Below are 72089 nucleotides of genomic sequence, written 5' to 3'. Positions count from 1 at the left end.
TTCTTTACAACACTACACATACCACTCTTACACCTGGTATGGGGCAACAAGCATCCCAGGATTAGCGGGGATACCCGTATGCTGCCCTACACTTGCGGCGGGTTCGGGGTGCCATATTTTCAAATGTACTATTTAGTGGCCCAGTGTAGCTTTGTCAGGCACTCGTATCACCCAGACGCCAGGATCCCATACATCAAACCAGAAGCAGATCTCACATACCTGACCCCACTTTCAGTGATCTTACCGGAAGGCCTGTAATGAGACCCACAAGATAGCCAAACTGTCTCAACAACTAGGTGGGCATGGAGAAAATTAGTTAGATTTATGGGTAGCCAGTTACTCTATTCACCAGCCACCCTCTGGTAGGCAGTACCTGGCTGCCCATCACACAAGAAATAATTGTCAAGTGCACAATCTATAAATTTTCCCTCAACACAAAGGGATACCAATTCCCCCAAGGCCATGCATTCACCCGGATAGAAGATGTTAGACTGAATAACATGACAGAGATGGAACATTTCATACTATACAGATTGCAAAATGCCTTACAGGCACAATTTCCTAGCTATCCACTCGAGCCACCAGACCTCACCCCCTTGACTTTACTCATCAAAGATCTGAGTGAGGTACATCTAATGTCTAAGCTACACCAGGCTTGTATCACATCACTGCCCTCTAAAGGATTCTGGAATAAGGGTGCATGAGAGGGAGACCTGGACCATGCTATATCCGACTATCAATGTTAGTATTGCTGCACACAAACATGTAAAATCTCGATGAATCACATCATAAGCTGCTCAACTTCAAATTCCTATGGCGGGCATTAAACCTGCAGTTGTCGGCAGAAGTGAATGGCTCCTCTTATGCTCCGCGCGCTCCTATTTGTTACATTGAAACAAACTCTAACACTCTTTAGGCTCTGCTACGCATTTTATTAAGGAAATTCAGATGTCGCACTAACTTCGTTTTAGCTTCTTTTAAATTAACTGTACACACTTGTTGTAAGGTTGTGTGAAGCAGCTTCTGCACCTCCCCAGTCCACAACAGCCATTAGCGGGCTGATTGTTGTGGAGGGAGCACTGCTCTGGCCCGGCCAGCGTGGCCTTTTTCCACTTCCGGTTTGGCATCCTACGGCTGCCATCTTGCAAAGGGAGGCGGTCTAGTCTGTTCCTCTCCCTGCTTGGCGGCGCGCCAAAGGCAAGCCCATTAGCGCCCATCTGCGCCTGGACACCGCCAGCTGCCAGACATGCTGGTGGTTCCCAGTCAGGGGTGCTAAGTTAGATCAGGGAATATTTGTTGTCCTTCGGTCAGCGTGTCGGACCATGTGGACAGTATCAGGGGGGGTACACAGACAAAATATCGATTTTTAAATATCGATATACAAAAATATCGAAGTTTAAATATCGATGGGACAAAATATCAAAGGTAAGTAATATCGACAGTCTTAATATCGATATTGGTATGATATCAGTAATATCGAAGTTGTAAATATCGATTTCAATAATATCGAAATTAATAACTTAGATGTTACTAATATCAATTTTTAAATAAATTTAGTGTATATTATATTGTATTTATTATGTTTTATTATTTATTTTTAATGTAATTTAATTAAATATTGTCTTTTACTACTGTAGCGGGTTGTGGGTTTATAGGGGAATAGGGTGGGAAGTAATTTAATTATGTTAAATTAATTATTAATTAGTAGGAATTATTAATTAATTAATTGAGAAATAATTTTTAATTATTTTTGATTAATTGATAAATATGTTCTGTAGCGGGTTATGGGTTTATAGGGGAATAGGGTGGGAAGTAATTTAATAATTAATTAATTGATATATGTTTGTACACATTTTAATTAATATTTAATTGTTAATTAATTTCTATTAATTAGTTAATTAATTAATATAATTTTTTACATATTTATAATTATTTATTAGTTGGTAATTAATTAATATTAATTATTTAATTACATTAATTATAGTATTTTTTTATATTTAATTTATTGTTATTCTTAATTAATTATTTGGGAAAAATAATATTAATTATTAAATTAAATTAATTACAGCAAATGTGCTAATATATTTACTTTATTGTTATTGTTAATTAATAATTAATTGGTAATTAAATAATATTAATTAATTTTGGGTAAAGGGGTATTTTTAGGGTTCAGGGTCAGTTTTCAGTTCATGGGTAAAGGGGTATTTTTAGGGTTCAGGGTCAGTTTTCAGTTTTTGGGTAAAGGGGTATTTTTAGGGTTCAGGGTCAGTTTTCAGTTTTTGGGTAAAGGGGTATTTTTAGGGTTCTGGGTCAGTTTTCAGTTTTTGGGTAAAGGGGTATTTTTAGGGTTCTGGGTCAGTTTTCAGTTCATGGGTAAAGGGGTATTTTTAGGGTTCAGGGTCAGTTTTCAGTTTTTGGGTAAAGGGGTATTTTTAGGGTTTAGGGTCAGTTTTCAGTTTTTGGGTAAAGGGGTATTTTTAGGGTTCAGGGTCAGTTTTCAGTTTTTGGGTAAAGGGGTATTTTTAGGGTTCAGGGTCAGTTTTCAGTTTTTGGGTATAGGGGTATTTTAGGGTCCTGGGTCATTTTTGGGTTTTTTGGGTACAGGGATATTTTTAGGGTTCAGGGTCAGTTTTGGGTTTTTGGGGTACAGGCGTACAGGGTAAAAACAAAAAAAATTACATTAAATCAAATAAATTACATGAAAAAAATTAAAATTACTTTACATTATTAAGTGTTTTATTTATTTTAAATGTATATGTATTAGTTTTAATTTTGTTTTAATACTTTTATATAATAGTTGTAACATTATATGTATTTTTAAATTATTTTTACTTTATTATTAATACATTTAAAAAAACGATATTTTTGATTCCCATATTTTTGTACTTACCTTTATGAAGATAGGATTCCGATATTTTTGCTGTCGATATTTTTGCTCCGATATTTTTGCATGTCGATATTCTGTCTGTCGATATTATGTCAGACATTCATAAGGGGGATGTAGCGGAAGGACCATTCTGCTGTCCAAAATGTGGCTATAGTTTCTGCTCCTCATTGCCCCCTACCTCCTCTAGACCTACCATGAAAATATTACTTCTCAACGTCCGTTCCATGGTGAAACACTATATGGAGATTCACGACCTCATTGAGGACAAATCTCCAGATGTATTTTTTATTACCGAATCCTGGCTGACTGATGCTTCGGTGGTTGAACCTGGCCTCGCTCCACCCCTGGGATTCAGCATTCTGACCCTCAAAAGGGAGTCTAGAGGCTGGAGTATAGCTGTTATTTTCAAAACTTGCTACCTCTACACATTCATCAAGGAGGAGGCGGCCGGGTGCAATTTCCTTTATTGCACACTGGGAGGGGAGCATCCACCACGATAGACTTTAGCCTCTGGTCTAATGGTTATGGTCATAAATTAGTTAGCTATAAAATAATGGATGCACCACTCAGTGAGACACCAAAACTGGATTGCGTTTTGTAATTATAAACTTTTATAATAATATTCCAGTTAATATTTCACGTGATATTTTGAAAATGTTAGCGATCGACCTACAGTGTGAGTCTGATAGCAGTGGAAAGGAGGTAATGATTTTGTGGGGGGGTGATTTTAACTGTCCATTATGCACAAAAGGCTCTAAAGGAATTTGTGGTATAATGTTGGAGCAGGATGTTAATTTACCACATTTTAAACACACAGAGACCGGGGATCTGTTGAACGAATTATTATTTGATTATGATCTGGGATTTGCTAATGAATTAACTGAGCAGTCAATACCATTTCACCCAACTTTTATTGGGAGGGGAGCATCCACCACGATAGACTTTAGCCTCTGGTCTAATGGTTATGGTCATAAATTAGTTAGCTATAAAATAATGGATGCACCACTCAGTGACCACCTACCGCAAAAAATTGAGATGGAGAACCTTTTCTTGGCCTCCTATAATGAGCAAATAAAGGTTGTCCCAGACATTACATTAGGTAGACAGAATGGGTACACCCTCAAGTGGAGTAAGGTGGTACCTGAAGACTTTCTTAAAAAATTGTTAATTAGCTGCCCAGAAAATTTTGAGATCTGTTTAGATGAGAATTCCGATAGTGAAAGTATATTAGTAAATTTTAATATTATTGCTTCCACTATCAAAGAGAACCTATTTTTAGTATCAAAAAATGGTTTAACGAAGGGTACAAGATGGTTTGATAAAACCTGTACTAAGGCTCTAACAGATCTTAAACATGCATTACATAAGGATCCGCGTGATGTTGTAGAGATAAGAACCTTAAGGAAGGATTATAATGAGGCCCTAAAAAATAGAAGAGAAGCAATTAAAAAAGGAGTATGGGAAGAACTTTGCACAGCCTCACAAACAAGGGATGCATCCGCCTTCTGGAGGGTGGTAAACGCCCCCCTACCATACGAAAATACCAAAGCATGGTTGGAAATTGCGATTAATGAGGATAGTTGGGTCACGCATTTTTCCACCTTGTATACGTCAGTAGACGAGTTAAGAAATACTGGGGTAAACACAGAAGGCGAATCAGTTGAGGAGGAAAGTGAACTTAAAGTAACACTACCAGAGATTGTTGAAAGTCTGGGAGCTACCAAGGGCGGAAAAGCGGCGGGCCCAGATGGAATCCCAGCGGATTTGTACAAGTCAAATATCGAACTATGGGGCCCGATACTTGTACAACTCTTTAATGCAGCTCTTGTAAGGGGATTGAATCCTTCCTGGTTCACATCAATTATCGTACCCATTTACAAGAAGGGAAACAGACAAGATTGTGCCTGCTATAGGCCAATTTCCCTTCTGGATTCGTCAATAAAGATCCTTGGTAGAGTGATTTTAGATAAATTGCAAAACTGGGCGGAGGAGGCGGGGGTAATTAGTGATTTACAATTTGGATTTCAAAAAGGCATAGGAACAATAGAGCAGGGATTAAATTTGTTCCTGATTCAGCAGAAACATACTGTGATAAAAAGGGAGCGCCTATATTGTGCATTTGTTGATCTTACATCAGCTTTCGATTGTGTGTCCCATAGTAAATTATGGGACGTGATGTCACAATTGGGCGTGGAAAAGCCGATAATCCAATTCTTAAGGGACCTATATGCAGGAGCATCAGCTGTTGTACGTTTTGGCAAGAAGGGGGAATGTACCAGATCTTTCGGAATAGGCCGTGGAGTGCGCCAGGGGTGCGTACTGGCGCCCTTCCTATTTCTTATTTATATAAATGGTCTGGAAAAGTGCCTGCTGCAAGAGTGTGTGGACATGCCTAAGATCGGAAAGAGATTTATTCCCACACTCCTGTATGCAGATGATGCTGTTTTGATGGTGCGCACCCCCATTGCCCTACAAAAAATGTTAACATCTTTTAACCAGTTTATGCTCGATCTTAATTTAAAAATAAACTGTAGTAAGACTTTTTCAATGAACTGTGGCACGCGCACCAAAAAACAAATGAAAACAATGTACATAAATAATGCCCCCTTAGAAAGAACACCTACCTTCCCATATCTTGGAATTTTGTTTCACGAAACTGGTACTTGGTCAAGTGCGGTGAAGGTACGAACGCTCTTGTTCTCTAAGACAGTGGTTCCCAAACGTTTGACTCCTGAGGACCCCCACTGAGTCACTACTGAAAGCCGGGGACCCCCTGTCAATTTGTATAATTTAAATTTCAAAAAATGAAAACAGTAATTCGCAAAAAATACACAAACAAATACACACCAAATAAATGTTTGCATTACTAAAGCTTTTATTATTTTATATTGAAAAATATGCAAAAATCAAAACTTTTTAAGGGGAAGGATGGTGCTGCATCTCGGCCTCATTAACAAGCAAATTGTCTTTTAAAGACCTGTGAAGTACTTGGGGGCGGCTGTGTGTAAGCCTGGAAAGCTGTCTCTGCCCGGGCTGCCACACACAACAGGGGAGTGGGGGGGGGGACTGAAGCACTTTGAGCCCAATGGGTGTTGTGCACTTGGTGTGCACTGCAGAAGGAATGGCCCGAGGCTGGAGCCCAGAGCCAGGAACTCACACTGATGCAGTTTAAAGTAGGTAAGTGCTTGTGATAACCTATAAATGCTTGAAGTGTCACTCATAGTATTTGAATGTCACTCAAAATTACACAAATTCGGTCGTGCTTGTGCGTCATTATCTTCTTCTGTTCACCCTTTGTCCCTTTCTGCCCTCGTTTCCCTTCTCCCCAGACACTACTCGCCCACCTGTCCGTCTATTGACAAAGTCGACCTTCTTTCAGAATACTTACTTACCTCTCATTTTTCTCCCTGCCTCTTTCTTGCAGTCTTTAATGCCTTCTAGGTCTCGCGTTTGCAGAGATTTTGGTTGTAGTAATACTTTGTTGGACAGTTGCGCCATTCACAAGTCAGTGTGCCAGCCCACTTTAGCTAATCTCACACTGTAATTTGCACATAGTACTTATTTCCAGGGACTGTAATACATGTGTATTTCTTGACACAAGATCCTCCATCCAAAGATTTTTTAATATTGACTTGTCCCCCGGTAGCCCCCTAACAAAGTTTTGCAGAGGACAAACTAAGCAATGACAAACAAGACTCGCAGGCAGTGCCGGGCCTACTGACTTTGACAATGCTTGGTTCTTCTAGCTTCCTCTTGATGAAGGCTGGGGGCCCACTTTAAACGTTTTACGGCGCCTTTTCTTCTAAGTCAGTGTCTATTAAGTGGTCCTGATAAGGGAGCATATTCCACAGGCATACAAAAATAGGTGTTTTACACAGGGGCAGCTCGTAGCTCCCTGAAGACCCTAGTGACTGGTTCCTCCAGGTTCAGACCAGTGAACCTTCATACAGTTTAAGCATAAAACATCTTGCTGCCTTTTGCAAGTGCTCCTCTTAGACTTAAACAGCTATTATTCCCTTTAGTTATTACGGTCACTTAGCCTAACTCCCTTGCATAAATATAAAAACATGCCGTCCCATGATGCTATTTGTCATTGTCTGCTCATTTTCATTCTGTCGCTCGTATTTAAAATAACCAGATTCCCATCAGGCCGATTACGAGGCTGGAATACCTCGGTACTGAGAGTTGGGTGATTGAATAATAACGTGAACTGCTAGGCTACGCTGCAGCTGCCATTACTAAACCTGAAAAAAGCATTAATCTCGCCTAACGTAGCGACAGCGTACCTTGATAATGTGCTGCAAGATTAATCCTGATTTATAAGGTCCCAAAGGTGAGCGTGCGCTTTTACTTTAAGAAACATCCTCCTGCCCATTCGAGGTGCTCCAGCCTCTAATGCTCTTCAGTCTCGGCAGACGACGCACAGCTGTGCCTCACTTTCAGCGGCAATGGGGACATATGCAAAATGCCCTGGGCCTAGCCACAAACACATTAGGAAACGCACGCACTGCTTTGCAGAAGTGAATAGTAAAATAAGGGCAATCACCCTTCAGCTTGCACCAAAAGCGGAATGGTGATTGGCCAGTGTAGTGTTGCTGCATTGTATTGTATCTTAACGCCCTGGCGCCAGCAACATTCACACCTCTTAAGTGTTGTGAGGGCGCATGGGCGTTTCGTTTTTTACAAGGACAGTAGGCAATTAAGTCCTGCGGACCCCCTGGGAATGTGTCACGGACCCCTGGGGGTCCGCGGACCACAGTTTGGGAAACGCTGCTCTAAGACAATCATGGCATTAAAAAGTTTTACACGTAAATTGGGAATGAAACCAATCAGGGAAATTTTAACTGTGTACAATGCGACGTGTGTATCTGTGGCGCTGTATGGAGCTGGCCTCTGGGGTTATACCAATATAAAGTCACTTCAGATAGTCGAAAATAAATTTTTAAAGAACATCCTATCACTTCCAGAGAGTACAGCGAACTCTATATGCCACGATGAGTTGGGGATCCCTTATATAACGGACACAATCAGAGTACAACCCATCTTACTATGGCACAGAGTATGGACAGTGAACGAATGTGTATTAAATCGAGCCATAATACAGGATGTCTTAAAAATGGGGAGAGCAAATGTAGTTGAATGGCTAAATTACATCAAAACGTTTTTTAATGAAATAGACCGTTCACTCTATTACAATGATCCGCCTTCCATGGCAAATATTCCTAGAAAAGACCTGAAGACACTATGTATGGAATTCCTCAGAAATAGAAGACAGCTTGATGAATCGAATAAAAATACTGTCACTTCTCATCAATTAATTTTAATAAGTGACAAATTACAGCCATACTTAAGTTTATATATGTGTAATTTTGATAGATTACTTTTAACACGTTTTAGAGCTAACATTGTTTTTAGATTATTTACTTTCCCTGTAATGAATTCATGGTCCAAAGAACTCCCTTTATGTCCCTGTGATGAAATATCTATGCAATCGAATATACATGTTCTATTCTTTTGTAAATTCTATACGCTGCCTCGCAGAAAACTGATTGTCCCCATTTTAAAGGAAATGAATGTGAACAGATGTCGCCTAGCATATTTAGTACTGCAAAAAATGGACAATGTTTTTACTGTGGCTTCATTAATTGAGTATTTTAAACTGGTTCTTACATTTAGGAAGTCGCTTTGCTTGAATGAACTGTAATAGTGTAAACACTATGTATCGTTTCTAATATCCTCCTACATTGATGTAATACTGTGCAATGTAAATGAAATATGACTGCTGTTGCTTTTATGGTTATACCTTTTTAGCCGAATAAAGTACTTTTTGACTTATTGCACACTCCTCCATTTCTGGCCTACTAGTCTACCCCCCCCCCCCCCCCCCCCGGACCTATTTCTGACTTCAAGCCAGCCATTATTGAGCCTGGTAGCTCCCTGGCACTAACAGCTTCGAATTTCTGACTTGTTGGTGACCTTCACCTTCACTTTGACCGCCCCAATGACCCCAAAATCAGCTGTTTGCTTGCTGATTTCGCTGCTTGTCAATTAAAACAGTTGGTGGTGGGTCCCACTCACTTGGCCGGACTTTTACTTGAACTGGTATTTCTAATATCCCCTCGCTTTGGTTAAGATACTGTGTTGGACTGCCCACCTTTTAGTTACTCTCTCCTTCCCGATCTCCAAGTCCATATCCAGAAACAACCTCAAGGCTACTTTTGGACGTTGCTGGCATAAACTTAATATAAAAGATCTGTTTTCCACCCTGGCATCCTCCCCCCATATCCTAGACACTGATCCTGAGCAAGCTTATAAAGCATTCTGTAACCGGATACTTCATGCTGTAGACACTTTGATTCCTGCCAAATGGTCAAAGGGTCCATGGAATGATGACTCTCTGGCAGCCTTGCGTAGAATCTGTAAGAAGCTAGAATGGGCCTGAGAAAGGGCTTACGATCCTGGGGCTAAAAATCTGTACCAGGAGGCGACTAAATGCTATCACAAGGCCGTACATCAGGCGCGAACAGCTTACCTCACTAACAAGATTAGGTCGAGCAAAAATCCTGTAAAAAGCATCTTTAAAATACTTAATGATGTCAAAACCAGGAAAGATCCTTCCACTCCATGGATCACGTCTGAACAGCAATGTGAGGATCTAGCCACTTTCTTTGTTCAGAAAGTTGAAGCCATTTATACATCCTTTGCCACTGGTCCTATGGACCCTGCAGTCACAGCAGATTCTAGGCCTGCCATTGCCCTGGCAGCTATCCTCCCTATCTCCCAAGACAAATTCCTTACTCTAAGTAAGAAGGTCAAATCAGGTTCCCCTATTGATCCCATGAGGCCTGCCCAATTCAGAGATGCTCTACCTGTTTTATTGACACCGTTACTTCAGACCATAAATGCCTCCTTTTCCATGGCAGTGGTGCCCCTGCCATGGAAACAAGCAAGGGTGGTTCTCTTGCTGAAAAAAATAACACTGGACCCAACTAAACCGGAAAACTTTCGACCCATATCCCTCCTGCCCTGGGTCGCAAAAATTGCTGAGGCCCATACTAATAACATTCTCTCAGGCTATCTGAACAACATTGATTCCTTTGATCGCTCCCAGGTTTCCGCCCGGGTCATAGTACAGAGGCCGAGCTTTTAGCAGTGAGTGAGCATCTACGGACCATCCTGGATGAGGGACAAACTGCAGCTCTCATCCTGCTTGACCTCAGCGCCGCGTTCAACGCAGTCTCCCATAAGATCCTCCTGTGCTGCCTAGTTGCTTTTCCAGCCATAATCTCTCATTTGGCAGTTAGCGTGAGGATTTTTATCACTTCTGAGATAAACGTTGCTAATAGCAAGTTATCTCAGCGATAATTTCTGGCGATGCTTAGCGATAAAAAAATCGTTCCAGAGCCTAGTTAGCGATAAATATCGCTACTCGTTGGTAATATGCCCCTAAATATTTTAGAAGTTCGTGGAAGTCTGACTTAAATGAGAATTCTGACGTTTGAGAGAATTAGTAAGGCTGGCAAGGGTATATGGAAACATTTCCATGCAGTTTATTTTCCCAGATTGCGTTGCCTACTGAGTTTTTGTGTGGTACTTCTTTACAAAAACAGGTGTAATAGTGCACAGTTAAACAATACACAGCTCATGCACCGACCAATCAAAATCAAATTAATAAATGTGATTATTCATTAAGTCTAACATGTAAGTAAAATCTTTGAAAATAACGTACAATATTTTTGCACTTCACATCATCACGAATGTGTAACATAAAATAATCGTACAGCATTTAAGCCAGTTGTAAATAGCTCTTAAGTAGCCACACATTATCCCTTAGCCACGGAATTTGAAAACCCTTTTATTCATAAGGTCCCATGTTACATTTTTAAAGCCTAGTGTTTTCCTTTGTGGGTGATGCAATGTGCATGACTTTCAATAGTTAACGTTAACAGCTGTAAAGTACTTCTGTTAAATGGTACACCATAAATTCACCTCGTCTTCAGTATTTAGCATATTTTTTCACATTTTGCAATTCATGAAACTACTTCATGCGCATATTTCCACAATGGAATCAAATTTGAACTGTGTCTGCAGCGTAATTTTCAGCACATACATGCCCAAAGGCAAGTATACCGAATGCGAGTTGCAGATTTCTTTGAGTAATGGGTTTCTATCATCTTTTCCATTGCTATGCGTTGCCGTGCTTTTCCCAAGGACTGGAAGCCTGTGCATCACTGGCAATTAATTGCCTTCTATGTTATTTATTTTAACTCGTTCGAGATAGCGTGTGCACTGCTGTTACATTTAATACAAAAATGCTTTACGAAATCATGTTAAACTAAAAATCTTACCTTACCGTCACATTTTTACACAGGAAGCTACTTGGGAAAACTAAAAAAAATATGCATATGGAGTGTGTATCCGACAGTCTCGTTGCAAAACTTTAAGTTTAGTTAATCAAACTTTCAATGGTAATGTTCAAGAACTGTATTGGAATCAATTGAATTACGTCTATAAATCCGCAAAGAGTGAATTAGTTATAGTATGGGTATCATTGACTTTATAGTAAACTGCTAAATACACAATATTGTGACGATAATGCTCGCTTTAAAGACACAATTGCACTTCTTATTTGAGATATGCACTTTTCAATTAAGGTTTACTTTTCAGTCACTTGGTGACTTGGTCCCAATTTAATTATTGGCAGATAGAGTAGTTACCATTGGCCTAGCGAAGACATGACGTCTGCCAGCCTGAGATTAATCCACCCGCGAAAATTATAAATGACCACCCAGCTGGCAGTCATTTGGAAAGTCATTGGCAGGAAACACCATCATGGCAGTTTCTGACAATGCATTTTACTGTTTGTTACAGGGCTTGGAAGGACATCACACAGCCCTGTAACAAACAGTTTTAATTTTTTTCTACACAGACAGAAAATCCCCAAACGTGATTCCCTTTTTGTAACAAAAAAACAATGCTTCCCTTGCCTTGGGACGCTTTTCCCATGGCGGCTGGAGCATTAAAATGTTTTAATGTTCCTTTCCGCCAGGTTGTAACTGGTGGTAGGAAACAGTAAAAAAATGGCTACAAGTCCATCCATCCCAACAGGACGGGTGGACATGTAATCATTTCTTGGATGGCCCTTCCTCCCCAGGGCTGTCAGCGGGGGTTAATCACAGCGGAGACAGAGTAATCTCCACAATGATTAACCCAAAGGTCCACCTGCACCTGAATGTGGTGGGTAGACCTATTCTTGGAGGTGAGGATACTCCGTCACCATTGAAACATGGGGCAGATTTATGTTAACTGGCGCATCCCCAGGGATGCGCCAGTTAACATGCGCCACAGTGCGCCACAGCTCCGCCAGCCATGGTGCGCCGCATGGTGCAAAAACGGCACAGATGCGTGACGCATCTGTGCCGTAAATGTGGCGCATTGCTGGAGTTGCGTCGCAAGCGCGACGCAGCTCCAGCAAGGCTCGGGGGTGCCCCATTTTAACAATGCTGCGTGAAGACCTACGCCTGCTTCAAGCAGGTGCAGGCTTTTGACGCAGCATTGGCTTAAAATTGACTGAGTGAAATCTCATAGATTTCACTCAGCCACTTTTGCGAGGCGCACCTGCCCCGGAACGCCCATCCTGCGCCGGAACGCCCGCAAGCGGCGCAGGGCTTTACAACGTGACGCATCTGCCTAGATGCGTCACATTGTAAATCGTTCGTAGGGATGCGCCACATTTACGCTGCCTTGCGTGACGCAACAGCGGCGTAAACGTGGCGCAAGGGCCTCACAAATCTGCCCCATAGTATCCTCACCACCAAGAATTACATCGTGCCCTTTGTCATTACCTTTAGCATCCAGCTGCGTTTATCAGAATCCCAGCAATCTCCTGCACTCAGTTATTATTCTTTGCCTCCCAATCCTAAGTAACTTCACATCACTTTGCAAAAAAATGTTGATTTCCTTTCTATGCTATTCTGAAAATCAATTAATAGTTCCCAAGCTTTGGAAATGAAAATTATTTTATTTGGCAAGCACCATGCACTGTCAAAACACACTCACAGGGCGGGGAGACGATACACCCCCCTTATCTCTCAGAAACATTGTTCCCCAGAGCAATTGTGCCAAGAGTCTAGAGCAAAGTTTGATAATCCTTTATTGGGAGGTTGTTGCCACAGATTATAGCGACCAAGAGTACAGGTACTCCTACATTGTCTGTTATTGATTTTAAACTGAGTTTGTGTTATGAGGTAAAAATTGATGAAATGGAGCCCCCTTTGGCATGTAAACTATATCTGCAGTGTAGATATGGTATCCTCAAACTGGTCTGCGGGGAGTGAGTGTCTTGATTATCAATGCACGGCATGGGGGGGGAGAGGGAACACATACTGTTCTATTGCCCCCAGTACAGTCTACTACTGTACTGTAGTTACATGTATATGTGGCATGCAATGCTAAAATTGTATGCGAGGTGAATAGATTCCCTCAGCTTAGTAGAATCACTGTTCTCCTGTTGTGGTAGTGATCCTAACACTCAGGGTCATGCATCAACATCAGGATGAGCCGGGAGACTGCGGGCATGAAAATAGGTGTTGGGGAGGCATGCTACCCTTGAGGACTGTGTGACTACAGGGGCATGCTCCCTGACCCCAGGTGGTAGGACCATTATCCCATGAGGTAAAGAACAATCCTGTACTAATGCGAGTGCATCTGCTCACCTTGCATGCAATTAAATATATATATATATATATATATATATATATATATATATATATATATATATATATATATATATATATATATATATATATATATATATATTTAATTGCATGCAAGGTGAGCAGATGCACTCGCATTAGTACAGGATTGTTCTTTACCTCATGGGATAATGGTTATATATATATATATATATATATATATATATATATATATATATATATATATATATATATATATATATATATATATATATATATATATATATATATATATATATATATATATATATATATATATATATATATATATATATATATATATATATATATATATATATATATATATATATATATATATATATATATTACCTACTGGCGATAGCCAGTAGGTATATATAGTTAGGATTTTTTCTCTATGGAACTTTTGAAAATTCTATGCCTAATAACTTTGGCGTTTGTGGACGGAATTGGCTGAAATTTTCAGGAAAATGGCACATTTTGTGTCTGAGCAGCTCCTAGAAATTTGGGGGGGGGTTCGTCAAGGGGGGGCAGAGAAAAAAGGGGGGTCCCAAAACGCGTTTTTCCCATGTTAATTTCCATAGGGCGGTTGGCCTCACTTTTAGCCCGAACGGCTGAATGGATTTCCACAAAACTTGGCAAATATGTAGGGACTGTTAGCCCGATGTGCCTTTGCTAGGTCTCAATATATGTGCTTCAGTGGATTTTGAGAAATTAACGTTTAAAACAAGATATATATCTGTAACAGCTCTCCGGGCAGCGCTCCGGTTCGCGAACTTTTCGCGTATCGGAACTTTGCGAAGCGAAGCTGATTGGCTCTCCGGTGTCTGTCAACATTCTAAACAGTCCGGTGCGGCCGCCATCTTGTCTCTCGGTAGGATCGAGAGACAAGAGGAGGCCAAAACAAAGGGGGAAATGAAGGAAAGGGGGCCAGGTAGACCCCTTCTGACCCCCTAGGATTGATGAGGGGGATATTATAGAGCCACGCCGGGCCCAAAAAAAAAAAAAAATCCGATTTTTTCGCCGTAGAGACGCGTCTTGGTACGCGAACCGGGCAGCTAACCTGGAAGCTAACCGGCAGTGTAACGGGAGTCTGAGGAGTAGCTGATTGGCTGTCAACATTGTAAACAGTCCGGTGCGGCCGCCATCTTGTCTCTCGGTAGGATCGAGAGACAAGAGGAGGCCAAAACAAAGGGGGAAATGAAGGAAAGAGGGCAAGGTAGACCCCTTCTGACCCCCTAGGATTGATGAGGGGGATATTATAAAGCCACGCGGGGCCAAAAAAAAAAAAAATCCGATTTTTTTCGCCGTAGAGACGCGTCTTGGTACGTGAACCGGGCAGTTAACCGGGCAGCTAACTGGGAAGCTAACCGGCAGTGTAACGGGAGTCTGAGGAGAAGCTGATTGGCTGTTATCATTGTAAACAGTCTGGAGCGGCCGCCATCTTGTCTCTCTGTGGGATCGAGAGACAAGAGGTGGAAAAAAAAAGGTGTAAATGAATGAAAGGGGTAAGGCAGACCCCTCCTGAACCCCTAGGATTGATGAGGGGGCTATTAAAGTTCCCTGGGGGGTGAAAAAAAACAATTGCGATTTTTTGCGGTAAAGGTGCTTCCTGGTACGTTAACCGGGCAGCTAACCGGCAGCGTAACGGGAGTCCGACATATTGTGTTTTTTGAACGTTTGTGATATGTGCACGTGTGGATTTTGTCTAATTAAGGTTAAAAAAAAATATATATATATCTTTAAGCGTGTTCTGGCGCGCTTACGTTTTGGGTTTGGTTTGCGCTGCAGAGACGATACGTCACGGTTATGCGATGCATCATGAGGCGTCTCACGGGCTACGTGATACGTCACTTAATAAAGAATATATTTTACAGCTATAGATATTAGCTTTTAAAAAACCAATGAAATTCACAGAAAAAACCATAGGTTATAGACCATATATAGTTAGGAATTTGCATTTACAAAACCTTGAAAATTCACTGAAAAAACCATAGGTTATAGACCATATATAGATAGGGATTAGCATTTAAAAAACCTTATTTTATTTGCACAAAACCATTGAAATTCCATATATAGTTAGTTGCACTAACTATATATCGCGGACCCGCAATCCACTGCTAATGATGTCACATATTACATCATTCATGACATGGTCAGTGACATCACTGATGACATCACTGATGACATCTCAAATTACATCACTGATGACATCACTGATGACATCTCAAATGACATCACTGATGACATCACTGACATCTCATTTGACATTACTGATTACATCATTGATGATATCATTTATGTGATAATACATCTTCAGACTCTAATATAACCTTAGATACACTCAGTGTAAACAGGCACTCACAGACTGTCACACATCCATGGAGTTACTCACACACCTAGTCAGTCATGCAAAGAATCAATCACATCTCCATTTCCTCAACTATACAGTTATACACACCTTACTTATTCAAACATATACTAACACATATTTACTCTCTTATACAATCCTTGATACAAGTTCACAATGATTCATACAGCCACTCTCACATTCACTGGCTCTTATGTTCAGTTATTTATATATGTCAACTCTCACATGGAGTGTGTTTTACATATGTACTTACTTTGACATGTAGCACTGAGATATCCATTCACTCACCAATATACTCATGCACACAGTCAACTGTCCATACAGCTGTTTCTACATGCACTTTTGAACCCATACACCTAGGGAATCAACTGCTCACACATCTATGCACAGAGTTATACACCTCCCAGCCACCCACACACATACTCAGTCTCCCATACAAATACTTGGGCAACCATTCAATAACCCATATAGTTACTGATATAGCTACTGATGTAAACATGCAGCAGTTTACAGAAGAACATAAATAATGATTGCCAAATTAAGACACTTTAATCACTAACCCATGCACTCAGTGAGACACATTTAATCATTCTCTCATACAGTCAGTCATGCACCTACTAAATCCTTCATCCAGACACTTATACATCCACTCATTCTTGAATATGTAAGACATATTTTAACTTTACAGAAACATACAGTCACTGGGTGTTGTCATCAGTGATGTCATCAGTGATGTCATCAGTGATGTCATTTGAGATGTCATCAGTGATGTCATCAGTGATGTCACTGACCATGTCATGAATGATGTAATATGTGACATCATTAGCAGTGGATTGCGGGTCCGCGATATATAGTTAGTGCAACTAACTATATATGGAATTTCAATGGTTTTGTGCAAATAAAATAAGGTTTTTTAAATGCTAATCCCTAACTATATATGGTCTATAACCTATGGTTTTTTCAGTGAATATATATATATATATATATATATATATATATATATATATATATATATATATATATATATATATATATATATATATATATATATGTATATGTATATATATATATATATATATTACCTACTGGCTATCGCCAGTAGGTATATATAGTTAGGATTTTTTCCCTATGGGATTTTTGAAAATTCTATGTCTAATAACTTTGGCGTTTGTGGACGGAATCGGCTGAAATGTTCAGGAAAATGGCACATTTTAATTCTGAGCAGCCCCTAAAAATTTGGTGGGGTTTCGTCAAGGGGGGGGGCCGAGAAAAAAGGGGGGTCCCAAAACGCGTTTTTCCCATTCATTTTTCCATAGGGCGGTTGGACTCACTTTTAGCTCGAACGGCTGAATGGATTTGCACGAAACTTGGCAAAATTGTAGGGACTGTTAGCCCGATGTGCCTTTGCTAGGTCTCAATATATGTGCTCCAGTAGTTTTTGAGAAATTAACGTTCAAAACAAGATATATATCTGTAACAGCACTCCGGGCAGCGATCCGGTCCGCTTACTTTTCGCGAAACGGAACTTTGCGCGCAGAAAGCTGATTGGCTCTCCGGTGTCTGTCAACATTCTAAACAGTCCGGAGCGGCCGCCATCTTATCTCTCGGTAGGATCGAGAGAGAAGAAGAGGTGAAAAACGAAGGGGGAATTTAATGAAAGGGGGCAAGGTATACCCCTCTTGACCCCCTAGGATTGTTGTTGGGGTTATTAAAGGGTCCCGTGGGGAAAATAAAAAAAAAATGATTTTTCACGGTAGAAGCGCTTCACGGGCCGCGAACTGGGCCGCAAACTGGTAGCGAAACGGGAATTCGCCATTTTGTGCTTCGTTTTAATTGTTTAGAGACAAAAATTATCGCCGCACATCGGCCACAATGCATGAATATCGCTGAAAAGTCAGCGATATTCATGAATTATCCAGCAAATGCTCTTAGCCATGTTATCCACCTTCCATTGGATAACAGAAAGCTGATTGGCTCTCCGGTGTCTGTCAACATTCTAAACAGTCCGGAGCGGCCGCCATCTTATCTCTCGGTAGGATCGAGAGAGAAGAAGAGGTGAAAAACGAAGGGGGAATTTATTGAAAGGGGGCAAGGTATACCCCTCTTGACCCCCTAGGATTGTTGTTGGGGTTATTAAAGGGTCCCGTGGGGAAAATTAAAAAAAAATGATTTTTCACGGTAGAAGCGCTTCACGGGCCGCGAACTGGGCCGCAAACTGGTAGCGAAACGGGAATTCGCCATTTTGTGCTTCGTTTTAATTGTTTAGAGACAAAAATTATCGCCGCACATCGGCCACAATGCATGAATATCGCTGAAAAGTCAGCGATATTCATGCATTATCCAGCAAATGCTCTTAGCCATGTTATCCACCTTCCATTGGATAACATGGCTAAAAACTGCTCTGTGCGTGAGCTTTTTTTTTTTTTTTTGCTGCGTGACGTTTGTTAACGTTCGATTCGATGGAAATCAGGAAGTATTGACCACCATTTTGTCACTGCGAGTAAATATTTTGTTATAAATGAATCCTTATTGATAAACATTGTCTGCGCCATCTTGCGTTTTTGTCCAATGCCACAATTTTGTCGTGCACGGCAGCCATTTTAGATGCCTTGACCAGGGCCACTCTCTGCACGCCGCCGATCCTCAGCATGGCTCCCCACCCTCGCAAGCATCTCCCCCACGCACTGGTCACCCCCGCTGTTTCTCTCATGCATGGGCCATATACTTCCCCCATCTGCGCTGCTCTTCTCTGAGAATCACACCCTGTGCCCGCCCGACACCTCCCTTTCACCCTATTCACTACCGCACCCTCTGACACTCCTCTTCCTCTGTGTCCGATTGTCCAGGCCGGACCTAGGCTATCACCTAGCCCTGCGGATGTAGTTTATGGCCCCAGCTGTAGAGTATCCAGACATGCCAACCCTCCCAATTCAGGCGTGAGACTACTGATTTCAGTGCTAGTCTCCCGCCTCCCGATTCCTGCAAGCAAAAACCCGGGGGCATATTACCAACAACTAGCGATAATTTTTGTCTCTAACTTGTTTAGAGACAAAAATTATCGCCGCACATCGGCGAATTTTATCGCACATAAACCTTGCTATTAGCAAGGTTTATCGCAAATGCGATAAAAAACGGCCGCAATGCATGAATATCGTTGAAAAGTCAGCGATATTCATGCATTATCCAGCAAATGCTCTTAGCCATGTTATCCACTTCCCATTGGATAACATGGCTAAAACTGCTCAGGGCAGGTGTTAGCTTTTGGAGATATTCGCGCTTAGCGCGAATATCTCCAAAAGCTAACACCTGCCCTGAGCAGGTGTTAGCGGGGCCCAAGATGGTCGCTATCACCTTTTAGCTGTCACTAACTGGTGTTAGCAACAGCTTGGTAATAGGGAGATAATTTTATCTCTTTTTTTTTTTGGCTTTTAAAGCCCAAAAAGCGGAAATAAACCCCCTTGATAATATGCCCCATGATTTCTCGGGGGTTTCAGCTGACAGGGCTTGGTATTGTGTTACGTGCTAATTCTTCCAGGAAACGTCAGAGGGTCGATGCAGGGGTTCTAGAAGGGGTGATAAACCATTTAAGCCTCATGAACAAGCGCATGGTCTTTTAAAGATTTGTGAAGTACTCGGGGCGGCGGTGTGTGTGTGCCCTCTTTCAGGAGCGGGCGGGGGGGGCACTGCCAGCAACTTGCCAGGCCAGGCAGTGTTCAACACGTGCATCACCCTTTCTCTGCCTGCTATTGCGCTCCATGCTTCGGAAAGGTAAGAAAAAGAACGTGCATTTGAGTTTGAAATGTCCGATCTTGTAGCAGTACACTTGCAAAGCCCACACATGACAATAACCCGATTCAAGGCCCCATTCACCCGATTTTTTAAACATATATAGCACTCCAACAAAGTTAGATTTTAAAACTTTATTAACATTTAACTATAATGAACGGAACAAAAACTGTAAAAACATTTAAACATTTTTCACCCAAAAAAGCAACAATGGTCAGAAGCTGTCTTTTGTGCGAATAGTCCCAAGGCAGCACAACGTGCAGAGTTCTGGACGGCACCCAGGTGATGTCGCCTGGGTGCCGCACTGGTTTTGGGATCCTACAATGCTGCTCCGAAAATTGGCATGGGGCGTCCCGGGTGGGGTGGGGGGAGGCCTCGTCAGTAGCGGTCTGTTGTGCGAATAGTCCCAAGGCAGCAGAACGCGCTGAGATGTTGATGGCACCCAGGTGATGTCCAGTAAACTGCCGCACTGGTTTTGGTATCTTACAATGCTGCTCCGAAAATTTGCGTGCGGCGGCCCGGGGGGGGGGCGTGGGGGAGGCGGCGTGAACGGGCCTCCCCAGGTGGCGGCCATCCAGCTGAGTTGCGCCCGCTCTTGCGGCTACAGCGTCTCGCTCACCATGTTGTTGAGTTGCTCCCACTCTTGCAGTGCAGCGATAGGCGCCTGCCACATGACTCTTAAAATGGCGGACGGCTCTTCGGTTTTGGGCCTGGTCCACTGAAATGGCCCTGGGACACCTTGGAACTCGGACGCTTGCCTGCTAGGGCTTGGGCTCCATTCTCGAAAAGCGTCCCCTCAGCCGTGAAGATTCTACAAAAGTCTTGGGGGCCCCCGACTCCCGCAGGCTTCCGGTGGGGAGCGGCTGCCATGATTGCTCACGGAATGACCACGACGGAGCCACGAGATGGTGGTGCTCTCATGCTGACGCCAGCTTCAGTCTGAATGATCCAGAAACAAGGTGGGGCTTTCATCGTTTGGGAAAAAAAAATGTTCTAAACCAATGAAAAGTGTTATTTTTAGGTCATATGACCAAGCCTTCCATCTTAGGAAACCAAAAGTAAAATGATCCAATGAAAAGTTTTATAAACAAGTCACATGACCTGTTATGCGGCATAGGGCTACAAAAAGCGTAGAAAATCCGTTGGCACGTGAGGCGGCGTCAGTAGCGGACCGATGTGCGAATAGGCCGAAGGCAGCACAACGCGTCGAGATCCGGATGGCACCGAGGTGGTGTCCAGCAAATTGCCGCACTGGTGTGGCCATCCTACAATGCTGCGCCGAAAGACGGCGTGTCCAGCTGAGTTGCGGTCACTCTTGCGGTACAGTGACTCGAACGCGCCGAGATCCGGATGGCACCGAGGTGGTGTCCAGCAAATTGCCGCACTGGTGTGGCCATCCTACAATGCTGCGCCGAAAGACGGCGTGTCCAGCTGAGTTCCGGTCACTCTTGCGGTACAGTGAGTCGAACGCGCCGAGATCCGGATGGCACCGAGGTTGTGTCCAGCAAGTTGCCGCACTGGTGTGGCCATCCTACAATGCTGTGCCGAAAGTCGGCGTGGGGTGCCCCGTTGGCTTATGAGGTGATGTCAGTAGTGGACCGATGTGTGAATAGGTCGGAACCAGCACAAGGCACCAAGATCCGATTGGCAAGTCCTGGATGTTGAGTGCCATAGTTGAGAGTTCTGAGCAGTGCTTGTAAGACTATCTGAAGCTTATTTGCACCTGCTGCAGCTTCACTGTTGCCCAAGGTGGTGTCCAGCAAATTGCTGCACTGGTGTGGCCATCCTACAATGCTGCGCCGAAAGTCAGTGTGGGGTGCCCCGTTGGCTTATGAGGTGATGTCAGTAGTGGACCGATGTGTGAATAGGTCGGAACCAGCACAAGGCGCCCTGCACTGTTGAGCTTTTTTCAATGCCTGTTTTTTGTTGTTTCCCCTCCATCAAAAACAAAAAAAAAATATAAAACTGTGCAAAAATACAAAAAAATGTTTAGATAAGCAGTGCTTGTAAGACTGTCTGAAGCTCTTTTGCACCTGCTGCAGCTTCACTATTGCCCTGGTGTGGACAAAGATCGCCCATGACTTAGGCTGATTGAGAGTTTGTAGAAAAATGGCTTCAGATTTTCCACATATTACTCTTCAACATTCTTCCTAAATGTAACAATGTGAGACTCACTAGGAGAACAGCTGTTCATCTTTCCTTTCAAAATGCTGCCAACAATATTTTCTGAATGGAAGACACCATCTTGTAGCATAAAGGGCCGAAAGGGGTTCTGGTCTGGCCGATTGTTGGTGGAGACATTTTGACTATATCTTGGACCTGCCCGGCCTCGCCCAAAATGGCGCCGGTATAAATGGGACTCGTAACTCCTTGCCCGCAAATGTATATCTAGAAAATTTTATTGTAAGTGGCCCTGTCTTATTTTAATTACAAAATGTACGTCCACCGATTCCGCAACTGTTAAACACCTTAGTTCTTGCAACCTAGGCCCGCTCGTTACGTTCCTCTACAGTGTAAATGTCTCCTCATCATATACGATTTCAGTTTGCTCCGTGGCCGGCCCAGGTGGTTATAGGCCCGTATTTGTATACTGACATTTTCACAATAAAGGTTTTTAAAACAAAACACGGTAGTAGTATTTACATTGGTAAAGTTTTTACTTTTAGTCACTGTTTTCGAATCAGTAAAAGGCAAGTGAAATAAAGCAGTCCAATTACATGACGGATAAAAGGTATAATATGTACGAACGTAGTAAAGATAAATGGTCAAGGGCAGTTGTGTTTTCCACTCCTGCAACATAAAGTGATCGATAAGAATCTGATAATCAGGCGTATCGGCGACTAAGACAGCAGGCCGAGTCTCTTTTACTCAACGGCTCCGTCATGGAACGAAGAAACGCCCTTTTTCTCGAAAAAGGAATATATTTTACTTGCAGGACAGTTGTAAATTTTCCGGGAAAGTACATTAGCCTGGAATATTATAACATATATGTTTTAAAAAAAAATAATGTTCGAAAACAATAAAAAGCGTAATTTTTAGGTCATATGACCAAGCTTTTCATCATTAAAATAACAAAAGTAAAATGAACCAATGAAAAGTTTTATTAACAAGTCACATGACCTGTTATGCTTACGTTACGCGCTGCGCGCCGCGCCCCGGATCACTTCCGGGTGCGCTAACGCGGCGTGTCATATAACGCATTACGCGACAACGTAGGTCAAGAATATAGTCAAAATGTCTCCACCAACCAGCGTTCGGAACACAACCCCTTTCAGCAGTCCAAAAAGTTCTGTTAAATGACAACAGAGGGGACAGGCAACAAGAACCATCAGTCAAAGAGGGGAGGGCAAGTTCTTCTCTTCCGGGTCATGTTGGGGCGCTACCGGAACTGATCGAATTGGTAGTCTACAGTGTTTCTGGATGTTTCAGACTAAAGCTGGCGTCAGCATGAGAGCACTACCATCTCGTAGCTCCGTCGTGGCCATTCCACGAGCAGACATGGCAGCCGCTCCCCACCAGAAGCCTGCGGGAGTCGGGGGCCCCCAAGACTTTTGTAGAATCTTCACGGCTGAGGGGACGCTTTTCGAGAATGGGACCCAAGCCCTATCAGGGAAGCGTCCGAGTTCCAAGGTGTCCCAGGGCCATTTTAGTGGACCAGGCCCAAAACCGAAGAGCCGGCCGCCATTTTGAGAGTCCTGTGGCAGCCGCCTATCGCTGCACCGCAAGAGCGGGAACAACTTAACTACATGGTGAGCGAGACGCTGTAGTCGCAAGAGCGGGCGGTAAACAGCTGAATGGCGGAAGAGGCACAGTGTAGCAAAAGCGGGCGGAATGGCAACTAAAACGGTAAAGGGGCGCCCCACTACAGCGTGTCTTCAGGTCAAACGGATTGTGGGACAAAGTCCAGAATAGAAGAGTCATCAAAAGGCAAAAAGTTCCGCCGGACCCCGGGAGCCGGCCGCCTATGTCGGGGGCGATCTCAGGCTACACCAGTGCTATAAGACTTGGGGAGGGGGTCGGAGCCAAGCGTCTTCTCCGAGTCCGTGCCATCACACCGCCCCTCGGGGGCCTCCGTCAAGCGGTTTAGGGAGGTACCATATAACATTGTTTTCAAATGCAGTCAGGTCCACAAACGACCCTCACTTACTTTGAGAATAGTGAAGCTGCAGTAGGTGGAAATAAGCTTCAGACAGTCTTACAAGCACTGCTTTTGTAAACATTTTTTGATTTTTTTGTATTTTTGCACAGTTTTATATTTTTTTTTTGTTTTTGATGGAGGGGAAACAACAAAGCACAGGCATTGAAAAAGGCTCAAACTCAGAACTCTGAACTATGGCACCCAACATCCAGGACTTTCCATCCGGATCTTGGCGCCTTGTGCTGCTTCCGACCTATTCACACATCGGTCCACTACTGACATCATCTTATAAACCAACGTTATGTAAATAGTTATTTAATAAAATGTTTTACCCTGTTTCTTTGCTGGTGTGTTGTCTATATTTTTAATATTTGCATAGGGTTTGTCGTTATTTTGGGCGGGGTGGGTGACGGAGCCGAGCTGTCTTGCAGCCCTCATGGTGTGGAGCTCAGTTCATCTCACTATTTTCGTATTTCTCATGAAGGGTTGTTTATAATATTTCTATTTCAGCGAGGTCAAAAAGAGATCCAATTAGTGGCCTACTGATTTTGCTCGATTACTTTTATTTTTTTACACGATTTTTCACGATCTGCAAAGACTAAACAGAGTATTGCGACTTTGTACTTGTTTGTAAATAGAGAATGAACCAAAGAGAATCAATTGTAAAACAGTAAATGCTTGGATAATAATCAATCAAATGGAGAGACAAGCAGGCAGGACGGATTACAACGGGGGTAAAGGCCTGGGTTAACTACTCTTCACTATCTGCAAAGTGAGAGTACTACTAAGAGAAAAGGGGGGAGGGGGGCAGCGTTCAAAGCACATCAGCGTGCATAAATACGAAAATGTTTTTATCTATCACGTACTTGACATTTTAAAGCTTTTCATATTTGCTATTAAAAAACCAATGAAATTCACAGAAAAAACCATAGGTTATAGTGGATATATAGTTAGGAATTTGCATTTACAAAACCTTGAAAATTCAATGAAAAAACCATTGGTTTTAGGCCATATATAGTTAGGGATTTGCATTTACAAAACCTTATTTTACTCGCATAAAACCATTGAAATTCCATATATAGTTATAAGCGCTAACTATATATCGCGCACCCGCAATCCACTGCTGATGATGTCACATATTACATCATTCATGACATGGTTAGTGACATCACTGATGACATCACTGATGACATCTCAAATGACATCACTGATGACATCACTGAAAACATCTCATTTGACATGACTGATAACATCACTGATGATATCATTCATGTGATAATACCATGAACCTCTTCAGACTCTAATATATCCTTAGATACAATCAGTGTAAACAGACAGTCACAGACTGTCACTCATCCATGGAGTTACTCACACACCTAGTCAGTTATGCCAAAAATCAATCACACCTCCATTTTCTCAACTATACAGTTATACACACCTTACTTATTCAAACATATACTAACACATATTTACTTTACTCTCTTATACAATCTCTGATACATGTTCACAATGATCCATACAGCCACTCACACATTCACTGGCTCTTATGCACAGTTATTTATAGATGTCAACTCTCACATGTACTGTGTTTTACATATGTACTTAATTTGACATGTAGCACTGAGATATCCATTCACTCACTAATACACTCATGCACAGTCAACCGCCCATACAGCTGTTTGCACATGCACTTTTGAATCTATATATATAGTGAATCAACTACTCACACATCTATGTACAGAGTCACACACCTTCCAGCCACCCATACACACACACTCAGTTTCCCATACAAATACTTGGACAACCAATCAACCCATACAGTTACTCATATAGCTACTGATCAACATATGCAGCAGTTTGTAGAACAACAGATATAATGATGCACAAATTAAAACAGTTTAGTCACTAACCCATGCACTCAGTGAGACACATTTAATCCCTCACTCAATCAGTCAGTCATGCACCTAGTAAATCCTTCATCCAGACACTTATATATCAACTCATTCTTCAATATGTAAAACATATTTTAACTTTACAGAAACATACAGTCACTGGATGTTGTAATCAGTGATGTCATCAGTGATGTCATTTGAGATGTCATCAGTGATGTCATCAGTGATGTCACTAACCATGTCATGAATGATGTAATATGTGACATCATCAGCAGTGGATTGCGGGTGCGCGATATATAGTTAGCGCTTTGTTATGGCAGGGTTTTTGGCTTTATTTAGCAGTGATAATAGATCATTATTCTTGCTCGCATCTAGTATAGGCCTTCTTAGCCTGTGTTGGCCCTTTTAAGCCTTTTTTCCAGACCTAGAAGAGGATAGCTGCTTAATATGCCTTTATTCTTGACTTTAACCTGTCTATTGCCTATTGGCTTTGACATATTAGACATATTGGTATGGTTCATGTAGGTATTCTGACAGAGCTAAGGAGCATTTCACCCCTTTCAGGCCTAAAGCTAGAGAGACTCCATCTTGATGGAAGCAGAGAGGCTTTTTAGGGCGAAGGCAATGTTTTCACTTAAGGCTGTTGTGCTGGAGGGAAAATCCAGTTAGGACTGCTTCTTATCCGAGAAATGTGTTTTTCTCTTGGGCCCAGACGTAACAAGCAGATGGCCACTGCGGTTGCGTGAAAGCCTGGGAGCTGGCACAGGAATTCGGTAGGAGACAGCCCTCCGGTGGAAATTTCCATGAGGGGAGAGGAATCCATAATAGCGAGCTACAGGAGAGGAGGAGGGGTCAGTTCAGTTTTGGAAGTCTGCAGCGTGGTGTGCAGTTCAGCGTGGTGCTCAGAACAACTTGGAGCATAGGACTGCTGGGAGCCCAGAACAACTTGGAGCTCCAAATAGCTTGCAGAGAGAGAGAGGATGTCTGCTGGGAGCTGCAGAATAGAGTGCAGTTCTTGAATGGAGAAAGAAGGCAGACGATTGCTGAAGATGAGGAGAGAGAAAAGCAGTGCAGAGAGCATCAAAGAAGGCTGTCAGCTGGAGCAACTGAACCAGAGACGTGGTGATGTGGTGAAGGAGGGAGAGGCAGAGAGAGAGAGCCCTAATCCCACCAGAGACAGAGAGAGCCCTAATCCCACCAGAGGCAGAGAGAGAAATCTTCCTTCTAATAGGTGAGGTAGTCTGAATTAGTTACATTTACACTCTATACTTAATCTTTTCCCTTTTAGCGAAGTGTTCCTGTTATGTGTAATCCTTCTCTTTCAAGCGGTGTGTTCTACCTATAGTCTTTGTCAGATCTGTGTTGTACTAATAATAAATGACCCCATTAATTAATGAATTAGTGTGCATGAGTTATTTTATGATAAAGTTATCCTGGCTTCAAGCCAGTTGCTGTTGAGCCACTGATGGATAAGAGGGGGGTAGGAGCGCTTAAATCAGAGAACAACTCTAGCACATAGTGTGTATATCTTTGTCCTCATACAGTAAGAATAATCTTTCCTGGTAAGTATTGCTGTTTGAACAGATGCTACCCCTGATCAGGTAAGTAATGGTGAGGGAGAGAGGAGACTTGCAACCAAGGGACTAAGTTAGTACACCATCCTGTAGTAAATAACCCCCAGTTTATAACTAACTGGCGTGTAGTCCCTATTCTTGTTCACTAAAGGTAAACATAGCTCCTAGGTAATTGCTGCATGAATGGATGAGTAATCCCAATCAGGTGAGTAGTGATCACATAAATAGGGAGTGAGTGGACCTTTGATGCCAAGAACAGGTAATACATTGTAATCTGAAACCATATCCAAAGTCATCATTGTAGTTTCATCCCGAGTAGACAGCTGAGATAATATCCCAATATATATATATATATGTATAGGTGTTCATAGGAATGTGGTCGTCGTTGATATGCGGCGTTAATGAGAGCACTGGGGAGGATTACCAGTGTGTAGGGCTGCCGGATTGCAGCCCGTGTGTAAATGAGAGCACTGGGGGGTCGAACCAGTGTGTAGGCTTCGCAGGATCGCGAACGATTTGGAAAAGGAGAGCACTGGGGCTGCAGACCCACGTGTGTAGACACGCCGGATTGTGTGTCAGATCTGCCCTAGGGCAGAACGGTCTGGGTCAGGGTGGCCGCGAGACCAACTGATGTGAATAAGTGTAGTGTAGGGTATGGATATCCCTAGTAATCAGTGAGTATTCTTAGTATCCCTATAGATTTAGTGGTGTTCTTAATAATATGAGCTTGTATATTGCGAGTTCCCTATCCTCAGGTAGGTACCAGGTGCCTGGATATAGAGGAGTCCTGAGGACGGAAGGTGAGTACGTTTTGGCTGGGTCACAGGGGCCCCTGGGGGCTGATCCCATCTAAACAGAAAATCCAGCCATTACATTTTGGCGTAGTCGGCATCTTACGAATCCTGTGTGACCCCATGTGTTGTGAGTAAGCGCCAAACATTACATTTTGGCGTAGTCGGACAGTTTTTGTGAGTAAGCGCCAAACATTACATTTTGGCGTAGTCGGACAGTTTACGAACTCTGTGTGCCTGGCCATGTGCTTAGAGAGTTGCCCATGTGTTCTGAGGGAGTGCCCTGAACGCTAGTTCCATCTGGCGTAATGTTGCAGTTTATGTAGCCTGTTAGACCTATTGGCTTGAACAGTTGCAGCGTGAGGAGATTGTATTTCATCATGGCATTTGGTTTATTCAGGGTGGAAGGAATGGTTTTCATCTTGGTGTTTAAACTGTCAGAGTTGAAGGATGGCATTACATGAGAAAGCCAGTTACATCTTTGTGATGGTCCAATTGTATAAATGTGTGTAAAAAATGCTTTTAAATTGCCCATTCAATTGCTTGCTGCATCTGCTTATGCTGTGCAATGTGAAATGTGTTCATTGTTCTATGATCTGTGGAGTTCTTTGAATATAGCTCCTTGTAAATATGACTTGTGAATAGCGCCATATTTTTGTGACTTGTGAGGTGCATGTTCTCATGTTGATCTGTTGTGTTCCTTGTGCATTGCGCCTTGGATACATGGTTTGTGAAAAGATTGTCTTGTAAATATGACTTGTGAATAGCGCCATATTTTTGTGACTTGTGAGGTGCATGTTCTCATGTTGATCTATTGTGTTCCTTGTGCATTGCGCCTTGGAAATGTTGTTTGTGAAAGGCTTGTCTTGTAAATATGGCTTGTGAATAGCGCCATGTGGTCATGGCTTGGACAGGGCATGTTATCATTACGTTTGGCAGGAGAGAGCTGGATCTTTCTCGGGTGCTTGGGGATAACGTTTTTGAAAATATGTGTGTGTCATTTGTAAACGTGAAGAAATGTGCTGATGATTTTCCCATGTAAAAATGGACGTTGGGAAATGATTCTGTTTGAGCTGCCAAAGGGTTAATATCTTGAGTTGAGATGGCAGCCTTTATTTTTTTTTTACATGCTGTCAACATGCATGGTTATCTGACCTGACTATAGAAGTCAGTGAATTATTTTAAGGATTTTTGATGGTTTGATTTTGACTTTTTTTTTTTTGGTTCCTTGGTCAGCCTACGTGCTTTGTCAGTTTCTTGACGGAAAGGTAACATCTTGTGTTTTGAGAAGAGTTCTGTTCATTTCACATTCCTTTTGAAATGCGTCTACGAATTTGTGTGGGTTCACTTTGGAACTGAAGTGTTTATAAATCAACCAGTGAATTACGGAGAAAGCTGTTCTTTTAAAATGAGAGAAATGTTAAAAAGATAGCCCGTTAGAGTGCACGCTACGAGCTGTTTTCATTAATTATTTCTGTGAGGGGTTTCCATCTAGACAGGAATGTGTTGGTTTTACAATAATAAATCTTGCCCGACTGTGCATGGTAACATGTGCTTTTAATTAGTGACTGGCAACTATTTGCCTTTGAAATGAAAATGTTCAAATGAAAATGTATGTTTTTATAAATGTGAACTTAAATACAATGTTGAAATGTATTTGCATTTTTATGCTGTTTTACAAATTATTTCTCTTTGACAAATGGACCCTAAATAAGTGAAATGTCTTGCCTTTAGTTGAGTTAGTTGGACAAACGTCTTTTTAAAAAAAAAAACCGGACCTTTTTTAATTGGCAATGCACTGTAATTGAATTGTTTTTGTTAAATTCGAGCTTCTGTTAGTTACAAAATAAGGCAGGAGAAATTTGGGGCATATTACCAACAACTAGCGATAATTTTTGTCTCTAACTTGTTTAGAGACAAAAATTATCGCCGCACATCGGCGATTTTTATCGCAGATAAAACTTGCTATTAACAAGGTTTATCGCAAATGCGATAAAAAACGGCCGAAATGCATGAATATCGCTGAAAAGTCAGCGATATTCATGCATTATCGAGCAAATGCTCTTAGCCATGTTATCCACCTCCCATTGGATAACATGGCTAAGAACTGCTCAGGGCAGGTGTTAGCTTTTGGAGATATTCCCGCTTAGCGCGAATATCTCCAAAAGTTGGTAATAGGAGATAGCGATGTTAGCGACTGTTTTCAGTCTCTAACATCTTGGCACGCCCACTTTGCATCTCATTAGTGATAAATATCACTGACATGCAAAGTGGGGCCCAAGATGGTCGCTATCTCCTACTAGCTGTCGCTAACTGGTGTTAGCGACAGCTTGGTAATAGGGAGATAATTTTATCTCCGCTTTCTTGGCTTTTAAAGCCAAAAAAGCGGAGATAAACCCCCTTGATAATATGCCCCTTTGTTTTTTGACCTTGGCAAGACCAGCTGGTCTGCGCAGATGAATGCTTTTTTTTCATTCTGCAAGTTTCGATCACGTCCCAGTGTGTTATGATGGGCTACAATCCAATTTTCTTCCGCGCACGGCTTGTTTATTTAAGGGCGGGGTGGCCTGGCTCTTCAGACTCTGACCTGGGAAAATGGGAGGCTTGCAGTGCCCTGCTGATGCTGTCACCATTTGGGCGGTACTCCAAAAATTTTTTTTCACACTGTAGCATGGTTCTTGCCCAGAAGGGTGAGACTGGCTTAGTTAGGATTAGGGTATGTTAGGCCCCACTCAATGTTGCTAAAAGTTAAATTTTGAATGTTTTAATTAATTAGGATATTTCCTTTTCAATAATGAAAGGCACCCGGGGTGCTTTTTAAATGGAAAATTTTATTTTACAAGAATAATGATACTTCTTCTCTTGTTTCTAGGATGGCTGCAGTTGGGGTGCGTGCGTGCGTCTGCCCACTCCCTTTATTTGTTTTAGCTTTTTATTTTCATGTTATTATTTTAGTTTATTGTTTTGGATGATGGAACCAGACCAGACCAGACCAGACCAGACCGGGTGATGGATGGCCGCATTGGAGGAAGTGCCCAGGATGCAGGGTGGTGGCCTACACTGAAGAATTTGGACATTAAATAATCCCTTGGACAATCAGGCCCCACTTTTAAAGCAAAAAAACGTGTCACCTATTATGACTAAGTTATTTAATTCCCTGGCCTGCAATTTTGACATTACTACAAGCAGGCCCCACTTTTAAAAAAAACGCGTCACCTATTATGACTAAGTTATTTTATTCCCTGGCCTGCAATTTTGACATCGTTACAAGCAGGCCCCACTTTTAAAAGAATATGTCACCTATTATAGTTTTTCCAAATGAAGGACTTTTTTCAATGATGGTGCGCACATGTGTTTCACCGTGCGATTTAAAATGTTTTTTTGTTGTTTTAAGCTTGATGTTACATTAGCTATCTTATAGACATGAGTTATTTTTTACTGTTCTTACATTTTCACCTTGACTGATCAAAGGGTGGTTACCTTAAAATTTTGATTATTCTGGGTAGAGTGTCTTTTAGTATGATTATGTATTAATGTTTGCCCAGACCTTGCACCTGTATTTCTCAGATTTCACTTTAAATTGACAAATGTCAGCAGGTAGGCCTCATTTAGGCCTATTGTTATTTTCATCTCACATATTAGCACCTACACCAATAGTTTCATGAGTCATCATTAGCTTAAGTTGCCTATAGTACGTAAGGCTCATTTAGGCCCTTTCTTGTTCTCTCATTAGAAGTTGAAGCACATTTAGTTTTTAAGTTCACAACTGTAGGTAGGCCTCATTTAGCATTAAGTTGTCCGAAGTAGGCCCATTTAGGCCCCTTGCTGTTTTCATTCAACACATAAGTCCCTACATCACTAGATTTCACCAGTTATCATTAGAAGTTGAGGAACATTTAGTTTGAGGATGCTTTGGTTAGTTTCTTTCGTTATCAGATCCAATCTCAGATATGTTTCAGCATTCAAGTCAAGGGTGCTTTGATTTGTTTTTAGGTTTCTATTCCCTACAATTGAGTTTCAGGTGGAATTTTCTTGAGTTGTCATTGTTTTTAGGGAGTTTTTTAGGTTTTGATTTGTTGATAGATTGTGTTGATGTTTGTTTATTTAGATATTATTGTTTGTCAGATGTTCGCAAGATAAGGATCTAAGGGTGGATGGCAGAGTTTTTTGGGCTTTATTTAGCAGTGATATAGATCTTAATCTTGCTCACATCTAGGATAGGTATTTTTAGCCTATGTTGGATAGATTATGTTGATGTTTGTTTAGATGGTTGTTGTTGTTTATAAGATGCTCGCAAGATAAGGATCTAGGGTGCAATGTTATGGCAGGGTTTTTGGCTTTATTTAGCAGTGATAATAGATCATTATTCTTGCTCGCATCTAGTATAGGCCTTCTTAGCCTGTGTTGGCCCTTTTAAGCCTTTTTTCCAGACCTAGAAGAGGATAGCTGCTTAATATGCCTTTATTCTTGACTTTAACCTGTCTATTGCCTATTGGCTTTGACATATTAGACATATTGGTATGGTTCATGTAGGTATTCTGACAGAGCTAAGGAGCATTTCACCCCTTTCAGGCCTAAAGCTAGAGAGACTCCATCTTGATGGAAGCAGAGAGGCTTTTTAGGGCGAAGGCAATGTTTTCACTTAAGGCTGTTGTGCTGGAGGGAAAATCCAGTTAGGACTGCTTCTTATCCGAGAAATGTGTTTTTCTCTTGGGCCCAGACGTAACAAGCAGATGGCCACTGCGGTTGCGTGAAAGCCTGGGAGCTGGCACAGGAATTCGGTAGGAGACAGCCCTCCGGTGGAAATTTCCATGAGGGGAGAGGAATCCATAATAGCGAGCTACAGGAGAGGAGGAGGGGTCAGTTCAGTTTTGGAAGTCTGCAGCGTGGTGTGCAGTTCAGCGTGGTGCTCAGAACAACTTGGAGCATAGGACTGCTGGGAGCCCAGAACAACTTGGAGCTCCAAATAGCTTGCAGAGAGAGAGAGGATGTCTGCTGGGAGCTGCAGAATAGAGTGCAGTTCTTGAATGGAGAAAGAAGGCAGACGATTGCTGAAGATGAGGAGAGAGAAAAGCAGTGCAGAGAGCATCAAAGAAGGCTGTCAGCTGGAGCAACTGAACCAGAGACGTGGTGATGTGGTGAAGGAGGGAGAGGCAGAGAGAGAGAGCCCTAATCCCACCAGAGACAGAGAGAGCCCTAATCCCACCAGAGGCAGAGAGAGAAATCTTCCTTCTAATAGGTGAGGTAGTCTGAATTAGTTACATTTACACTCTATACTTAATCTTTTCCCTTTTAGCGAAGTGTTCCTGTTATGTGTAATCCTTCTCTTTCAAGCGGTGTGTTCTACCTATAGTCTTTGTCAGATCTGTGTTGTACTAATAATAAATGACCCCATTAATTAATGAATTAGTGTGCATGAGTTATTTTATGATAAAGTTATCCTGGCTTCAAGCCAGTTGCTGTTGAGCCACTGATGGATAAGAGGGGGGTAGGAGCGCTTAAATCAGAGAACAACTCTAGCACATAGTGTGTATATCTTTGTCCTCATACAGTAAGAATAATCTTTCCTGGTAAGTATTGCTGTTTGAACAGATGCTACCCCTGATCAGGTAAGTAATGGTGAGGGAGAGAGGAGACTTGCAACCAAGGGACTAAGTTAGTACACCATCCTGTAGTAAATAACCCCCAGTTTATAACTAACTGGCGTGTAGTCCCTATTCTTGTTCACTAAAGGTAAACATAGCTCCTAGGTAATTGCTGCATGAATGGATGAGTAATCCCAATCAGGTGAGTAGTGATCACATAAATAGGGAGTGAGTGGACCTTTGATGCCAAGAACAGGTAATACATTGTAATCTGAAACCATATCCAAAGTCATCATTGTAGTTTCATCCCGAGTAGACAGCTGAGATAATATCCCAATATATATATATATATATATATGTATAGGTGTTCATAGGAATGTGGTCGTCGTTGATATGCGGCGTTAATGAGAGCACTGGGGAGGATTACCAGTGTGTAGGGCTGCCGGATTGCAGCCCGTGTGTAAATGAGAGCACTGGGGGGTCGAACCAGTGTGTAGGCTTCGCAGGATCGCGAACGATTTGGAAAAGGAGAGCACTGGGGCTGCAGACCCACGTGTGTAGACACGCCGGATTGTGTGTCAGATCTGCCCTAGGGCAGAACGGTCTGGGTCAGGGTGGCCGCGAGACCAACTGATGTGAATAAGTGTAGTGTAGGGTATGGATATCCCTAGTAATCAGTGAGTATTCTTAGTATCCCTATAGATTTAGTGGTGTTCTTAATAATATGAGCTTGTATATTGCGAGTTCCCTATCCTCAGGTAGGTACCAGGTGCCTGGATATAGAGGAGTCCTGAGGACGGAAGGTGAGTACGTTTTGGCTGGGTCACAGGGGCCCCTGGGGGCTGATCCCATCTAAACAGAAAATCCAGCCATTACACGCTTATAACTATATATGGAATTTCAATGGTTTTATGCGAGTAAAATAAGGTTTTGTAAATGCAAATCCCTAACTATATATGGCCTAAAACCAATGGTTTTTTCATTGAATATATATATATATATATATATATATATATATATATATATATATATATATATTCTGTTTATTGTCATTTCAGGTAATAAATGCAGTTCCTCTGCCTTGCAAGGCAGTATAACAATAACACAACATACAACCATTCTGTGATCAACCTTTTCACAATGATCATTACTAATGATCGTCTCATCGGCATTATCCGTTATATTAGTGGCAATATAACATTCTGATTACAATAATACCATCTCTACTCAGTCTGTGGGCTAGTTAATTATTGCAATATTGTTTTAAAGGTTCCCATATCTCTCGAGGCCTAGATGCTGCGGGCAGCTCTGCATATAATGCAAGGTTTTCATTACATAGCACAAGCCGGTAGATGCATCAACGTTTGAAAATGCGATTTCTTATCTGCGAAAAATAAGGAATCGCATATAAAGAATCGCAAATGGCTATGCATCAATTTTTTCGCTAAATGTTTGCGTGTCGGTAAAATTCGCATTTTTCACAAAATCGCATTTTTTATGCGATTCCTTAACTGCGAAATCGCTGTTTGCGGTATCGCATAATGCGATTTCACACACATGATGCATCTCATTTACCGCCAACTGCCTAAAAGCCAGTACAGCAATTAGGCGCAGCTGCCCCTCAGTTAGAAGGTGTGGTAAGGGCGTTCACAGTGTGAGCTGTTCGCGGCGGTTGCTGTTGGAGTCTGGGACTTGCCTTTGAAAATGGAAAACGAGAATTCCGTTGCCGAGGGGCCTGCTCGAAAACGCAAAATCAAGTTCTCTGATCAAGAACTGGAAATACTCATCGAGGAGGTGACTGCAAGACATGAGCAGCTGTTTGGAAAGCTGTCTCTTAAGGTACCTGAACCTGTGAAAAGGAACCTATGGATTGCAATACAATCAAAAGTAAATGCAGTCGGAGTGGCACATCGTGACATCAATAATCTCCAGAAAAGGTGGTATGACCTGCGTAGCCGTGCAAAAGAGAAGCTAGCCAAAAGAATGAAATCTTCAAATCTCACCGGCGGCGGAACACCCAGGGATACAGGAAACACTCCCCTAGAAGAAATGGTGGAAGCCACACTTTTGCCGGAGACTGTAGTCGGAGTGACGAACATCGACACATCGGAGATTCCAACTCCTACTGAAGGTAAGGGAATGCTATGTGTGTTAAAAAGTGTGACTTCAGTCACTGAATTAACAAGTAATGATGTGTGTGCTGCATTTTGAATTAAAACTGATCTTCCTGAGTCCCAAAGTCTCTCCCAGTCATGATTAGAAAGACTTAGGAGCAGTGCATTGTGGTAGTTGTAGGTCTTTTGTTGGACTACATAATGATGAAGATTAGCATCACATATAAACATCGCCACATGCAAATCGGAAATAAGACACGACATCATTTTGAGTCAATTCATTCTTGAACTTTATATAGATATAGAGTAATGTCATTGCAAACAAAAAGTAACAAATGTTTTCACATTTCGTTGATCCATAGAGCAATTACAAGATCTCATCGAGCATGACTTAAGGGATATGCACCACTCAGAAGGGCCTGATAATGAAAATGAAAATGCTCCCAGTACATCTAATGCTCATTCAGTGCCAAGTGAGAGAGAGCGAGTGCGTCAACTGCTCCAGACTGATTCTGAACCAGAGCAGAATGTAAATGTGACACCAAGCCAGCCACAAACCACTCCAGCAGTGTCAAATATATCGATGAGCAGGCGTAGGAGACAGCAACAGTTCAGACTGAGTCGAAGTGCAGCGCGTGAAAGTGGAGTGGATGCTGATGGAACCTTCACAGGCAATCATGTGGAGGACAAAATTTTGAAGGTGCAGCGTCTGCAAGGGAAAGACATTCGGATTATCAAAGGCAAAATGGGTCACATAAGCGAACAAATGGGCACTCTAGCAAGCAGTATGAATGCGATGATCAATGTTATGAAAACTGGCCATGAATCAACAACATCAAAGCTTGACCGGATTGCTAACTCTTTGGAATTGATGTGCAATTTGTTTAACAAACATCAAAAGATTTCTGCAAAAAAACAGGAGAAACTCTTGAACAGCATGCAGACACATTACAAGGAAATAACTTCCCTTACTAATTGTACCCGTGCCCTCTGCAAACAAACACTATCCACACAGGTACTTTTGATGAAAACTTTCAAACACATACAAAAAGGTGTGGGGGCATCCCTAGCGACATCAGCCCAAACACAGTCCAAGGCATCCACTGGAAATGTAAATGACAATGAGGAACAGGGTGACACCAGTGCTGAGAGTGGCACATCTCAGCATGCCTTGTGTGCCACACGGAGAAGTGTAAGAAAGCAGAGTGATGCCACTCATGGCAAAATGCTTACTGTGAAAAGTCCTGGAAAGGCATTAGGAGTGCGTGGCCACAAAAAATGACATTTTGAAAAATCTTGCAGGGTATGCATGAGTGCCATTTTAGTTCAATTCTACTTGTTCATTGGACCCTGGCTGGTTTTTTGGGCGACAATTTAATTTAAATTTCAAGTTGAGTACGAGTCATGTAGCCATTCATTTCATTTGACCATTAAAATGCACACATTTATCTCAAGATGAACTGTTTGGAGTTTTTCTTACCTCTTTCAAAAATAATGCTGTGTGATCTCTGCCCTTCTCCTCCTGCCCTCTGCTGCCTCTGGTCCATGTGCTCTTGGTTGAGGTTGTGGAGGCTGATTTATGTTCGGAGGTAAGACATCGTCCTCATCAAGTTCGATTCCCCTTTCAGTTGCTAGATTATGTAGCATTGCACATGCAGCAACAATTTTGCAGCAAATGTCTGGTTGGTACTGCAATGCTCCTCCAGTTTTATGTAGAATCCTGAAGCGTGATTTCATGACTCCAAAGGTACGCTCTATGACATTCCGTGTTGAAATGTGCGCCTGGTTGTAGTGCTGCTCTTTCCTTGTAGTTGGGTTCAGGTATGGAGTTAATATGTAGGACCTCACTCCATAAGCACTATCTCCTGCAATAGAAAGCAATGTAAATGTAAGGTAAGCATACATGTGTGCAGTTCAATTCAAAGTCTGTAGAGTTGAATGAATCATTTACCTAGTAGGTATCCATCTCCAAATTCACCTGAGAGCAATCTTGCATGAATGGCACTATGTCTAAAGATGAAGGAGTCATGGGCACTTCCAGGGTAACTGGCAACTAGGTCTGTGATTATGGTTTTTGAATTGCAGATCGCTTGAATATTAAGGGAATGGAAGCATTTCCTGTTCCGATAAATATATTCATTTTCAGAGGGAGGACAAATGGGAACATGTGTACCATCTACACAACCAATTACATGAGGGAATTGTGCCATATTGTAGAAATCCAGTTTGGTCTTCATTAACTCCTGGGGTGTGGATGGGAATTGGATATGTGACCTGATTCGTTGTAACATGGCATTTAAAAAGGAATTAAAAAATCGGGAAAGGGAACTCTGAGACACGCCACCAGCAATGGCCACTACCCCCTGAAATGACCCCGATGCAAGGAGGTGCAACGAACACAATACCTGCACATGGGTAGGTATGGCTTGTGTCCTGCGTGTTTGCCTCTGCAGGATTGGGTCCAATTCCTGAATTAAATCTAATATTAAAGTGGCATTCAGCCTATATTTCTTGAATATCTCAGCCTCTGTCTGCCCCAATAACGTTATGCGCACTCTGAAGATCCTCTCCTCGATGAGCCTTCTCCTCCAACCTGCAGCTGCTCTCAGCCTCTGTCTGCGTGCCAAAAAGTAAAGTGCAGCCATCTTGAAAGGCTGGGTCATGGTCTGAGAGGTCCTTATATGCAGTACAGGTGATTGACAGATCCACTCCTGCCACTTGCTGAAATTAGCACCAAGTTTGAGTTCTTCTTATTTTTGCATTTCCTAATAGCGATTTCTGACACAATCGCAAATTGCTAATTTTGATGCATAGCATTTTTTCGCTAAATGACACGAAATCGCAATGTTAGCGAACTTTTTTGGAAATCGCAACTGAAAATGCGATTCCTAAAAATGCGAAACACTGCCAAATAATGATGCATACCAATGACATGCTTTGCATTCGCAAACGGCCGTATATTGCGATTCGCACCGTTTGCGAATGCGAATCTCGTTGATGCATCTGGGCACATATCCTTAATCCAGCTCTTAGTGTTCGGGCCACTACACTTTCCCAATGCAGTGCGACTCGACGCTTGGCCATCATTAGTGCGATGCTCACCAATTTACCCACTGCCTTTTTTAATTGAGGTACGTGACACAACAGGCAAATTGAAGGCGAACATTGCAATATAATCCCTGTCATTTCTTGTATGTGTTTTAGTACATCCACTCAGAAAAGCAGCACTGTCTGAATTCCCATGCCAGATGTAGGCGTGAGGGCCCTAGTCATCTTGCAGACGTGCTCCCATTCTGTTTCTAGTAGTGGTAGGGCTATTCTATCATTCCAGCGGGCTAGACTTCTATCCGGTTAGGAAACCCTATTGTCCCGTACTTCCCTATACAGTTTTGTTACCAGTTTATGTCTAGAAGGTGCAACCAGTAGCAATTGTAAAGCTCGCAGCGTTGGAAGTTCAGCTGGGTACGTGTGGTAGTGGGCTTTAATTGCTTTCCTTAGTCTGTGTATGGTGAAATTGAACAGTAGCGAGGTATTGCTGACATAATTCAGTTTTTCTGCTGTGAGATCGTGTCCGTCTGGATAAATACCTTGCATGGTTACCACGCCCACTTCTCTCAGCGCTCTAAGTGGACCCTCTTCTCGTGTCACTGACAATGCTGCATAATGTGCGTGGGGCAGAGCCGGTGCATAGAAAGGAAGCTTGTTAGCCATATTGCCTATAGCCTGCCATGCTGCAATAGTTGTGTCCAGTGTGTTAATTTCTGTTTGTGGCGTGCCTCTGTGTGGGTGTGTGATAACACCGGACAGAGGAACTAGGTTGCGTCACCGTCTTCTACTGCAACATGTGGAGTGTACGCATGTGGTTTGAACCAAAGGTAGGCATATTGCGATTGGGCGCATAAATAATATAGAAAGGAATCTGAAGCGCTGAAGCCTCCTCAGCATAATCTAGCATCAGTGTAGTACAGCTCACTCTGGCCTGCTTTCCCTCCCATCTTGAATAGATAAGAGAGGATCGTAACCTCCTTGAAGAACTGTTGTGTCAGCTTGATTGGGATATTGCAGAATACATTTAAACAGCGTGGAAGTATAACCATTTTGATGACCACAATGCGATCAGCCAGGTAGAGTGGCAACCTGTCTACCTGTTATTCCAGGGAGGCGCATGCTCTGCCATAGTTTTCTCTAATTACTATGTCAGGATCACGATGAACCCAGATGCCCAAGTATTTTACTGGGTCTGTGGTCCACATCAAGGGGTAGTCCACGCTCAGGGGGGGCTGTTTTGGCATAAGTGGCATAACTATTGATTTATTCCAATTGATTTGCAGACCCAAGAATAGTCTGAAGCGGATGTTTTCCCTCAGCACTACTTCTAGATAGCTTCTCAGTTCTCTTATATTCATTCATTCAAAAGTCTTTATTTCGATTGAGTTTTTACAATCATAAAAAGTGCATAGTAAAAAAGATTACATCAAAACTTCTAAAAAAGGTTGTCACATACACATTTCTAACAGATAGGTTAAAAAGCGTTTCGATTTGTGAAAAGACAGTTGATATCTATTAGATAAGAATTACAAAGATAACTCAGGTGGTTGTAAGCGTATTATCAAGCATGCTTTTAAAAAACAAGCTATACATTTAGCGACAAATTGAGTTTCTAAAAACTGTAAAGCCAGGAGCGCAGGCCTACATCTTCTCAGACCCATTTGTCGGAGGAGAGGAATAATCAAACGTTTACATGGGGTCTCATAATAGCTACAAAACAATGTTACATGTAGGGTTGACTGATGTGCAATTCCATCACAGGGACATCTAATCAATTCGTGAGACCAGTTTGAAACCCCAGGAAAGGAAACAAGACGGAAAAAGGAGTCAAAACGAAACCTGGTTAAGACAAACTTTTCGTGATTTGACAGAAAGAAGGACAAATACAACTGAATGTCAGGTGAGGTTTGTATCATCAGTAGATGAGTATTTGTATGTTTGCCTATCTCTGTGCATAAACGTAGATCTCTAAGGTGATTTACACACAGGTTCTTCAGGGCCTTCCTGGATATATCAAAAAGTGAAGAAGGGTCTGTAAAAAATAGTAAACAATTTAAATCTTTCAGGAAATTAAAAACATACAATAACCATGGAATCTTTTTCCAGTGAACCAAGGATAAGCAGTCAGATATTAAAGACCGTGTAAGGTGGCATTGCTCTTTAGTCCAAATACGGTGCCATAAGAGGATCAGCTGGTATCTGATGGTATCTGATAGATAATCCAAGCCGAGCTCGATATGGCAACTGTAGATTGGGGCGCTTTGAGGAAGCGCAAGAATGTATTTAAAAAAACCCATTTTGAATTTTTTGGAGCTCGTCAGAAGGAGCGTAGCCCCACACTCCCGCACCGTAAGTTGCTACGCTGTGGCATTTAGCATAGTAGATTTTGAGCAACTCGGCGGGAGCGGGTTTGCCCAGCTTCCTGGAGAAAGAAATCAGCGCCGCAGTTGTACGCTGAAATAACAGCTTTTTGCTCGCAATGGCGGGTTTCCAGGTTATTTGGTCATCAAGAGAATACCCAGGTAGGGATATTCCCTAGCATAATCCAATCTAACCTTATCTACAAATAGAGGTTTTGGTTTCTTCACTTTCGGGTCGATATGCATCACGAAAGTCTTGCTCTTATTAACTTTTAATCCCAAGGAGAGCATAAACTGGCAGTACTTGTCCAGTTGTAGTTGGAGCTGTTTTAATGTTCTCGCCAGGATGGCAAAGTCATCGGCGTACAATAGGGCTGGAATAGGCCGAGTGTTTATGCATGGAAGGTCCTGGCTACCTTCCAGCATCGCCTGTTCTAACCCGTTAGTGCAGATATTAAATAAAAACGGGGCAAGGACGCACCCCTGTCTAATACCTTTTGCTACGCTAAATGACTCAGATAGTTCACCGTTTGTACCATACCTCACGTACGCATTGGCGTCGGTATAAAGCTCTCTGAGGAATTTTAGAAGGGGGGGATCAACCCCCAGGTCCCTCAGGATTACCCACAATTTGTAGTGAATCATGCAATCGAATGCGGCACTGAGGTCAACGTAAACTAAATACAAATTGCCTCCTTTTGCCCCTGCGTATTTGCCCATTAAGAGAGTCAGGTTAAGGGCCTGTTCGACAGTGCCCAATCCCTCTTGAAACCCATACTGGAGGTCAGTTAGGATGTTCTTCTCCGAAGCCCAATACTGGAGACGCTCTAGGATTAATCGCCCGGCAACCTTCCCCAGTGAGTCCAAGAGGGAAATGGGCCTGTAGCAGGCTGGGTTGTCTCGTTCACCCTTTTTAAAAATTGGTAGCAATACTGACGAGGACCAGGATTCTATTGGGCCAGCCTGTGAGACTGCAAACATGACCTGCGTGTCTATTGGGGACCAGAGATCAAGATTACTCACAAAAATATCGAGTGGTACTCTGTCGGGGCCGGGCGCTTTACCAGTCTTCGAAGAGGTTAGTGCAGCTGTGACCTCTTTAAGGTCAAAGAAGAGGTCGATTGGATAAGAATTATCCAGGGTAAGGGCTTCTTCGTGGGACTGTGCGTTTAAGGCTTCAGCGGAGGAATCACCAAATATTTTTGAGTAGTGTGCCACCCATTTTTCAGCTGGCACCGCCACGTCTAAGTGACGGACGGCTGAGGGATCTGATAAGAAGGGTGACTTGACTGTCCGCCAAAACAGCGAGCAGTCTTTACTCCTAGTGCTCTCATGTAATTTGGCCCAAAGGTTTTTCTTTATTTCCCGTTTCCGGCTTTGTTGAGCCGATTTATACTTCTTTCTAAGCATGGCTATTTCTGCTACATCTCTGACTTGTTTATGCAATGCTCTTTTTAACGCAGAAAGAGATTTCCCTCCAGGGGCATCGAACCACCCCAGAGAATCCTTATCGCGGGGTTTATGGTTTCGGGTTAACTCATCCCGGATAGCTTTTAATATTTCTGAAAAACTGGAAAGGATCAGCTGGGGTGACGAGGTCTCCGCTAAACAAATATTTATAGAAGGGAGAGTTTTTTGTATAACCTTCCTAGTAACCCCTACGGGGTTTATCTTAGACCATTTTACGGTGAAGCCATTTTGTTTGTCTAGGGCCAGTGATTGCTGATTTAACAAACTAGTCCTGTTGTGAGCATGTGGTGCAGAATTAAGTATAAGGCTAATGCTATTCGGGTAGTGATCGCTGGAAATATCTGTGCCTGTTATGAAGGACTTCAGATGACCTTTCAAAATTTGTGAGCACAAAATATAATCAATGGTGCTGGAGAAGCCTCTGCCGTGAAAGGTCGGCTTAAACTCAACGGGAGGATTCACTACTTCGTTGGCATACTCAAGTTCCAATGAAAAAATTAATTCAGTCAGAATATTACCAGTACTGGTGTGAGTAAAATGCGTCATAGGAGAATCACATTCATCTTGAAGCCCACATATACCTTTCTTATACTTATTGCACAAAGGAACGTTGAAATCACCCCCCCACACAACATAACATAACAACTGAGAATGCTTTGCCCGCTGGTCATGAATAAATAAAGAAATTTCAGTCAATGTCGTTACACAATCAGCAGGTGAAAGGTTGTTGTACATATTGATAACATAGTAGATAGAGCTTTTTTCGAAGACTATCCTTAGAATTTGGAAGCTGGCAGACATAAGAGATACATTTACAGTCAATGACGATATTTTGGTTGAAAGATAAACAACTAAGCCTCCCTTTGACCTCCCGTGCGTAGTCGCGCTAGCAGGGACATGGAATGTTTTGTAGCCCTGAATGTGGATAGGGTCGATAGCCCAAGTTTCCTGCAGGCAAACTATATGGTGAACATTAATCACATCAAGCCACGGCTGAAGGTCTACCTTGGATCGAAGACCCGCTACATTCCAGTAAACAACTGAAAGCTCCCAACTTGGAGACAGTGTTGTGGTTGATCTTGGCGGGACATCAAGGGGTAAAGGACCTTGAGACAGGGTGATTGGCTGAAGGGCAACAAAGGGACGGTGCGTTGATTGGGTATCTGGCCTGGAGAACGGATGTTGGCATGGATTCGTAGTTGATGATTGTATCATGGATAGTTCTCCAATGATGGTTGAATGTTCGATTGTGTGTTCTTGGACCAAAGAAACTGACGTATTGGGAAGTAGTTCTGCCGAAGGAGCTGATAGTGCTACGATAGGGCTAAGGATCTGTGGGGATACTGTATCCGGCGGGGATAATCCTGTGGAAAGGTAGGGTAAATGAGGTGTAGGTAGAGTTTGAGTGGAGGTTCCTCCTTTAAAGGAGGTACTAGAAGTTGGTGGTCAGTCAACCATATCAAGACATTCGTACCTGTTTGTTAGGGGTGGACCTCTCCAGCTTAGAGGTGGAGCGGGAGCTAAATTCCTGGAACCGTAGCCTGACCAATGTCCCTGGTCTCTATTTCCATCCCAGTTCCCCACTCTGGTCCAGGTCCAAGCAGAGCTGGCGTTGTACCGGGGGGCTGGAGGATAGAAGTATGACAGTCTGTGGGTGGCTATCCCTTCAATGGATGAGTGGTCACCCCAGGAGCAGATGTGCTTTACTGTGTTTGGATCTACAAGATTCACAATTACACAGTCGCCCTGAATGTTTTTGGGTTCAGTGCCCAACCAGGGAACCCTACGAACTGTGGTGACTCTATTATCCAGAAAAGGTAGTAAAGGTCTATTAGTGGATAGCCAGTGGATCACTTTGTATTTCAGTGACCAGGCCGGTTCGTCCGAATTAGCGGAAAGTTCGGGGATGCCGGTCATGAACACCACATATGGGGTAGCTTTGGGTGGAAGATGGATCGGATGGCCCCTCCTTTTTCTATTTCTCGGGATGAAGTTAAAACCTTCGGATGGCTTTGTTTGAGTAGGGACCGGGGTAGGTAGGGACGTGGGTACTTTAGGTGGTACTGGATCATTGGTCACTGTTATTAGTGGCTGTTTTTGCTGTTTTTGCTGAACCGTTAAAGTCACGGTGGGTGGGTTTAATGAAGCAGAGCCTGCCTTAGATGTTTTGGGATTGAGTCTGGGGGCCGTGGCTTGGCCTGTATAAGCATCTTTATTTGTTTTCAAAGCTAGAGTCAGTTGTGCTAACTGCTTTTCAACCTGCTAGAGAGACTGCTCTATTGGGTTTCAGCACTCAACCGACGATCACCACGACCGAACCACCGCCCCCCACCACCACCCTCCGCGCCTGGACTCCGATCAGCACCGAAGACACCGTCCGCACGATGAACTCCATCCACTCCGGATCTCCGACCGACCCCTGCCCTCACCACGTCTTCAACAAGGCCGACGCTATCATCGCACCCCACCTGCGGGACATCATCAACACCTCCTTCGACACCGCTACCTTCCCGGAGAGCTGGAAGCACGCCGAACTCAGCGCTCTACTCAAGAAACCATCGGCTGACCCCACGGACCTCAAGAACTACCGCCCCATCTCGCTGCTCCCGTTTCCTGCAAAAGTCATCGAGAAGACCGTCAACAAGCAGCTGGCCGCCTTCCTCGAGACGAACGGATCCCTTGACCCCTCGCAGTCTGGCTTCCGGGCCAACCACAGCACCGAGACCGCCCTGATCGCAGTCACTGATGACATCTGAGCGCTGCTCTCCGAGGCCTTCGACACGTACCCTAGTACAACGCCTCAGCAACGTCGGAGTCCAGGAGAAGGCACTGGAGTGGATCATCTCCTTGCTTGCCGGAAGGACACAGAGAGTCCGCCTCCCCCGTTCAGATCTGAAGCCACCGAAGTCATCAGCGGCGTCCCTCAAGGCTCCTCGCTCAGTCCAACCCTCTTCAACATCTACATGAGCCCCCTCGCAGACATCGCACACCAGCACAACCTCAACATCATCTCCTACGCCGACGACACCCAGCTGATCCTCTCCCTTACCAATGACCCCGCCACCGCCAGAGCCAACCTTCACAAAGGGATGAAAGAGGTAGCCGAATGGATGAAGAACAGCCGCCTGAAACTGAACTCAGATAAGACGGAAGTCCTCATCCTGGGATCCTCACCCGCCGCTTGGGACGACTCCTGGTGGCCCCCCGCCCTAGGCAGCGCACCCAAACCAACAGACCACGCACGCAACCTGGGCTTCATCCTGGACTCCTCCCTCTCCATGACCAGACAAGTCAACGCCGTCTCCTCGTCGTGCTTCAGCATCCTGCGCATGCTACGTAAGAACTTCCGATTGATCCCCACCGAGACCAGGATGACGGTCACCCAGGCCCTCGTCACCAGCCGTCTGGACTACGGCAACACCCTCTACGCCGGAACCACCGCCAAACTCCAGAAGAGACTCCAGCGGATCCAGAACGCCTCAGCACGACTCATCCTGGACATCCCCCGTCGCAGCCACATCTCCGGACACCTGAGAGATCTGCATTGGCTCCCGGTCAACAAGAGAATCACCTTCCGTCTCCTCACCCTGGCACACAAAGCCCTACACAGCCAAGGCCCAGGATACCTCAACAGCCGCCTCAACTTCTACGCTCCCAAACGCCAGCTTCGTTCGACCAGCCACGCCCTCGCCGCCGTCACCCGCATCCGTAAAGCCACCACAGGGGGACGGTCCTTCTCCCACCTCGCCGCCAAGACTTGGAACTCCCTCCCCACCCACCTCCGCCTGACCCAGGACCACCTCGCCTTCAGGAAGCAACTCAAGACCTGGTTATTCGAGCAGTAGCAGATCCCCCCCCACCCCCCCCAGTGACTTGAGACCCTCTGGGTAAGTAGTGCGCTATATAAATATGATAATAGATTGATTGATTGAAGTGAGTTCTAATTATGTCCCATATTTTTCTCAGAAGTAGGTTATTATTACTACATGAATCGCAGTCACGATCCACACTACTTTCGCAACTGCTGATGCTCAAATTTATGTTATCGGTAGGAAGAGGATTTGTTGCTTGTGCAAGTGAGCAGGTAGCTCCGTGATGTAACAATAAGGCTGAATCTGTGGGCTGTGTAAGGAGGGGAGAAGTGGGCAGCAGTAGGGGGCATAATTTTCTCTAATTACTATGTCAGGATCACGATGAACCCAGATGCCCAAGTATTTTACTGGGTCTGTGGTCCACACCAAGGGGTAGTCCACGCTCGAGGGGGCTGTTTTGGCCATAAGTGGCATAACTATTGATTTATTCCAATTGATTTAAAGACCCAAGAATAGTCCGAAGTGGATGTTTTCCCTCAGCACTACTTCTAGATAGCTTCTCAGTTCTCTTATAAATAACAGCATGTCGTCAGCTTTGAGTGATATGCCAACCAGGAGATGCAGGAAGTTAAGTGCAGATTCTCTGTGGCGCTGATGAATAATACAAGCCAGCGGCTTAAGTGCCAACGCAAACAGAAAGGGAGATAACAGGCACCCCTGATGAGTGCCTCTATAAATCCTAAATGGTTTTGACGTCAAGCCCCCTACCCGCACAAGCGAGGAGGGGTCTGTATATAAGAGCTGTATCCATCCAAGGTACAGTGATAAAAATCCCATGTGCTTCAGTATGTGGAACTTATCACTCCACTCTATGGAGTCGAACGCAATTGCCACGTCCAACAGGACTGTGGCGGCAGGCAGCTCTGGGACTAAGACATGAAACATGGCAAAGATGGTTCTTATGTTATGAGACGTAGATCGTTCCTGAATAAAACCGGATTGGTCCGGGAGGAATAAGCTAGGCATTAGGGGCTGCAGCCCGGTAGCTAATATTTTTGCCAGAATCTTGGCATCCAGATTGATTAGCGACAATGGCCGGTAAGATTCGCACAGTCTGGGGCCTTGTCCTTTTTAGGTCTCACCTTCGCAGCATGCATGCGCTGCAAAGGCAAAAATACCTTTTCTGATGGCTTTGGCTTTTCAGCCAAGCAAGTGCACGCGTTCCATTGCCTTGAATGGCAACGTGTACACATGTGGAGACTCACTTGTGGGAGCGCTGGGCCCATCTGGTCGCAATTATTGCTCCCGCGAGTAAATCGTGCCCGCCCCCCCTCCCCCCGACGCGCGAGGCTTGTGTGTTTGTGCTTGTTTTCAGGGTGTCTGTGTACAACTGATTTTCTTTCTCACTGGTACACTTTAACAAGTTACAATTTAAATAAAACTAAAACCTCGTCAATTTAAATAAAAAACATAACCTCGTAATACACTCTAGACACCATGTATGCTCAATTTAACACGTGACTCGTGGGACTTACCAGTCGCATTATCTGCCCCTCCCTCACGACGTTTACGAGGCTCTTGATCTTCTTGACGTCATCGCCCCGCTCCTCACTCCAGGTGGTGCTCCCGCCCAGCAGCTCCAGTTTGCCCTCTGCCCCAGCGGCACCCTGCAGGTAGAAGGCCCTCAGGGGGCAGTGGAGCATGCTCGCCTCGGCTTTGGGGGAAGAGCAGCCAAGGAAGCCCTTGCCGTGTGTGTCGGGCTCATGGACTGCGCCGCTGCTCTTACTGGCGGGCTGGGAGAGCTCTAATCCCTCGGCTGGATGCATGTTCTGATCCAGGACAATGGGTTGTGCTTGTCGCATCTCACAGCTTTTCATAGGGGACAGGACACAAAACTGAGTTGAGCCAGGTGGCAGGCAGTCCGTTTTTCCTGCGGGGCACCGTAGGCCTCTAAAGCTGGAGCGCAAACCCGAAGTCCTCTTCTCTAGGGGCACCCGGGGCAAAGTTGCCATCTGCTGGCTAGATTTGAGATAAGGCACATCCAAGATCTAATCCATGTCCAGGTCATAGTGCTCCAGCTCTCCAAGCACAATGGACGGCTCGGTGCCCTTGTTCTTAAGGCCCGGCTCATCTCCAGGGCAGAGCCTGCCAGGCTGCGGGTGCTCCTCGGGCTCACTGCTCTTGGATTATCCCTCCTTATCTTCCTTCTGGTCATTGCTCTCGGGGTTCTCCGGCTGATGCTTTAATGGAGACTCTCTCTTCAATGGCGTGAACTTGTTTTTGTTGCTGCCAGTGTAGGTCCGATATGCGCTCAATATGTGAGAAATACCAAATCATTATGTAGAAAAATTAAATGAAACCCAAGCCCAGGCCAGAGCGTAAACTCATTACCGTCTGGCATTTGCAATGCAGTAGGTCTCGCATTGCGAGAGTTTGAGCTATTGGCATTGTAAATCACAATCAGTAAAAAGCATTGTCATTTACAATGCCAATAGCTCAAACTCTCACAAATGCGAGACCTATTGCATTGCAAATGCTTGTTTAATAGTGTGATGATCAGTGCTTGGCTAACAAATGGCGTCAACACACCAGACTCATGTGCCTCTGTATACATTTCAAGCATGTGGAGAATGACTAGGTCGATATATTCTTTATAAAATTCGGCTGTGAGCCAGACTGGCCCTGGCGCTTTTTGAGTAGTGGACTTATTGCCGCCTTTATATCTTTTTCGTCTAGTGTTTGGTTTAGATACTCACGATGGTTGTCTGCCAGCCATGAGCATCCTATATCAGTTAAGTAGGCTTCTAATTCTAGTCCTCTGCGGCCCCATGACGTATATAAATCGGAGTAGAATCTGCTGAATTGTTCCCCTATCGCCACAAGGGCATAGTGCTCCGTCCCCTGGTAATCTGTGATTTTAGTTATGTGGTGATGGTCTTCTCGGATTTTGGTAGCCAGGCTACAGCCTGGGCGTCCTCCCTCTCCATACGCCTATGACTTTTCGTATAGTATCATTGTAGATAGGATCTAATTGTGCCAGCGCGCGAAATCGCCACACATAGGGGCGATGGACAGTAGCCGTAATCCTGAAAGTAAGCATCACCGGATTGTGATCTGAAAGTGTGCACTGGAGTATCGTGACATCTGTGACCCAGTCATTTGCCCCCTCATTAATAAGCATATAGTCCAGTTCGGACCAGCTGTTATGTGCAGGCGTAGCATGCGTACCCTCTCTTGCCATGCTGTTTCGTAGCCTCAATATGTCTATGAGACCAAATTCAAGCATGGCATAGTTGATACTCTGTGCTATTTGGGGTGTACATAGACCTTGCGGGCTTGATTTGTATAATTGAGGGTCCAAATATGTGTTGAGATCTCCTCCCCACACAATGGCTGCCTCGAGCCACTCTCGAATAGGGCTGTACAGTCGTGCGAAGGTTTCTGGTACATCTACTATGGGGCCATAGACATTGATAAAGGTGACAAGGGTGACCCCTAGCTTACCATGTACCATGGTGCAGTGCCCCTCCTTGTCTGTATACGTTTTGATAGGCACAAAGGAAAGGCCAAGCTTAATTAGAATAGGCACCCCTCTAGCGTATGAGGCATACAATGAGGCCAATTTATACCCCGCCCATCGAAGAGGGATTTTAGTCTCAGAGGTCATGGGCAGGTGTGTCTCCTGGAGGAGAGCAATCTGGATTTCATGACGATCTTAATAGGCAAACACCTGCCTTATTAATTTGGGGATATTGAGCCCTCGGACATTCAATGTCACACATTTGTATTTCTCACCCATATGCATACTGAAACATCAATCCTGCTAATTTCAATGTCTTGCTGCAGTAATCAAAGAATGCAATCAATGTAAGTCTCAGCTGGCCTGATGTTGCAATCACATTAACAAACCCTAATTCTGAAAAAACCCACCCCCACCCACTTCAGCGGACCCCAAATGCTTAAGCCAACCAAAACTAAAAGTAAAAGAACTAAAAGCCCCCCAGTTTCAACCGCAAAATCTCTTAAAGAAACAATATTGTATTGTGGTGCACACACTGTGGCGGGAGATGCCAGTCGGGAACCCCAGTGACTGCGTCACACGGGTGGTCATCCAAAAGGAATAGTACCATCTACACAACCGGCTAAGCTCAGTGAAGAGACAACATGCTGTCCGCCTTATAGACAACAGCACTATTTATACTACTGCACTAGGTGTGTATACACTGCTCCCACAGTGTCTGTTTTTAAACTGTAAATCAAACCATGAATTTGTGGTGAGCACTCATCTGCGTCCATGTAGAGCACTGTCGGAGCCATCCAATGGGCAGTGACCCAGTACTGTTCATAGTTCAGGAGAAGCTGTTGTTATTCAACATCTGAGGTGTCCTTGTTCTTCCTGCTCACCTCTAGGCGATGCGCTGCGCCGTGCCTGGGTGCACTTCAGTTGCAGGAATTTGAGTATTTCTTTGGGATCATTATATACCTTACTTTTCTCCCATCAGTTACTCGAAGACGGGCTGGGTATATCATTGAGTATGGAATGTTCTGGTCCCATAGCTTCTTATTAACTGCCACAAACCTTTTCCGCGCCTCCTCGACTTGTTGTGTAAAGTCCGGAAAAATGGAAATGGTCATCCCTTTGTGCGTCAAGTTTCCCATCTCTCTAGCTTTTCGGAAAGCTGTGTCGCGATCCCTATAGTTCATTAGTTTTACTATGACCAGGAGCGGTCTTGGCCCTGGTGGAGGTAGCGGAGCAATCGATCTGTCCGCCCTCTCAATAATGAAAACTGCTGAAAAAGTGTCTTTGCCAAATAATGTCACCAGCAGGTTCTCGATATAGCTCTCCATATTGCCTGTGTTCGTTGATTCTGCTATGGCCATAAAGCATGGGTTATTATGGCGGGATCTCGCCTTCAAGTTCTCTGACTTTGCCATTATAGTTGCAAGCGTTTTTTCGGTCTTCTCCTGTTTTGTTTCTATTTGTTGTTGCGCGTCTTCTGAGTCCGAAATCCGTCTCTCTGCCATATCTATCTGCTCCATATGTCTATCCAGTCGTTCAGACATACTGTCTACTCTATAGGTCAGAGTGTCAGTTTTCCCATCTATGTCAGTCAGCGTTGCTTGAATAGTCGTGAACATGGATTGGAAATCCAGAGTAGTAGCGGAGTTTGCGGCCGCCGTAGCCGTCTGAGTTGAGGACTGTTCTGCCACAGTGTTGTTGGCCATTTTCTTTGCCTGCTCAAAATAGAGTTTGGGCTGAGACATATCTGTTTTCCCCGTTGTTGGGGCACTGTGGACAGCTAAGCGCTTTACTGAGGCATCGCATCTTGTAGGTCGAGACTCTGCAATTGTTTAAGTTGGTATGGGCTGCGACGCCAACAGCAGGTCTTGTGTTATCACAGTCTAGATTTGCGTTATTCAGTGCTGAAGTTCAGTGGGCGGGCATCCAAATCTTTTGCACCAGTCAGATCGCTGTTACACTATGCTGCTAGAGGTCGGCCGTTGCACTGCAAGTTGTTAGTATTTCTATTTACAAGGCCTCCAGGACTCAGGGCATTGGTGCTCCTGCACCTCTGGGCCTCGTTACATTGCAGGCAGTATGCTCGGTCTGAGTTACCCATCAAGAGGGATGCAGTGTGAGCCCTAACGAGGTCAGAGCAGTCAGTAGGCGAGGGGGAGAGGGCGCCAATGGGCACCGTTGCGTCTCCTATCTCGGCCCCCACACCACTTGTGTATCAAGCCACAGATCGTTAGTTGCTTGATGCAATTCTACCTGGCGTATACCCACCGGCAACTTCAGCAAATGCTCAGTGGCAGCGCGAGGGTCTCCACCATACACTGCATAGCCGAACTCCGTCACACCCTGTTCATTACCTTACGTGCAGTCTCAGCCAGGGGTATATCCTGATGTATGAGGCCAATGTGTCTTCTATCAATGCTCAGTGGCGTCGTGTTCAGTGTGGGCCCTGCAGCACTGTCTGTAAGTGAGCTGGAGGACCCCCGCAGGCAGCCCCTGCACCCGCTAGTTGCGGGCCGCTCCCGTCTAACTGCCCGTGCCTAGGTCGCATGGAGACTGCCCTCGGGAGCCTGAGCCCATGCACCAGGCAGCTCTCACCTCCACCTCAACAATCAGCCAGAGCCTCACGGTCACAGCTGCGCTGCCGTTGGCCACTCCGTTTCCTCAAGGTGCAATACAGATCGGCCGGGCAGGCTCTGTAGTAGTGTTCAGTCCACGTTGCCCATCCGCAGGGAAAGGAAGCGATCTCACGGACGTCGCATCGCAGCCCATCCAGAAGCTTCACAACGAGGCCACAGGCTCCTGCACATGCGCACTCCACAGGCCTCGCTCCGGCTCCGACTCAGCGACTGTTTTTGGTAATTTCAGGAGAGATTTTTACCCCAGAAGTTGGTTTACCTGGACACTGTAATCTTCCGGTGGAGGTATCTGGGTGTCACAACACATGAGGCAGGCTGTGAACGCAGGATAGTTTAAGGATTGTTAAGCGACCACAGGAGCTCGCTTACAAAGCAGCCATCTGCAGGCGTGGCTAGCTCCGCCCCTCCTTGCATGCAATTCTAGCATTGCATGTCACATAAACATGTAACTAGGAGAGAATGTATATAACATTGGGGCAATTAATACCATAAGGTCCTGAAGAAAGCCCTGGACCATATAGGTTGTAGGATAGGGGCTGAAACATGTTGACGTTCATTCTAGGGCCAGAGAACATTGATATCCTAGGAACCCCACTAAAGATACATTTTGGACCCATACCACAAAGACCTCCATTAACGGGATGCCTAGGTCTGTCTCAGGTATTTTTATTTCTTTTTAGTCCTCCCGGTAAAAATAATAATATCAAATGGGCTCCCTGGAATATGGTTGATACAATCCTGGCTTTTAGGGGCTAGGATGGACCCATTGATGAAGCATGCTATTATTGGAGTGGATGAGGGTCAAACTACAAAAGAAAGAGATTCCTCTTACTTTATTGAAAGCTGACCAAGTTACCAAATAGGATAGGAATTATTCTTGTAGGGCAAGGAATACCCAATTTTTTTGTTGTGATACCCACATATCAAAAGGCACACCTGAACTCGTTTGCTATTTAGAGCAGTACTTAATTTTTAAAATAATAGGTGCTGTTTCTCAAACCTTTTCCCAGTAATCATCTTGATGTTGATTTTGAACCCTAACTCTCGGATATATCTTGCAACTTGCTCTGCTGATGAGTCGTTGAAGACCATTTTTTCTTCCGAACAATTGATAAGTTCAAAGGTAACTCTTTGACCAGGACCTGCATGGCCTTGTACCCAAACCCCCCTTCCATTGTGATCAGCCTCAAACCTTGACCTTGTCCCTGCCTACTACGACCAGTTGCCTGCGGTTAGCACATTGTGCTTTTTTTTTATTTTTATTTTTTTTATATTTTTTATTGGAACACGTCAAAAAGAAAAGAACCATGAACATACAAGATACACAAGATAACCGTCACATAATACATAATTCATAATTCAAAACAAATTCCCAACCTTGGGGAAATGGAAAACACAAGCGCACATACTCGAATACAACTTACAAATAAGAAAAGGGAAAAGCTACACATTAGGAGATACACATAACTATAGCCACATCATTAGTACTTAAGTCTCATAAAAATCAGAAAAAGCCCCCCAAATTTTAAATCCCAATCTTTTTTTTCTTCTTGATTCAGATAACGAAAAAAGACTCCACTCTAACTTATACAATTTATATAACCGAGCTTGCCATTGTTGAAATAATGGAGGTTTTTCTTGAAGCCATTCTGCTGCAATACATAATCTGGCGACTGTCATTATAACAAAAATAAACTGTCGACAACCAGTGATTTCCTTATTTTGCCCATCCTCAGGAATCTTTCCTAAAATCATCATTGAAGGAGTAATTTTTAGATTGGCCTTTAGGATAATGGAGACAAACTTTTCAATATCTTGAATGAATTTCCCTAATATAGGACAAGAAAAAAAATATGTATACAGTCTGCATTATCCATTTTACAACGAAAACATTTGCCATCATGACCTTTACCCCACTTTAGCATTCGAACCGGTGTATAGTATAAATCAAAGAGGCTTTTAAAAAATTGCGCTTTTAAGTTAGCGGACATCAGTACATCTTTAGACATCAAAATCAGATTTCCCACTTCAATATCATTGTCTCCCAGTAGTTCCCTCCATTTTCCTTGTACTTTGTCCAAATCATCAGTTTTTTCTTCCAAAAACATGCAATAGAGAACCCCTATCTTAACTTGTTGTGTTATACCTCCTACGATTTTATGCTCCCTTAAAGAAATTTTGTGTCTATTAAAATAATCTCGTATCTGTAAGAACTTAAAGAAAAAATCCCTGGTCAACCCAAATTCTTCACTCATTTCTGAGAACGATTTACACTCTCCTGCATTCGAAAAAAAATCTCCCAACCTGGATACCCCTTTTTTTGTAATTTCCGAGCCACTCCGTCCGAGAATATCATGGGTAAAAAACTAACCGAACAATATGGAGTGTAATATGAGACTTTCCGTACATCAATGAGACGGGCCACCCATTTCCAAACTTTATGAGCACCTATAAGAACCTTGAATCGTGTCCTTTTGTAATAATTACCATCTATTTCATTAAAAAACACTTGTTTGGTTTGTGACCCCATCAAAATCTCAAATATAGAGGGATAATTATGCATGTCCTCCTTGGCATCTCTTATTAACAAAAATCTAATTTTTAACAAAAAACATACTACATAATACAAGAAAAAATCAGGTACCCCCATTCCGCCCCTTTCAATTGGTAAGGTAAGATGTTTCATTGCCTGCCTGGGTTTTCCGGGACTCCAAATAAATTTACCGCAAAGAGATTGTAATGCCTGTAATTTATGTTTCGGAAAATCCAGGGGTATTGATCGGAATAAATAAAGAATTTTCGGAAGAACATTCATTTTGATGACGTTAGTCCTACCAATAATAGTCAAATATAGCCGCTCCCATTTCTCCAAGGAAGTTTTGATTTTATGGAAAACATTACTCCAGCATTAACCAACTCATCCATGTCCGTTTTAATACGTATTCCTAAGTATGTAACTTCATCAACCACCCTTTCATCCCCCCAAGTTATGGCACCGGAACAAAGTATTTGTGTTTTGGAAGCATTGAGTTTATATCCCGTTAGCCTGCCGAATTCTTTGGCTAGCTTCTCAATTTCCAAACTGGCAGTTTCCGGGCTATCCGTCACTACTGCTATGTCGTCCGCATATGCGAAGACAGAAAAAGAAAACTCAGCAACTATAAAGGGGGGGATCAACCTATTCTGACTTAGTAACTCAATAAAAGGGTTAATATATAATGCAAATAAAAGGGGGGAGCATGGGCAGCCTTGACGGGTCCCTCTTGTAATATTAATCACATCGGAGAGTCCGCCCAAAGTGGATATCCTAGCATTGGGTTGGAGATAGAGTGTTTTGATGGCCTTAACATATCTCTGACCAAAACCCATTTTTTCCATTAGGGTCCATAAATACTCCCATGCCACCCGATCAAACGCTTTTTCCGCGTCTAATAGAAAAAGCGCTAATTTTTTTTTGTTAACCGCAGCCAAATCAAACAGGGTGATAACTTTATTGATGTGTTCAGTAGTGCTCCTTTTAGGAATAAACCCGTGTTGATATCTGGACACTAAAGATGACACTATCCCGGACATTCGAATAGCCAATATCTTTGAGTAGATCTTATTGTCCACATTCAACAGGGATATAGGTCTATAAGACCCTACCCTATCAGTAGGTTTATCTTTTTTACAGAACACCACAATTGTTGCTTCGGCCCATGTAGCAGGGGGATTGCCACCTTGAGCAGCTAAAATTACCCGGTGTAGCTCATCCTTGATGTTATGCATAAAACGTTTATACATTTCAGCAGGCAACCTATCGGGCCCTGCGGCTTTACCCAATGCTAAACTGTTCACTGCAATTTCCACTTCCCCCAAAGTTATCGGTTGGTCAAGTTCATCGGCTATGCCAGGATCTAATATTTTCAAGTCTGTGAACATCCTATCATACCATTGATCGTCAGGCGCTATAATGTCTTCCCTCGCATAAAGTTGTGCATAATAAGTTTGGAAAATTCCCAATGTGCTTTCTTGATCGTAATGTATATTACCATGAGAATCTTCCATTGCCTTTATATATTCAGCGGAATGTTTCATTCGGATTTTTGTCGCCAAAACCCGGCCTATTCTTTCACCGAATTCATGGCTTGTCATTTTGGAGGTTAAAAACTTTCTAGCAATTTCTTTATCCCAGAATCCCAAGATATTAGACCTAGCTTTAATAACCCCATTCTCCTCTTCCGCCAAATCAACATTACCCAAAGCAATTTTTCTGGTTAAAGAAATCTCCGCATTTCTCAGCACTTCATATAACATATCCAGTTCCCTTTTTAATTTCTTACGCTGGCCAAATGCAAAATTAATACATTCTCCCCTAAACCCTGTTTTAAATGTATCCCATACAACGGGGATGCTAGCCGTACCACGATTTTCATCGAAGAAGGTTTGAATCCAACCCTGCATGTGTGTAATAAATTCAATATTTACACCCAGTTTGCGATCATATGAAAAACTAGCTTGTATCTTCCTTTTGGGTAAGTGATGTATGTCTACCACTAATGGGGAATGGTCCGAAGAAATTCGGAGGTAAATTCTAATATTCGTGCCTTCAATCAAGTTTCGGGGTAGAAAAAAATAGTCCAATCTTACTAATTTCTTGTGTGGATAAGAATAGAATGTATATCCAGAGTCCTTATTTCTTAGCACCCCCCAAGTATCCACCAACCCATGATCTTGTAATAAATTCTTAAGGGCAATATAAACCTTGGGCTTGCGACCCTTATATATTGTTTGTGGATCTCCTAGTACGCTAGTGCTCAAATTAATATTGATATCACCACAGATCACTATCGGGTGTTGAAAATTAACAAGCTCCAAATTGATCTCTATCAAAGGCTCGGGGTCATCCAGATTTGCCCCATATACCGAAACTAACGTAACCTGTCTGTTTCCAAACTTTAACTCAGCAATGACCCAGCATCCTTTCTTGTCTTCCAACTTGCGCCTGACAGTAACTGAGGTGTCTCTAACCAAAATAGCCACCCCACGTATCATACTCGATTGTTTGGAGACTGATACAACTCTGTAGCCTAGATCCTTCAAGAGGTCCCTCTTACTCCATGGGATATGCGTCTCTTGTATACAAGCCACATCAGGTTGTATATATTTTAACTCCGCTGCCACTTTATGTCTTTTTATTACATTATTTAAACAGGATACATTCAGAGAGCAAATCCTTAAGCAATTTCCCGCCATATTAAATTCAAACGTTTGATCCAAGGTGGTTTAACCAAACTTTGTACAAAAGAAAAATTATATAATAACATGTTTAAGTCCAATTTCTGCTCATTGTATCTTGTGTCTATTTTTTCAGCACTCACTAGTCGTGTTCCAAATTTTTTCCCCTTTTAATTACACCCACCCGTGCCTTTACCCCCCCCAAAAAAGCCCCCCCTCTCTCCCCCCCTGCCCCCCCATACACCCCCCCCTTCACTGAGGCTTTAGGACCAATGGTCCTGTGATGAAAGTTTGTCCCCCCTCCCCTGCCGCCCCCCAACAGAGTTTTCACAAACCTATGATTAAACTACAAGTCAATACTGCCGGCGAGAGAACCCCCAAAAATCCAAATTATTTAGACATTTGTCTAATAAACTGCAAATCAATACTGCCAGTAATACTGCCAGTAGTATAACCCCAGAAATCCAAAGTTATTTAGACAATTTGCATCTCACAGCCCAATATCAGATTGAAAGCAAAAATTCCTTGGCGGTAGACTAGTGGTAAAAAATCTGGTGCGTTCTTTGTTTATAACCTTGAGTTTTGCAGGAAACATCAAATACACCTGCGCACCTTTGCCTTGAAACTGAGCTATAAGTTGTCTGAACTGCCACCGTAATTCAACAGACTGCTTGCACAAATCAGGTCTAACAAAGAATTAAAAATCAAGACCTTTACATTTTTTATCAGGGCGAGCCTTTAAAAAAATCTCCTCCCTAGCTTGAAAGCTGTTAAACGCCACTAGAATTGCACGAGGTTTTTTATCTCTAAGATTCGCCCTGAACGGAAATCGATGGGCCCTTTCAACCTCCCTGTCCCAATCCCATCTCTCAGTCTGTGGCATAGCAGATTTTAGCAATGAAACTATGAATCCTCGTGTGTCAGAGCCTTCTTTCCCTTCTTCAATTTGCAAAAATCTTAGATTGTTTCTGCGGGCTCTATTTTCAATGTCTGTGAGTTTCCAATTGATATCTTCTTTAGTCGCTAGATGTGTTTCAATAGTTTTCCGCTGTTGACCCATCTCATCTTCCAATGAGGATATACGCGCTTCAGCTTCAGTTGCTCTAGTAACAAACTCATTATGTGACTTGACCAGCCTCCTGACCGAGTTTTGTAATTTCTTGCAAGAGTTTTGAACCTTCATACTGTCTTCTCGATTCTCTTCCCTATGTAGCATCATGGTCTGATATATCAGATCTAATGATATATCCTCAGAGCACTCCCCATCTTTATTTCTGTTAACTGCGCCTTCTAAATAAAGCTCTTTATCATTTTTGTCCAATCTGAGCCTCCGAACAGTGTTTGCACCAGTAGACTCTTTATCCATATTCTCATCCGGGCTACTGTGAAGACTGCAGCCAGGTTCTTCTTCTATCTCATCGTCCGGGCCCTCATCCTCCATACTCATACGAGTCGCATACAGTTCAACCAAGCTTTCAGATGAAGACATAGAATGCTCTGATAGAGAAAAGAAATCTGCAGAATCAGTGTCTCCAGCCATTGGACAAGTCAGCTCAGCACTGCCCGCTTTCTCATGTATGTACATTGTGCTTTTTGGTGCTAAAACTGAATTCAAACTTTAAAAGTTCATTTCTCCATTTCCCCTTATTGTATATTTGTTGTTTGAGTAATTTCCCCAGTTTTATAAATTGGAGTGGGATTTTTATTGTGTTTTGCTTTTGTCTTTGTATATTATTTTTTCAAATTTTTCAAGTTAAGCCTGTTTCCTCTGTGGAGTTGAACTGAGGGTTACATTACCAAAGTCTTTACTGAGCAATAAACAAGAATAGTGACAATATATTTTGTGGTGGACTACTCTCCACCTCAACTAATGATTCACCTTCTAACACTAAAGATTTGTACATCTGGTGCGAACATTCCAAATATGTAGATATATCTATATGCAAATGTTATTTTTCTTGAACATTTTGGTTCTGGTTCAGTTAGCACAGGACCATATCATAAAATCATTTTAGTTTTGGCCATAAGGTGAGTCAATATATCTTTCACCATCCATTCCAGGCTCTTATTAATAAGGACACTCAGATACTTGAAGCTCTTGGGCACCCATTGTACAGTAAAACTGCTAAAGGTGAGTCTAGTAGCAGCCCAGATCACCTGCACTTCTTCCACTATTCCCCCAAAATTACTTTTAATCAGTTAACTATATTAGATTGAACACTGGGACATACCTGTTAACTGTGCAGCAGAAGCAGTTGCAACAGTACATAGGGACCTAAGAGGCCCACTGAAACCTGGCAATCATGTTATTATCCAACCAATAGTGAGGGGGAACAGTTTCCTTCTATTGCACATGGACACTTAGCACCCTTGCTACTCCACTGTGTGAAAGTTAGCTGAAATGATAACAATCATTAAAATCTTTTGAAAAAGTTTGTCCTCAAATACAGCATTCATGGTAATAAAACAATTTAAAACACATCTGCTGCCATTCTAATAGGTAAGTAATGCACATGAAACACAAAAGCATTAGTTCTTGATAATGTTTGTGTTTTTGTTTAACCAAGTGCCTGCCTTGTCTACAGAATCCAAAACTGTTAAACAATACAGGACTGCCCACTGGTGTGTACAAGAGTAAGGTGCCAATAATTATTTTTTGGGGAATAATAAACAATATCAAGTGCCTTTTGGAGCTAACACTTGATATAATCTATTTGTGGAAGCCCTGACATTAGATTAAAATTAAAGCATGTTAGTCAGAGAGCTGTCCACACTACATAAAAAAATCAACTCCCCTCATATGCATATAAGGTATGACAGACAGACTTTTTATATGATGCCAACCTTCCACTAAAAGCAAGCCTACACTCTTTACATACAACTCTTAATTTCTAACCTGCAGAAAGTCAGCAGTAATTGCTTACACATTAGATTGGGTATAAAGCAAGCAGGGCAACAGCAGATAATGTACGGTGTGTTCTTGGAATAGTACTCACAAAATGGGCACTTGTACAGATATTTCCATCGATATTGATATCCGATAGGACAAACAAATAATTCATTGATGGGAGATCTCAGTATTAGACCATAGAGGTTTTGTGGAAAAAGTGCATTTGAAGTTCATTTCTTTATAAGTGTGTGAAATGATAGTGGTGTGCTGTGTGCTTTTGCCCTAATAAGGTCTTCTACAAATTAAATACATTTTGTTTGTGATCAAGAAAAGATTAAACCATAGAAATGGGATTTCAGCCTTCAACAGGATTCATATGTCTAAACTGGGGGGCACATTCAAAGATGTCAGCCAGAGAACTTTCATTAGCTGAAATTCCAATCATAAAACAACTTAAAATGGGTTAGAAAACTATGTTTCAACCTGAAGCAATTAGCACTACTGAATCTAAAGCTACTGTTCCAATAAAAAAAACTTCACTCTGATTGCGAATGAATGAGAGGAGAGCTGGAAGTGTATGTGTAGCACCTTACTTAGCCTGGGCACCATTTGCGACTGCTGGAAAATAAAAGTGGTGGTCGGCGGGCAGCAGCAGAAGGGGGGGGGGTAAATATAAAAAACATACCTGATGCGGCCCGTTGCCTCTCTGCTCCTCTGCTTCCTGCTCCCAGCAGCCCCTGGGACACCATCAGATACCCCCATCCAATGCCCGCACTGCTCTCATGCTGCATGCGAGCAGCGCAGGTATTGACCTGAGCGGGCTGGTTTGATCCTCGGTGAGGCACAGGGAGTCTGTGCTGTTTCTCCATCCAGCTGTGGAATAAATCTTGGTTGGAAAAACCTAACTACGGATGTCTGTTTGGCTGGCCTCAGATCTTTGACCATACTGTTATGCACAATTATACTGCACTCCACTCCTCCTCCCTCCCTTGGCCCAGCCCCACACCGCCCTACACACACTTGGGTCCGCCAGCAGCTGAAAAGTAAAACAATGTTATTTTATTCTTCAGCGTGTAAGCAGACCAATGTGTGTAGAAAATGTTGTAATGTACCTGCAATTCGCTTCAAGTTCCAACTGGTGATATCCTTTGTTTAGGTCGAGTCGAGAGAAAAACTTTGCACGACTCTGTTGAGTTATCCTATCAGCAATGTGCCGTCCTGAACGTCATTCTCTCTGGATTGCCTTGATGGGATGGCCTGACACATGTCAATGCAAGTGTGCACAGCTCCTTAACTGTCTTTTTTGGCACTACTACTATGGATAACACCCATGGCATTGGACCAGTGGAGTGTTCAATGATATTGTGTTTGAGAAATGAATTAAGTTATCATTTGACAGCTTCTTGAAAGTCAAATGCAATTTGTCTATGACTTTGAGCAATAGGATGAACATCCTCATTTATACGTAACTGTGTTTGCATTGTCTTAAGCTTTCCTTACCCATAAAATAATAAAGGTAATTGACTTACAATTTCATGATGATCATTCATATTGTAGTTCACTGATATCAGTCCCATATAGGCAGTGGTGTTAAAACTGAGCAGCTAGGCACTTGAAGCCGTACCTTGAAGTACATGAATAGGCAATTGTATCACTGTTTTCTTATGCTTCATGATAGCTACAAACAAACCTTGACTTTGCAAAGGTGTCAACTGAGCCCATGTATATACTTTATTTTTTGATTGCGTAAGTTGTGGTAATGGAGAAAATTCATTATATTTCTTTTCAGGCATAATGTTGATTGATGCACCGCTATCAATAATAAAAGGTATCGAACACTCATTTATCTTCAGGGTAATCTTCAGACAATGTTTGTAGGTCTTTGGTGCCTTTTATGTTGATCTTTCTTTCGTCTGTGTTTATCTCATATTTGACTAGTCCACATGCCTCTGTGAAGTAAACATCAACATTGTACAGTTATCATTGTCACTTTCACTTGAAACCGACAATGAGGAACTCCTTGTTGATAATTTTGAGGATGATCGACTTTGTTTGGTGTTGATTTTCCTCAGTTGATGTGATCGTTTGGCTTTGTGGGAGCGAGTCAAACATCGTTGATGCAATGCTCGGTTTCCCGTTTTGTCTTTATGATGTGATGCACTTACTTTTCCCTTCTCCTTGCAAACCATCACAAATTGGTTCTCTTTACCACAGCCGTTGCAAATCTGTCCAATGTTGGGACATCTACTGTCAGGTGGAAATGACAATCCACGTCTGAAGCAAATTTTCTTTTTCTGTGGATAAATCGCTTTGCGTCCTTCAGCTTTATGCTTTGGTTTACTGTTCATGTTCATGACTGATGCATTCTGGGTACTTCCGGCCTCCATGTCAGCCACTTGTCGCTCAGCACGGTCTTCAGCTCAGGCAGCCATGAGGACTTGCTCTAAGCTCAAAGTTTGTTTCAGCATTCTTCATCGAAAGGAATCTAACTGACATCCATTTATCACTCTGAGGAGTGTAGCTTCCACATCATTAAGTTAATTGAATGTACAGTGCTTTATGAGGATGTCCAGTCTCTCAAAAAACGAATTGATGGTTTGGAGCTTTGGAGCTCTTTGGTTTGAAGAAGATCTGTAGAGTTGTGTTGTTCTGAACCCCCACTTTTGGCAGTGGGCCGCTTTATTTATGGGCATCTTGGCATGCACAATTCCAGCGCTCTCTCTGGTGCCACTCCACAGCAGGCTGTGGTATGATGACTCTTTTTCATTGTTTCGGCAAATGGACAAGTCTTTTTGTATTCAAATGATTTGAGAAGCAGATAACGTTATGATATTCAATTGGCTTTGGGCTTAAATGTCTGTTCGTAACCCCTGGTTGATGTCTGCTTCATAGCATATCAGATTACAGTTTAACTTTCACTGGATTGTCACAATAGGCTTTATCACACCATGTGACATGCAGCATTCATTTGCACAGTAGAGCGGTACCTCTGTTGGCAACTTTTTCATTTGATTCTTGGCCTGAACATGTAGATTTTCAAAGATGCTTTCTTTGTCTGCAAAAGCTTTACACAGGCTGGTGATGTGCTGAGACTTCACAGGTGCCAGCATTGAGTCTGTACTTCCACTGCAGCACACATGGCAAGCGCATGTAGTTTATCGGACCACAGCAAACTGTCTGGGAGAGCACTGTTGATCTGCGGGTTACATATGCCCTACTGGTCTCCAGTTGTAGTGTGTTACCCAGAAAAATGCACTCACCAATGACTACACCACACACAGAGAGCAGTTATACATGTCTATTCTTGAGCGTGTAAGCAAGAACTTCACGTTCTAAACCTGCATTCACTTCATTACCCTCCAACACTTACATCATAGGTCTGAAACGAAAAGGGTTCTGGCATTGTTTATTTACACGACACTACAGTATGCACCAGTCTATAAGTTTGTTTCAGAGATGGGCCCCATCTATTTTTATTAAAGGCTGTCTTAATAATAAGTGAGAAGGTGGTACTAATTACTAGTCGAAAGCCTGTTAGAAAACAGAGATTTTTTTTTTCCTGCTGGCTTACTCTAATAGATCTTCCAATAGCAGTGATGAATAGGACTTGACCTTAACATGCAGCAGCAAACCTAGCCTGTACTTGGCTGGTTCAGTCATAGAGCCTTGTGGATTGAATGTATTTTGCAACCAAAATACCTTGAAATGACAGGCAGTGAGAATTTAGCACTTGATGATGTGAGTATTTCTGCATTTAAGAATGCTTTAATCTGATGGATGTAGTGTGAATCCATAAAATGACACTCTACTGTGAAATGGAAGCTGAAAGTGGCTCTGTAATGAGGAAGAATAGAGATGTTGACAATGCTTACCCGTACATTTGCTGTGTTTACTGCTGCATATAGGACTGAACACAAAAACCTTAGATATAAAGTCATTCCCAAGCTCAGTTCCCTTAAAGGTTCAAAACAGGTAACCCCACTCAACCCAATCAAACGCTTTCACAGCATCTAGTGAGGGATCCAAGGCTTCTGTAGTGTTCTGCTTCCATTGCCACAAGACGTGTGCTAGGGTTGTAAAATGAATCTTGGATGAGAGCCTGGTACATTTCTCAGGAATTCGGTGTGATAACTACAGCATTCAAGAGGGTCCTCACCTTGTTAGATATAATAGATATGGTATCATTGTTGGAAATAGGGCATAAGTAACCTATATTTTCTGCTTTTCTGAACATTGTTTATAGTAAGAATGTCATTAGGGGGTGCTCCATTTTATAAATCACTTTTGGAAATCTATCTTCCTCAGGTGACTTGTAAAAGAGCAAGAAGCAAAAGCATGTTCTAACTCTTCTTTAGTGAGGTCACCTCTAGCAGAGCTCTGTCTGCAGAGGTCAGAGTGGGGGGCTTCAACCATCATAGTAAATCTTCTTTCCATTGCTTAGTGTCAGTATAGTCACATCTTCACAGCATTTCATTGCGCCACCGAGAGCCTTGGCTATGTTGCAGAGATGGGTGAGACTGATTGAGATCTGTTATCCCCTTTGGAATAACTAAACTGCCAATAAACTGGAAGCTTTTACCCATGTTTGTAGTGCCTTTGTGTGATTTTGACTAATTGCCTTGTCCAAAAAAAATTGATTAGAGCAATATTAGCAGTTTCTAGTTGCTACGACGTGGTAGGGGAGGGTTTGTATTCTAACTTATTGTCACTTTCTTGACCTAATTATCAAGTGATGTTTGTTCAGCTCTGGATGGGTCCAGTTACGAGGCAGAGCTAGGTGCTACTACGGGTGGTGAGCGCTGAGGGCGATGTGCCAGGGACGCTCCTACCCCCCTCCCGAGACCCATGGTGCATTTAGCGCCACGTTTTAAAGTGCAGATACATCCTAAACCAGGATTTTTTGGGGGCCTTGGACATTGTTCCCCCCCTTTTTTGCACTTTTTCACCTTTTTTCATTTTTTCACTTTCACGTCCTCTGGTTAGGGTGGATGATTAGGGAGTCCATACCGCCGGGGTCACACTAGTCCTAATGAATGCCTGGGTAAATTTAAACCACTGAATAGGCTGAAACTAAGCATGGGCGGAAAATCCGTTACGCTTCGGATTTTGCGGATTTTCGGTAAATTCGCAATCCGCAAGATTCGCGAATTTCCCGCAAAATCCGCAAATTCGCGCGCAGCAGATTTTTTTTCTTTGCGGTGTAAGTTCGCAATTGCGAACATGTAGGTGCGGCGGGCAGCAACAATCTCGCACTCGCGAAATTACAAAAATTGCAATTCCGCACAAGAAATCTACTAGAAAGCAGCATAGACCTTCTGAAAATGATTATTTTTATCAGAATAACTCCTCAGGTTGACATTTGCCTGCACTTTTTTAGATTTGAGGCCTTTTGATTTTCTTTGGAAAACTTTTGGATTAGAAATCAACTTTCTCATATAAGCTTGGTGGGGCATTAAAGTTGCTGTAATGCCGCGCTGCAGAAAAACGAGTTTTGCAAAAGTGAAAGCAGGTTCAAAAGTTCAAACTCATCATTAGTAACCGTTCCCTGTAGTGCTTCCTGACAAGGGTCAGTTGCTAGTTGCAACAATTGTTCAGTTGCTAGTTGCAACAATTGTATGACCCTGCTCTGACCCTCACAGCAGGCTCATAGAATAGCTACAACTAGGCCACAAAGGTCCTGGAAAAAAAAATTGCACTGCAACAGAAAGCAAATTACAGATAAGGATGCAGGTGCCTGACTGGAATTTTAAAACAGTGACACATTAATAAATCAACCCCAAATTAATTCATGTCAGTTGAAGCAGGCAGGTGTGCTTGCTTTTTCCCCCCATAATCTACAGTGATGATGAACCAGAGGGTGGCATAAGGCATTGATGTACCAGAGGGTGGCATTCGTAAAACAGAGGGTGGCAGGGGTGAAACAGAGGGTGCTGGGAACCTATGATGATGAACCAGACGTAGAAACAACATAATCGTGACCGTTGCGAGCCGACATGTAAGTTCGCGATTGCGAACTGTTACAAAACCCTCGCGAACTGTCAGAAATCCTTGCGAACTGGCAGAAATCCTTGCGAACACAAAAAAAAAAATCCGCAAATTCGCGAGATTTCGCGAATTTTGCGGATTGCGAGTTCGCAAATCCGCAAAATTCCCGAACGCGAGATTCGCAAAATTCGCCCATACTTAGCTGAAACATGTTGACTGACTAAAAATACTCTGAATTAACCAATACATTACCTTTGGCTGTAAATTCAGACACATAAGACCAATTTTAACTGTGTTACAGGGATCTACCAATAAAATATTTTTTGAGATACCCTTTAGACACTTTTACTTTACCCCTTTTTTCACTGCACGCCTTATCACACAACCTGCTCCGCAGTATCCTGGCGTCGAAGCACACCGAGGAGGCATTTGGCCTCCGAGGTGGGGCCCTATGATGAAGCATGACACTGACCAGGTCAGTGTGTGAGGGCTTTCCTATCCTCCTAAATCGGGCTGGCTAAATAATTTCTTTACATGGCTCCGTCCCTGTGGTTTCTGAGACACATGTAACCTCTCTTCTATTGTTGGATATCCATAACTGGGGACTAAGAGAGTGTTTCTCGCTTTCCCTATCTCTCTCATTGTTTCTATATATGTCAACATAACTTAGTCAGATTATGATCAGCAATCAAGTCAATTACCATTACGTTATCTTTCCTGTTAAAATAATTTAAACATCCTAGCTTGTCTAAGATAGGATAGGATCCATTGCGAGATGGAAGTCCCTTCTGATCACAACCAATATCCTTGATCGGTCTTGAGAAAAGGTGTTATTTGTAAGTATTTTAGGGCAAATTGTAAAGTTCATGTGAAATAAGATTAAAATCCAAGTTCCATGAAATAGGAATTTATTCAGTAGAGCACAGTACAGCTGTCATCAGATGAAACTCCAGCATAATGACCAAAGCTCCATTCTAAGTGATGTAACACAACAGTAAGGAATGAGCCATGGATTGAAAGTATACAGTGAGGTAAAAGGGAAATACACAATTAAAAGGGAAACGAAGAATATAACACAAATGTTCCCCCTATTGTGTTGCTCTCCAAATTCCCAAATAAATTACTAAACCGTAGTATTTTATGCCCCCTCATTTTACTTCAGGGAATCTGACTGTTATTCTTTATGATCTAGTGGCAGGAGACACTACCCTCCCCAACATTAAGCCAGCTAATTAGCAGAGTAAACTTCAAATAAGAACATGCACCACTTACCAACTGAGTCCTAGATATAAAAAAGGTTTTTTAAATGAAGTCTTGCAGGATTTATAATATGAACATTACTGGAAAAAATGCATAGATTGTCATGAAGGCTCAGATAGAGAATACAAATCAAAAAAATCAGAACAAGAATCTCCATTTCAGCAGTTAACTTTTAACAAAAGTGTCAAACTCATAAATAGTACTGAAAACATTCTAAAGGAGGAGGAGAAAGTCTTTAAATAATTCAACAGAGTCTTGGGAGGAAAATTAAATGTCACTACCGAGCCTTCAAAACTAGGAATTTTTATACATATTTTATGGGTAAACAATTGGCAAAACTGCAGATTCAACATGACGTGATCATGGTTAGGTCGCATTGGCAAATCAAAATCAACTTTGTAACAATTGTGGGCCAGATTTATATAGACTTCCATTTGTGATTTGCCATTACGAAATTGCAAACAGCTTTATACAACAGTGTGTTTTACACTGTTTGCGATTCCCAATGGGTCGCAAAGGACCTGCCTCATTAATATTCATGAGTCAGGTCTCAATTTACTACCCAATGGGGATGGCTGGCACTCACAGGGATAATGGCCTGCTGGGGTCAGCACACCACCATGTGTGTGACTGCTTTTTAAATAAAGCAGTTTTTTATTCAAATCAAATCAAACACGCTTTATTCGGTTACTTACAAAATAACCATGAAAGCACATTACAATATCTGCATGATAAAAAATGTCCTGGAAACTTATTAAAATACAATCATAACGTAGGTACAGAAAAGGAAGGGACCCGGCACATAATCATACTTGTCATAAAATCACATACTTGTCATAAAATCACATCATAATCAATTTTCTGCATTACATTTTTTTTTAAAGAAAACTGTCACTGAGGCAATGACAACTTCTGATTTTAAGGATTGTAGGACCACAAATGCTGGACGACATTGTCTCAGACCAAAAAAATCTCAATACAGGAATTATCCACCTTCTTCTAAGGGCAGAATAAAATTTACAGAAAAATAATACGTGAAGGGTTGAATGTACAGATACATCATCGCACAGACATTTATTTAATACTCTCGACCAATCGTTTAATTCTGGGAAGCTTATATCAATAAGCTTCCCAGAATTAAACAGGATGTAATTAAGAAACATTAAACGTTTCCTTTTCATTTTTTAAGAGTAGGCAGAGGTCCGTGGGATCACTGCCTGCTCTCAAAAAATGTTGGTACCCGCATTCACAAAAGGGAAGGGGTCCCTTGGGGCTGAAGTACTGTTTGCAATTGCAAGGCATTAACTGAACTGTGTCATTCCTTCATTTCTTTCCACAACAGATTTGATGATGATGTGATGCCCATTGACCTAAAGAATATTGTTGCTGTGCAGAGTTTGCCTTTGTTACACCTTTTCCGAGCTCACTGTTTCCTTCTATTCATTAAACCCATAATACTCTCAGGCGGTGTGATATATTGAGGTATAATTTATGAATTTACACCTTACATGGATTACACACTTGGTGGGGCGGGTGTTGTGATAGTGACACCAACTCACTGAAGGATCTTTTACCTGAGTAATAGTCCATGTCATCCCCACTTATGAACCCAGGAATGAAAGAAATAGAATATCAAATCATCATTATAGTGCAGAGTTAGAACAATGTCTGTTCCTGTGTTCCACGATAGGTAGTAGCACTAGTGTGCACTATCTGATAAGATAAAGTTGCACATTTGCTGTAGGATCACTCTTGCAGTTAAACTGATCTACCAGAAGTTTACCATCACAAGTAGTAACCTTACAAATAGTCACCAACTAGTAGTAGTAGTAACTAATTTTGACGTAAGTGATAGAAATTATTTACTACTCACAAAGTTACTAGTTGTAAACTTACACTGCAAGTCAGTAAACTAACATTCTGAATCAAGCCTTGTGTTGCTTAAATGCTTAACCTTGTCCTAAGTCAACTCTGGACTCGAGAATTTTGTAAGTTTGGTTTTAGATGTTTTAATAAATTGAACACTAGCTCCCCTTTGCTCAGAAGTTACTTCTGCTTTTTTTGTAATATCAAGTCTTTGTGTCATGGTTGTGACTTAGTCTTGAATAAGGAATGATAATAAATAGCCCACTAACTCTATGTTTTCTTTCAGTCTAGTTGCCTGTGATGGATAATCGTTCTTCATGATCATATAAGCGCCGAGATGCCTCGCGGTGATTCGAGCGCTATACAAGAAGCTATAAGACAACATAACATATAGTTCATCTCATTTTGAATACGTGGGACTAAGACCTCACTTGTGATGTCTTCCCTGTTAGCGATAGCCTGCTACTACCACCACCTTTCAGAATTCCTCTTGGGAACCTATGCAATAAGAATTTGGAAGATTGAGAGAGGTAGCAGTCATTGCTTCATCTATTCAGATAAGAGAACTAAGAAGTGCAGTGAACAAGTTTAGTTAATATCTTCTACTAAGGTTGTTATTTTGGCAATCAGAGATAGAATGGAAAGAGTAAGATATTTTTGTATGTAGTTATTTATCATGGGCCTAACTGGCTAGTGGTCAATAGATACAGTGGGTAGTAGTTAACCGCACCAGGCAATAATAGAGACCAAGTCTGTGTTGTTCCCACACTGATAACTGGGGTATTGTTTGGGTATAAATAATGGAAGTAACCCAGCAATTAAATATATTGCAAGTGACTTCAGATTTAGATAGGGAAAGTCAATGTGCAGTATGTGACTGTTCAGAACACAGCTTTTTGTCTATAAACAATACCACAAGGCTGAAAAAATACAGATTGCAAGTGATATGCATATTAGAAATTACCCATTTATTTTTTATAAAGAAAACTCACCCTTTCACCTACAACATACCCACCAGTCTTGCCAAACAAACATTTCCAATTGCCCATCAATAATTATGTCTGAACATTTCCCCAACTTCCATTCTCAACTCCCTCCCTTATCACCCACAACAAAATAGTCCTTCTCACCAAAAGGTCTATTAACCCTTTTAGTGCTGCGAACGTTCGGCGGACGTCGCGTGCACTACCTCGCTAGTGCTGCGCACGTCTGCTGAACGTTCCGATCCCGTTCGCGCAATGGAACGTCCGCACTGGGGCGGAATTTGCGGCGCGCTTAACGGGTTAAGAAAAGGGCTTAAAGGGCATCCAGGCAGGTATGTAAGAATGTCACTTCTTGTACCAGGTTCTGGTGGCCCACCCGAATCAGTGACATCTCACATAGGGAGCAGCGTAGAAGACAGTGTGTTGTGGATGACAAAGATGCGGAGTGTTCCGCCAAACAGCAGTGGAGGACCCCGCCTGCTTGGGGCACTGGCAATAGAGTGGCGGGGATGGAGAGGGGTCAGGCTGGTGGGAGGGATGAGAGGCACAAGCCTCCTCCTCCAAAGCAACCAGCCAGTGATATTTCAAGAAACACAAATTGTAATGCTCAGTAAAGATACTTTATAGTGGCACAGTAACGGAACATTGCTGGTCTCCTAGGGGCACTGGAATGTTTCATATGATTAGTCATAGTGCCAAATTTTCCTACACATGCATAACGTAACAAGAGCACTGACTCCCACGAACTAAGCCAGAATATCACCAGAGTAAAAGTGATTTTTTTTGTATTAAGGATTTCAAAGTAAAACTAAACCGACACTTTGAGAGTAAAAATGACCTTGCATTGAAGAGTTAGACATATATGCAGCACAAGTAATAGTATTATTGATATGCAAAATTAATGGAGGCAGTCTGCAGCATGGTTTTGGGTCAGCTGTAATGGAAAATGTATTATTAACTTATTAAAATGAATTTCAATGGCACCTACTCTTCTCCAACTGCTTCTTTAATTCTACCCTGGCTCCAAACTTTGATGAGGCAGATGAATAGGAAAATATCACACATGTCACACATAATGGATATCCTGTCTGTTGTAAGTAGAGAGTGGACAGATTATAAACTATGCACTGCAGTACAGGGAAGGGAACAATATATATTTTTGGGAGGGATG

Source organism: Lissotriton vulgaris, chromosome 5, assembly GCF_964263255.1.
Source record: "Lissotriton vulgaris chromosome 5, aLisVul1.2, whole genome shotgun sequence".
NCBI lineage: Eukaryota > Metazoa > Chordata > Amphibia > Caudata > Salamandridae > Lissotriton > Lissotriton vulgaris.
This window is presented reverse-complemented; position numbering follows the sequence as displayed.